The sequence below is a fragment of the Mustelus asterias genome, unplaced genomic scaffold (genome assembly GCF_964213995.1).
Source record: "Mustelus asterias unplaced genomic scaffold, sMusAst1.hap1.1 HAP1_SCAFFOLD_1597, whole genome shotgun sequence".
NCBI classification, from domain to species: Eukaryota; Metazoa; Chordata; class Chondrichthyes; order Carcharhiniformes; family Triakidae; genus Mustelus; species Mustelus asterias.
The window spans coordinates 21,060-84,582 of NW_027591542.1; the positions used below are offsets into that span (position 1 = coordinate 21,060).

General features: G+C 50.0%; 1 protein-coding gene across 4 annotated transcripts; it reads left to right on the forward strand.

Moving 5' to 3' along the window:
- The first annotated feature begins 12,218 nt into the window (after positions 1 to 12,218).
- On the forward strand, positions 12,219 to 56,718 carry LOC144488468 (inactive phospholipid phosphatase 7-like). Of its 4 annotated transcripts, none has more exons than XM_078206537.1 (2): positions 12,219 to 12,919; positions 31,821 to 34,281. In XM_078206537.1, exons 1-2 carry the CDS (start codon positions 12,490 to 12,492, stop codon positions 31,901 to 31,903), a joined length of 513 nt encoding a protein of 170 aa, XP_078062663.1. In that variant the 5' UTR covers positions 12,219 to 12,489; the 3' UTR covers positions 31,904 to 34,281. The 4 variants fall into 4 exon arrangements, with proteins under 4 accessions (XP_078062663.1, XP_078062664.1, XP_078062661.1 ...); XM_078206538.1 differs by having other exon boundaries at positions 12,227 to 12,919; positions 33,576 to 33,870; XM_078206535.1 differs by lacking the exon at positions 31,821 to 34,281 and adding an exon at positions 53,626 to 56,718 and having other exon boundaries at positions 12,235 to 12,919.
- The last annotated feature ends 6,805 nt before the right edge of the window (positions 56,719 to 63,523 follow it).

The following is a 63,523-nucleotide window of genomic DNA, read 5'->3' on the forward strand; positions in this document are numbered from 1 at the left end:
CACTCTCTGGGTGAAGAAATTTCTCCTCACCTCAGTCCTCAATGACCTCTTAGCTCTGGACTCCCCCACTATTGGGAACATTCTTTCTGAATCTACCCTGTCTAACCCTGTTAGAATACTACAAATTTCTCCGAGATCCCCTCTCACTCTTCTAAACTCCAGTGAATATAATCCTAGCCGTGTCGAAGACAAACAGGAACGATGTTCCTACAGACCAAACGCAGCTGGAGAGAGAACATAGTCAGCATCTTTCCGTCTGTGTAAGATGGCGGGCAGGCAGAAATTCAACTCCACTGGCGAAGAGTTGGCGTCACCTGATGCACTTCTGCTGAAGAGGCCCAATCAGTGAGAGGCAGATTTTGCCACAATGGCTGGTGTATTGTGAGTTGTTGTTGGCGCTGGTTGCCAAGCAGCTGGAGCCACCGATTGTCATGGAGACACACGTGCGGCCACAGATAACGTCACCATTTCTCTCTGCATTCCCGAGTTGCCAGGAGCGCCGTTTCTGGCCTTTGTGACACACCCTTCCGCGCTCACACAGAAAAGAATATCGTCTGTAAAGGGGAACAGTAAACCAGATCCTTCTACAATTATTACTCACCGCCAGGGACCCGGGTTCGATTCCTGGCTTGGGTGACTGTCTGGGCGGAGTCTGCATGTTCTCCCCGTGTCTGCGTGGGTTTCCTCCAGGTGTTTGCTCCAACATTCTGAAAGGCGTGCTGGTTAGGTGCATTGGCCATGCTAAATTCTCCCTCGGTGTACCCGAACAGGCGCCGGAGTGTGGCAACTAAGGGATTTTCACAGTAACTTCATTGCAGAGTGATAATGTAAGCCTACTTGTGACACTAATAAGTAAACTTCAATAAACTTTGAAACAGATTGTACAGAGAAGATTATTTTTCTTCCATATTTAATTATTTAAGCACACAGGCTGTATTCTGTGCATGTAAAGCTTTGATATGTGATGAATCAGACGGATTAGATGCCTGATTGTCCGTAGCTTGTCTGTGGGAGGGGCAGACGATCGTGTCTTTCACCTCGGGGCATTGCAAAGGGCTTCCCTACAATCCAGGATCTTTGTGAAGTGTAGCTACTGTGGTAATGTAGCAGCTAATTTGTGCACAGTGCTCCCTCACAGCCAGCAATGTGTTTAGAGCGATGAGCAACATGTGGCACAGAGGGAAACCATTCCACCCATCGAGTTCATGCTAGCTCCCTGTAGAGCAATCCAGTCAGTCCCACTGCCCCACTCTATCCCTGTCACTGTGCAGATTTATCCCTCATGTTCCCGTCTCACTTCCTTTTGAAATCATTGATTGTCTTCGCTTTCATCCCCCTCATAGGCAGCGAGTTCCAGAGAGGGAGATGGGGAACTTTGGGGTGAAAATGCCAGAGCTTTGAGCCCAGGCCTTTAGGGAAGGAAATCTGCCGTCCTTACCCGACCTAGCCTACATGTGGCCCCCGACCCACAGCAATGTTGTTCCCTCTTATATGCCTCTGAAATGGCCTAGCAAGTCACTCAGTCCAAAGGCAATTGAAGAACAAAGAACAATACAGCACAGGAACAGGCCCTTTGGCCCATCAAGCCTGCGCTGATTCCTAATCCTTATTCAGACCCACCACTTAGTGCCCACGGTTTCAATCACTGTTCGCCTTCCGTTCCCAATGCCTTGAATGTTGCTAATGTGCCTGCTTCCACCATCTCCTCTGGCAGCGCGTTCCAGGCACCCACCACTCTCTGCGTGAAAAAGAACAAGGAACAGAGAAAACTACAGCACAGGAACAGGCCATTCGGCCCTCCAAGCCTGCATCAACCATGCTGCCCGACTGAACTAAAACCCCCTACCCTTCCGGGGATCATATCCCTCTATTCTCATTCTATTCATGTATTTGTCAAGACGTCCCTTACGAGTCACTATCGTATCTGCTTCGACTACCTTCCCCGGCAGCGAGTTCCAGGCACTCACCACCCTCTGTGTAAAAAGCTTGCCTCATACATCTCCTTTAAACCTTGCCCCTTTCATCTTGAACCTGTGTCCTCTTCTAGTCGACCTTTCCACCCTGGGAAAAGACCTCTGACTATCCACTCTGTCAATGCCTCTCATAATTTTGTAGAGCTCTATCAGTTCTCCCCTCCCTGGGGCTGTGAGACAGCAGTGCTAATCATCACGCCACCCCTCCATATGGACCTTCCCTCTTATTCTAGGTGCGTGGTATTGAATGTGAATTGTTGCGCTCAGTACCTCCATGTTACAATAAAATGGAACTAAATATCATTAACAAACTGTCAAAGCTCAGGTGCAAAATGTCACTGTATCCATAAAACTTCAGCAGAAAGCAGTGGAAAAGCAAGGCTGACAAGGTCAACATCAGGGTGCTGAAGGATAATTAGGGATGGGTAACAAATGCTGGCCCAGCCCATGACACCCCAATCCCATGAGCGATTAAAGATAAAAATGGCAGCTGAAGGCACTGCCATCAATTGGGCGGCACGGTGGCACAGTGGTTAGTACTGCTGCCTCACAGTGTCAGGGACCCAAGTTCAATTCCTGGCTTGGGTCACCGTCTGTGTGGAATGTGCATTCTCCCCGTGTCTGCATGGGTTTCCTCCGGGTGCTCCGGTTTCCTCCCACAGTCCAAAGATGTGTGGGTTAGGTGGATTGGCCTTGGGTAAATTGCCCCTTAGTGTCGGGGAGACGAGCAGGGTAAATATGTGGGGTTGTGGGGATAGGGCCTGGGTGTCAGTGCAGGCTCGATGGGCTGAATGGCCTCCTCCTGCACTGTAGGGATTCTACGATCAATGAAAGCGATTAAAACCAGTGATGTACAAATGACCTGGACTGGAGGAGCTCAGAGGTCACTGCGACGCAGGGAGGGATGGAGAGATTTGGACGTAAGAATGAAAATTCTGAATGACTGACCGAGAACACGAGACGTTCCCCCTCTCCCCAGTGGATTCTCCTGTTGCCTTTTGCTTTTCCTCGTGTATCGACTAGAGGAACCTGGTCTCAAACCGTAGAGACACATCCCAGTGAAAGCTAGAAAGGCCTTGAGGGTTTGAATCCTGGCCATAGATATTGGGAAACCAGTACCGTACTCACTCGATTTTCTACTCTTCATACCAGATAGTTTGGAATGCAGCAAGCTGTGACACATTCGAGTCTTTCCATTGACTCATTATTCTCCTGTGAAAATTCCCAAATGGGAAATCTACGGGGGTGATTCTTGTCAAGCACCAAGTGCCCCATATAGCCTAGATGATTTTGAATTGTCACATTGGAAGCACATTGAGAGTCTCCTGATCCAAATGGGAATTCCCTCATTCCGCCCTGGGAAGAGTGTGACCTGACTGCTGTACATGGAACCAGCTGAGGTGGTCTTTCCGCGCACTGAGATTTATGGGCCAGGATTCTCCAATCCTGTTCGCCCTGCCATTGCTGCCAGCGAGAACGGAGAATTTGGCGCTCAGCCAAAATTTCATTCACTGCAGCAGGACTGGAGAATCCCAGTCACAGGTGAGGTCGGGGAATCCAGCCATGGTCTCCCAAACAAAGGTTGGATGCAAAGTCTCCTGGAGCAAGTTTTACCAGGGAGCAGAAATGCTGTTTGGGCTCTCAACTGAGGTCGGACACTTACTGTATGGGATGGAATTCCTATCTCAACACTTATGTCTCAGGGTCTCACCTCAGGCTCTCCCCTGCTGGTTCTCCTAAGGCTTCAAGCTTAAATTTGAATCCTTGGCCAGAATTCTTTGACCATTCACGCCGGCAGCGCACTCCTGTCCATGGGTTTCCCACCAGTGTGGAGTGATGCCTATGGGAATTCCCAACAACAACGGCGGGACTGGAGAATCCCGCCGTTAGCAAACAATGCGCCTCCTCCAGCTGGTGGGAAACACGTGACTGGGAGGCCAGAGAATCTCGCCCACAATGTTCAAATCTCCCCAAGGCCATTTTTAAAAAAAATCTTCCTTGGGATGTGGGTATCACTGGGAAAGACCATCCCTAATTGCCCTAGAGCTGAGTGACTCACTCGACCGTTTCAGAGGACAGTTACTGTGGGTCTGGAGTCACGTGTAGGCCAGACTGGGTAAGGATGGCAGATTTCCTTCCCTAAAAGGGCATTAGTGAAGCAGATGGGTTTTTGCAACAATCAATGATAGTTACATGGCCGCCATTACTGAGACTAGACTGATTAATGAAATTGAAATTGCACCAACTGCCTTTGGTGGGATTTGAACGCACGTCCCTGGAACATTAGCCTGGGCCTCTGGATTACTCGTCCAATGGTGTTACCACCACGCCACCATCTCCCTATCTCAACCCACCCCCACCTTCCTTAAACTCTCGGTACCTCCAACTCTGGCCGTGTGAACCCCTCTGACTCTGAACCCCACCACTGGCAGACACACATCCTTCAGTTATTTCCTAAAACTCCTCCCCTTCTCCACCCCCCTCTCTTTCTTTAAGACCATCCACAAAATCTAATGGCTGAATTCTTCACAAACTACTCTTCACTGATGGAGTAGCAAATGCTCGGTGTGAGAGCAGAACCCTTTCTTCATTTCACCTGGACGCACTGGGATCTGTCAAAGCGTTTCTAACACAAAACAGACACTAATCTGCTCTGGGGTTGAGTGTGGAACCACAATGCAGAAAGGGACTGTTAGGGGCGGGGGAAGGTGCTGAGCTCAGTATATTGGGTCAGATTCAGGATTGATCTTTATTTTTCGGAGTCTGAGTGAGGACTTGGAATGAGATCTGTCGGTGCTCACTGAAAGCACTCCGCACACCATCAATGGTTAGCAGCACTACTGAGGAAAGAAGATGGAAGCCAGGTCCCTTTCCACAGGGATCTTGGCTGCCGCTCAGACAATATTCCATCTCTGTTTTGTGTGAAGATTTCTCATCAGGGAGGCCATTCTGTTCTTTGTCTCCATGGTCGGTCGTGCATTGATTTACCCCTTCAGCATCCTTACAGCTCATCATTAGAGTTATATAGAAGTCTCCATTTTAAACGTGCTCACTTAGACACACAGTCACACACACAGTCACACACACAGTGAGTTATGCCATTTGGATAAAAGATTTGCGTTTATATAGCACCTTCGCAACACGTGATGACCTAAAGCGATCACTTCCATTGGCCAAAAAGCACCAACCATTAACCATTTGCAAGAACTTCAATTTGAAAGTTGTCTTCAGCGCTCTCAGGTACAGCGAGTCAGTGCTTCAGGATTCACCCAAGTTGAAGCAATTTGGGAGACTGCAGCCATGATTAGATTGGAGCAGAGAAGTTTCTTTACAATAGAGGCAGACCAAGCCAATGGCAGCTGTAAGACTGAGGCACAGCACCACCACAGGCAGGAGGGTGAAATTACCCTGTGACAAGTTTACATAGAAAATTGCCATTATAAATATGAAGACTCTGAAGTTATATGGTAAGTGCATATAGACATTTTACATCCGCAGGAGAGATAGACAAACGGACAGATATACCTCAGCTGTTCATGGCCGGTTGGAAAATGCGCAGCATCAAAAGGTCAACAATTTGTTCATTCGTTCAAGGGATCTGAGTGACCAACAATACAAAATGGCACGGTGGCACAGAGGGCGGCACGGTGGCACAGTGGTTAGCCCTGCTGCCCCACAGCGCCAGGGTTCAATTCCTGGCTTGGGTCGCTGTCTGTGTGGAGTCTGCACGTTCTCCTCATGTCTGCGTCGGTTTCCTCCGGATGCTCCGGTTTCCTCCCACAGTCCAAAGATGTGCTGGTTAGGTGCATTGGCCATGCTAAATTGCCCCTCAGTGTGCCCAAACATGCGCCAGAGTGTAGCAACAAGGGGATTTTCACAGTAACTTCATTGCGGTGTTAATGGAAGCCTACTTGTGACACTAATAAAGAAACTTAAAATTAAAACATTTATTGTCCATCCCTAGCTGTCCCCGGGGAATAGTGAGCCACCTTCTTGAACCACTTACAGTCTGTATAGTTAAGATGCTGTTAGCAAGAGAGAGTTTCAGGATTTTGAGAAGGTAAATGATGCAGGAACAGCCAATATATTTCCAATTCAGGATGGTGTGAGACTTGGTGGCATACCTGGAGCTGTGGTGTTCCCATGCACCCACTGCCCACGTCCCCTTCCCGATACAGGTCAGGGAAATGCTGCCAGGTAATGAGCAACGTACAATACACAATATATGACGCTGCTTTTAAATGGCTGTGTGCAAAGTGAATCACTCTATGTTTGATTCAATTATAGCTCAGTTTGGAAATCCCTCAAATCTATTTGATAATTAAATAATAGGTTCAAAGATGATTGGCAGTTTAATTATTTGGCTGGCAGTCTGCACAGACTGGGAGGTTTTGCTACCTGTTCACATCATTGCAACATTACTGATTGTGAAGGAGGGTGTGACACCCGCCGTGTTGACTTAAAATATTAGAAAAACAATTGCATCTATATATCATCTAGCACTTCCTCAGACCATCACAATCAGGTACTTTTGTAAGTGTAGACACTGTAGGGACTCTATCTGGTGAGGAAAGGTTCACCCTGTGTCTGTTAGAGTTTAGAAGAATGAGAGGTGACCTTATTGAAACATCTAAGGTCCTGAGGGGACTTGACAGGGTAGATGCTGAGAGGATGTTTCCCCCTGTGGGAGAGATCGGAACTAGGGGGAAGTATTTTAAAAATAAGGGGTCTCCCATTGAATATGGAGATGAGGAGAAACCTTTTCGTTCAGAGGGTTACGAATCCGTGGAACTCTCTTCCCCAGAGAAGAGTGGAGGCAGGCAAGGTTTTTGAGGCAGAGGTAGATAGAGTCTTGACTGACAATGGAGTTAAAGGTTATCAAGGGTAAGTGGAATGTGGAGTTGAGGCCATAATCAGCTCAGCCATGATCTTAATAATGACAGAACAGGCCTGAGGGGCCAAATGGCCTAATCCTGTTTCTAATTTGTATGATTGCTTCATTAAGTCACCTTCTCTTCTGTAGGGTATGGCTCCTGCTCTCATCAAGACCGCAAGAATCTACAAAGGGTTGTGAATGAAACCTAGTCCATCACGCAAACCAGCCTCCCTTCCATTGACTCTGTCTACATTTCCCACTGCCTTGGAAAAGCAGCCAGCATAATCAAGGACCCCACGCACCCCAGACAGGCATTCTTCTGTCGGGAAAAAGATACAAAAGACTGAGATCACGTACCAACCGACTCAAAAACAGCTTCTTCCCTGCTGCTGTCATCAGACTTTTGAATGGACCTACCATATATTAAGCTGATCTTTCTCTACACCCTAGCTATGACTGTAACACTACATTCTGCACTCTCTCCTTTCCTTTCTCCTCTATGTACTCTACGAATGGTATGCTTTGTCAGTATAGCACACAAGAAACAATACTTCTCCAAAGATGTGTCGGTTAGGTGGATTGGCTATGTTAAAATGACCATTAGCGTAATGGGGATTAGTAGGGTTACGGGGATAGGACCTGGGTGGGATTGTTGTCGATGCAGAGTTGATGGGCTGAATGGCCTCTTTCTGCACTGTAGGGTTTCTATGATTTCTATGATTTTCACTGTGAACCAATACATGTGACAATAATAAGTCAAAGCAAATCAAAAAGGAGAACAGTTCCAGTTTCTCTAATCTATCCTCATAACTGAAGTCCCTCATGATCCCTGGAACCATTCTCTGAAAAATGTTCTGTCTCCATGCCCATCTTAATCGGCAGCGCCCCGGCAGTGTTTTGTAACGGTCCATCAGAACTTCCTTTCTTTTAGAAATCATAGAAACCCTACAGTACAGAAAGAGGCCATTCGGCCCATCGAGTCTGCACCGACCACAATCCCACCCAGGCCCTACCCCCACATCCCTACATATTTACCCACTAATCCCTCTAACCTACACATCTCAGGACACTAAGGGCAATTTTCAGCATGGCCAATCAACCTAACCCGCACATCTTTGGACTGTGGGAGGAAACCGGAGCACCCGGAGGAAACACGAGGAGAATGTGCAAACTCCACACAGACAGTGACCCAAGCCGGGAATCGAACCCAGGACCCTGGAGCTGTGAAGCAGCAGTGCTAACCACTGTGCTACCGTGCTGCCCACACCTGAGGGACACTCCACACTGTGACAATATCTTTTGTACTCTGTGTCTCTATCTATAAAGCCTAGGATCCCATACAACCGGTTGTTGCAATTGTACAGGGTGTTGGTGAGACCACATCTGGAGTATTGTGACCAGTTTTGGTCTCCTTATTTGAGGGAGGATGTGGTGGCATTGGAGGCAGTTCAGAGGAAGTTCCCCAGATTGATTCTGAGGATGGAAGAGTTGACATATGAAGAGAGATTAAACAATTTGGGTTTGTACTCACTGGTGTTCAGAAGGATGAGAGGGGATCTGATCGAAGTATATAAAATAGAATCATAGAATTCCTCCAGTGCAGAAGGAGGCCATTTGGCCCATCAAGCCTGCACCAACACCAATCCCTCCCAGGCCCTATGCCAGTAACCTCATTTATTTACCCCGATAGTCCCCCTGACACTAAGGGGCAATTTAGCGTGGCCAATCCACCTAACTCGCACATCTTTGGAGTGTGGGAGGAAACCAGAGCACCTGGAGGAAACTCATGCAGACACGGAGAGAATGTCTGTGTGGAGTTTGCACAGTCACTCAAGACTGGAATTGAACTCGGGTTCCTGGTGCTGTGAGGCAGCAAGTGCTAACCACAGTGCCACACAATACTAAAAGGAATTGATAAGAGTTAATGTAGACCAAATGTTTCCTCTTATGGGGCAATCTAGAACAAGAGGTCACAGGTATAGGTTGAGAGGTAGATTTAAAACTCAGATGAGGAGGAACTACTTCTCGCAGAGGGTGGTGAATTTGTGGAATTCACTCCCCCATAGCGCGGTGGAGTGTGAATCATTAAATGATTTCAAGAAGGAGATAGATGTATATCAAATAAAAAAAGGGATAAGGGAGTATGGGGAACAGGTGAAGAGGTGGATTTGAGAACAGGGAGAGATCAGCCATTGATTGAATGGCGGAGCAGGCACGAAGGGCTGAATTTCATAGAATCCCTACAATGCAGAAGGAGGCCATTCGGCCCATTGAGTCTTCACCAACCACAATCCCACCCAGGCCCTATTCCCGTAACCCCACATATTTAACCTGCTAATCCCCTGACACTAGGGTCAATTTAGCATGGCCAATCAACCTAACCCGCATATCTTTGGACTGTGGGAGGAAACCGGAGCACCCGGAGGAAACCCACGCAGACACGGGGAGAACATGCCAAACTTCACACAGTTACCCGAGGCTGGAATGGTGGGCAACACGGTGGCACAGTGGTTAGCACTGCTGCCTCACAGTGCCAGGGACCCGGGTTCGAATCTCAGCTGGGGGTCACTGTCTGTGTGGAGTTTGCACACTCTCCCCGTGTCTGCGTGGGCTTCCTCCGGGTGCTCCAGTTTCTTCCCACAGTCCAAAGATGTGCGGGTGAAGTGGAGCGGCCATGCTAAATTGTCCCTTAGTGTCAGAGGGATTAGCAGGGTAAATGCATGGGGTTATGGGGATAGGGCCTGGGTGGGATTGTGGATGGTGCAGACTCGAAGGGCCGAATGGCTTCCTTCTGCACTGTAGGGATTCTATGATTCTAAATGAACCCGAGTCCCTGGCACTGTGAGGCAGCAGTGCTAACTACTGTGCCACCCCATGAATTTGCCTACTTCTGCCCCCGTGTTCCTATGTTTTGAACTAGATTGTGGAGATGCCAGTGTTGGACTGGGGTGGGTACTGTCAAAAGTCTCACAACACCAGGTTAAAGTCCAACAGGTTTATTTGGAATCACGAGCTTACACAGCATTGCTCCTTCCTCAGGTGGCACGGTGGCACAGTGGTTAGCACTGCTGCCTGTGTGTGTGGAGTTTGCATGTTCTTCCCAGGTCTGCGTGGGTTTCCTCCGGGTGCTCCGGTTTCCTCCCACAATTTGAAAGACATGCTGGTTAGGGTGCATTGACCCGAAAAGGCGCCGGAGTGTGGCGACTAGGGGAATTTCACAGTAACTTCATTGCAGTGTTAATGTAAGCCTTACTTGTGACCAATAAATAAATAAACTTTAAGGTGAGTCAGCTGAGGAAGGAGCATCACGCAAACCAGCCTCCCACCCATTGACTCTGTCTACACTTCCCGCTGCCTCGGAAAAGCAGCCAGCATAATTAGGGACCCCACGCACCCCGGACATTCTCTCTTCCACCAGGAAAAAGATTCAAAAGTCTGAGGTCACGTACCAACCGACTCAAGAACAGCTTCTTCCCTGCTGCCATCAGACTTTTGAATGGACCTACCTTGCATTAAGTTGATCTTTCTCTGCACCCTAAATATGACTGTAACACTATATTCTGCACTCTCTTGTTTCCTTCTCTATGAACAGTATGCTCTGTCTGAATAGCACGTAAGAAACAATACTTTTCACTGTATGCTAATACAGTGACAATAATAAATCAAATCAAATCAAAGCAGCGCTCTGAAAGCTGGTAATTCCAGCCAAACCTGTTGGACTTTAACCTGGTGTAGTGAGACTTCTTATTGAACTAGATTCGAGGCTATTTGGCATTTTGGAGGAATTGAGTTTGGGACACTTTGGGCAAAACATTAGATTTGGCACGGTAGCACAGTGGTTAGCACTGCTGCCTCACAGTGACAGGGACCCAGGTTCAATTTCCGGCTTGGGTCACTGTCTGTGTGGAGTTTGCACATTCTCCCTGTGTCTGCGTGGGTTTCCTCCGGGTGCTCCAGTTTCCTCCCACAGTCCGAAAGACGTGTTGGTTAGGGTGCATTGGCCATGATAAATTCTCCCTCAGTGTACCCGAACAGGCACCGGAGTGTGACGACTAGGGGATTTTCACAGTAACTTCATTGCAGTGTTAACGTAAGCCTTACTTGTGACCAATAAATAAATTAACTTTAAAGTGAGTCAGCTGAGGAAGGAGCAGCGCTCTGAAAGCTGGTGTTTCCAGACAAAACTTTTGGACTTTAACCTGTTGTTGTGATACTTCTTATTGAACTAGATTTGGCATCTTTTGATTTGATTTGATTTATTATTGTCACATGTATTAACATACAGTGAAAAGTATTGTTTCGTGTGCGCTATACAAAGCATACCGTTCATAGACAAGGAGGAGAAAGTGCAGAATATAGTGTTACAGTCATAGCTAGGGTGTAGAGAAAGATCAACTTAATGCAAGGTAGGTCCATTCAAAAGTCTGACAGCAGCAGGGATGAAGCTGTTCTTGAGTCGGTTGGTACGTGACCTCAGACTTTTGTATCTTTATCCCGATGGAGGAAGGTGGAAGAGAGAATGTCCAGGGTGTGTGGGGTCCTTAGTTATGCTGGCTGCTTTGCCGAGGCAGCGGGAAGTGTAGACACAGTCAATGGATGGGAGGCTGGTTTGCGCGATGGATTGGGCTACATTCACGACCTTTTGTAGTGAAGCAGATGGATTTTTACAACAATCAATGGTAATCACATGGTCACCATTACTGAGACTAGACTGATTAATGAAATTGAAATTGCACCAACTGCCTTGGTGGGATTTGAACCCATTAGCGGGTAAATATGTAGGGATATGGGTGTAGGGCCTGGGTGGGATTGTGGTCGGGGCTGACTCGATGGGCCAAATGGCCTCTTTCTGCACTGTAGGGTTTCTATGATTCTAGTCGTGGCTGACATGCCAAATTTCCCTAGTCTTCTGAGAAAGTAGAGGCGTTGGTGGGGCTTTCTTAACTGTAGTGTCGGCATGGGGCGGAAACCAGGACAGGTTGTTGGTGATCTGGACACCTAAAAACTTGAAGCTCTCGACCCTTTCTACTTCATCCCCGTCGATGTAGCATGTTCTCCTTCACGCTTCTTGGAAGTTGATGACAATCCCCTTCGTTTTGTTGGCGTTAGGTGCATTGGGTTAGGGTGCCTTGACCCGAACCGGCGCCGGACTGCGGCGACGAGGGGAATTTCACAGTAAGTTCATCGCGGTGTTAACGTCAGCCTTACTTGTGACACTAATAAATAAACTTTTCAATCTTATTGAGTTTGGGACACTCTGGGCAGCACATTAGGTTCTGTTTTATGTTGTCCCTGGAGGGAGCAGAGGAACTACAACTCCCCACCATGCACTGTGCACAACTGGGCAAGGGAATGAGCCCTGGCACTGACAGGATTGGGTGTGACAGGCTGGGGGGTCAGCCGCTTGCAGCATGTGCAGCTGTCAGGCTCTGGGAGAGCTGCACCGTCAACACAACCCGGATTCCTGCCGGGCTAAATTTATCCAGCAGCCTGCCAGCAAGGAGGGCAGTGACCGAGGCTGGGCTCCCGGTGACAGAGAGCTGCTTCCCGCCACCCCGAGGGCTGCTTCCCCTTCCCCCCTCCCCCCCCACATCATCCCCCGCTCCTGCCTCACAGGCTGGAGGAGGAGAAGCAGCGGCGATGCCGGCTCTGCAGAACCGCCCGCGGGCCCGGGAGCGGAACAACGTGCTGAACCGGCCCGAGTTCATGTCGCTGAGCCAGGCGGCCCGGCCCGCTGCTGAGGCCCGGGCCCCGCTGAGGAGGCAGAGCGGGCCGCAGCCTCCGGCCAGCGACAGCAAGGAGCCGGCGCACCTACCCGAGGAGGACTGCATGCAGCTCAACCCGTCCTTCGGAGGCATCGCCATCAGCTCGCTGCTGGCCATCGACATCTCGGTGTCCCGGAGCCTGGGGGTCTGCGCCAACCGCGCCTCGGCCTGGAGCAGCGCGCGGCCCGTTGTCAAGCTGATCGGGGTCACAGGTCACGGGCTGCCCTGGATCGGCGGCACCGTCTTCTGCCTGAGCAAGAGCAGCAGCCCGGCGGGCCAGGAGGTCCTGCTCAACCTGCTCTTCGGTGAGCCTTCCCTGTGTGTGTCTCTGTCCCCCCCCCCCCCCCCGTGTGTGTGTGTTTGTCTCTGTCCCCCTGTGTATGTGTGTCTCTGTCCCCCTGTGTGTGTGTCTCTGTCCCCCTGTGTGTGTGTCTCTGTCCCCCTGTGTGTGTCCCTGTCCCCCTGTGTGTGTCCCTGTCCCCCACTGTGTGTGTCCCTATGCCCCTGTGTATATGTATGTGTGTCCCTGTGTGTGTGTCCCTGTCCCCCTCTGTGTGTGTGTGTATGTGTCCCTGTCCCCCTGTGTGTGTGTGTATGTGTGTCCCTGTCCCCCTCTGTGTGTATGTGTCCCTGTCCCCCTCTGTGTGTATGTGTGTCCCTGTCCCCCTCTGTGTGTGTGTGTATGTGTGTCCCTGTCCCCCTCTGTGTGTGTGTGTGTGTATGTGTGTCCCTGTCCCCCTCTGCGTGTATGTGTGTCCCTGTCCCCCTCTGTGTGTGTATGTGTGTCCCTGTCCCCCTCTGTGTGTGTGTGTGTGTGTGTGTGTGTATGTGTGTCCCTGTCCCCCTCTGTGTGTGTATGTGTGTCCCTGTCCCCCTCTGTGTGTGTATGTGTCCCTGTCCCCCTCTGTGTGTGTATGTGTGTCCCTGTGCCCCTCTGTGTGTGTATGTGTGTCCTTGTCCCCCTCTGTGTGTGTGTGTGTGTATGTGTCCCTGTCACCCTGTGTGTGTATGTGTGTCCCTGTGTGTCCCCGTCCCCCCGTGTGCGTGTGTGTCCCCGTGTGCGTGTGTGTCCCCGTGTGCGTGTGTGTCCCCGTGTGCGTGTGTGTCCCCGTGTGCGTGTGTGTCCCCGTGTGCTTGTGTCCCCGTGTGCGTGTGTCCCCGTGTGCGTGTGTGTCCCCCCGTGTGCACGTGTATGTGTCCCCCTGTGCGTGTGTGTGTGTCCCTGTGGGTGTCCACGTGTGTGTGGCGGCGGCAGCCAACCGAGTGACATTCACTGGCTTTGGGTTGGTGCCGGTGGCTGATCCCCGGCCTCATGGGTCAGGCAATAAGGGCAAAGGGCATTAGGTCGGATCACACTCTGGGGGGGAGGGAGGAGGGGAAGGCATGGGGAAGGGCATGAGGAGGAGGCGCATGGGGTGGGAGGGGCATGGAGGGGTGGGCTATACCGAAAGTGTTGTCCGTGATTGCTTACTTTGGCTTTCTGTAATATTGACGTGTCCATGTGGCTCCTACATGGACCCCCACCTCCATCCCCTCCCCCACCTCCATCCCCTCCCCCACCTCCATCCCCTCCCCCACCTCCATCCCCTCCCCCACCTCCATCCCCTCCCCCACCTCCATCCCCTCCCCACAAAACCCACTTCGCTCTGCAGGGTTGCCAACCCCCCAGGATTATCCAGGAGGCTTTAGGAATTATAGATGAATCTGATGGGTGCTGGTGAGAGTGGCGCCCGGGGAGACAAAATGATGGAGTTCATAGAATCTACAGTAAGAAGTCACAACTCCTGAAGGAGCAGTGCTCCAAAAGCTCATGATTCCAAATAAACCTGTTAGACTTTAACCTGGTGTTGTGAGACTTCTTACTATGCCCATCCCAGTCCAACGCTGGTATCACATCATAGAATCTATAGCACAGAGACAGGCCCTTTGGCCCAAACTGGTCCATGCCGACCAAAATGCCCATCTAAGCTAACCCCATTTGCCTGCATTTGGCCCATATCCCTCCAAACCTTTCCTATCCATGTATCTGTTCAAATGCCTTTTAAATGTCAATGTCCCTGTCTCAACCACTTCCTCCGGCAGCTCATTCCACATACGTACCATCCTCTGCGTAAAAAGGTTGCTCCTCAGGTTCCCGTTAATTCTTTCCCCTCTTAACTTAAACCTATGCCCTCTAGTTCTCGATTCCCCAGCCCTGAGAAAAAGACTGAGTGCATTCACCCTATCTGTGCCTCTCATGATTTTATACACCTCTATAAGATTACCCCTCAGTCTCCTACGCTGCAAAGAAAAATGCCCTAGCCTGTCCAATCTCCTGCTATAACTCAGTCCCTTGAGTAATGGCCTCCTTCTGCACTGTAGGATTCTATGATTCCTGGCAACATCCTTATAAATCTCTTCTGCACCCTTTCCAGTTTAATAACATCTTTCCTATAGCAAGGCAACCAAAACGGAACACAATTCTCCAGGTGCGGCCTCACTAACTTTCTGTACAACTGCAACTTAACTTCCCAACTTCTATACTCAATGTCCTGACTGATGAAGGCCAGCATGCCAAAAGCTTTCTTCACTGCCCTGTCTACCTGTGACACCACCTTTAGAGAACCGTGCACCTGAACTCCAAGGTCCCTCTGTTCCATGATACTCCCTAAGGTTCACCGTGAAAGTCCTACCTTGATTTGACTTTCCAAAATGCAACACCTCACACTTATCTGAATTGAACTCCATTAGCCATTTCTCGGCCCACTTACCCAGCTGGTCAAGATCCAAAAATTACAGCAGGATCTATCGTCAATGTTAAATAAGATGCTGCATCTCTCCTATTTACTTTGAACAGTCTTGTTGGTTACTTATAAAGAAATCGGCATGGAGGAAACAAAAATCTTCTCGACTGGGTGGTGGGAAAATAATCTGACAAAACCTCCAGGGATCTATCCAAGCAGAGCTGGCAACCCCATTCGCCCCAATGTAACGATAATGCTTGGTCACTGCTTTGACTATTCTGGGCCACACGTTTAAGGACCGTTTTTTGTGCTGTTCTGTTTCCTCATTGGTGGATAAATTCCTAAATCAGAACAGAAGAGCATAAAAATCTAGGAGCAGGAGTAGACCATTCGGCCCTTTGAGTACGGTCTACCAGATCATGGCAGATCTAATTGGGGCCTTAACTCCACTTTCCTGCCTGCCTCCCCTTGACCCCCCCTCGTTAATCAAAAATCTGTTTAACTCAACCTTGAATGTGTGGATTGAGATCCATCAGAGTAGGAGAAGGTTCAAACTAAGTTGGCAGGAGTTGGGAATGAAAGGACAGGTAAAAAAGAGAAATAAGGAGCATAAAGGAATAGAAACGTAGAAAAGATCATACACTTTCAGTATCCCACTCCCACGTTCTCTCCATACCCCTTGCTCCCTTCAGCCATAAGGGCCACGTTCAGCTCCCTCTTGAACATGTTTATTGAACTGGCCCCAACAGCTTTCTGTGGTAGAAAATTCCACAGGTTCATAACTCTCTGAGTGAAGAAGTTCTTCCTCATCTCAGTCCTTATTCTTAGACTGTGACGCCTAGTTCTGGACTTCCCCAACATCGGGAACATTCTTCCAACATCTAGCCTGTCCAGTCCAGTCAGGATTTGATATGTTTCTAATGAAAGTGTTGGATAGTCATAGAGAAGGAAGTTGTACTGCATTAGATAGGAGCAGACTAAGAAGGACTACAAGGAATACAAAGACAGTTTTAGCATCAATGCATGTAAACACACACACTGTGGTGAGTAAGGTCAGTGAGCTACAAGCACAAATAGCTGAGTGGAAATGTGATAGGACCTAGAACATGGAACAGCAACAGGCCCTTCAGCCCACGATGTTGTGCCAAACATGACGCCAAAGTAAACTAATCCCTTCTGCCTGCCCTTGCTCCATATCCCTCTACTCCTTGCATATTCGTGTGCTTATCTAAAAGCCCCTTAAACGCCATTATCGTATCTGCACCACCACCCCTGGCAACGCGTTCCAGACACCTACCACTCTAGGTGGAAAACCCGCCCCTCACATCTCCTTTGAACATTCCCCGTCTCACATTAAGTGCATGCCCCCTAATATTAGATATTTCAACTCTGGGGGGAAAAAGATTCCGATTGTCAACCCTATCTATGCCTCTCATAATTTTATAGACTTCTATCAATTCTCCTCTCAACCTCTGCTGCTCCAGAGAAAACAACCCTGGTTTGTCCAGACTCTCCTTATAGCTCAAACCCTCTAATCCAGGCAACATCCTGCTAAGCCTCTTCTGCACCCACTCCAAAGCCTCCGCATCTTTCCTGTAATGTGGCGGCCAGAATTGTGCGCCACATTAACCAGAATTTGGTTAAGTGCGACCTAACCAAAGTTGGCAGCAGTTTGGTGATGTAGTGGCAATACTGGGAAGGTGGCTTAAGGATGGTGAGGACTGGTACTTCGTAATCCAGGGTACAAGGTGTTCGGAAAGGATAGGGAAGGATAGAACAGAGATGGGTGACAGTGTTGAAAGTCATTGTAAAGTTAGAAAGAGCGGGAAAGGGAAAAATCCATTTGGTTAGAATTGAGAGGTGGAAAGGATGTGATAACATTATGCGGAGATATTCTGTAGACCTTCAAATATTGAAAGAGAGAAACAGAGGAGCCAATCTACTGGGAAATTTGCATTTCTTTACTATTCCTTTGTGGGATGTGGGTTTCGCTGGCTAGGTCAGCATTTATTACCCATTCCTAGTTGCCCCTTGAGAAGGTGGTGGTGAGCTGCCGCCTTGAGCCGCTGTAGTGTAGGTACAGCCACTGTGCTGTTAGGAAGAAAGTTCCGGGATTTTGACCCAGTGACAGTGAAGGAATGGCCGATATATTTCCATGTCAGATGGGGAATTTATAGGTGGTGGCGTTCCCGGGCATCTCCTGCCCTTATCCTTCTTTGGAAAGTGCTGCCTGAGGAGCCTTGGTGAGCTCCTGCAGTGCATCTTGGGGGATTCAGCGATGGTAATGTCATTAAATTTCAAGAGGTGATGTCACTAGGCAAGAATATAGTGTGCTGATCTTGAGATATTTATAATGACCTAAATATGCATCAGGGCTGTGTGAGAGTAATGGGTAAGGAGGACGAAGGACTTCTGAAATATGTTCAGGAGAACTTCCTTGATCAGTTCAACTAGAAAGGAGGCATTTCTGGATCTGGTGCTGGGGAATGAGGTGGGCTAAGTGGACCAGGTGATCGGGGAGCATTTGGGTAAGAGTGATCATTGTATCGTCAAGTTTAGATGAGTAATGGAGGAGCACTAGGAACAATCTAATGTAGAATTTCTAAATTGAAAGAGGGCTAATTTCAATGGGACATTCAGCCCGGGTAAAATAGAAGCAAAGATTCACAGGAAAAACTGTAACTGCCCAATGGGTGACCTTTAAAGCAGTGTCATTTTGAGTATCGGCTAGGTACATTAAAGAGCCAGGAGAACAAAGCCAGGGCTCCCTGGATGATGAGGGAGGTGGAGATTCTGATGAAACATAGAGGGAGGGTGTATGATGCATGTCAGGTAAATTCTAGCAGCGAGAAGCAGGCCAGGTGCAACACGGTAAGTTGAGAGGGAAAATGACGCGGAAAATAGGACTGGCAAAGAGAGAATATGAAAATAGTTAATGTAAGCGGGAACCCAAAAAAATCTTCCAGTGACATGTAAATAAGCAGTCAGTAAGAGACAGGGCTATTAGAGACTAAAAGAATGATATAGGCTTTGAGTTGTAGGGCAAGGCTTGAATATTTAATAATAGTACTTTGCACGATTTAATAACAGTACTTTGTACAATTTAATAACTGTACTTTTTACTGGCAATTACTAAGGAAGAGAATGTGAACAAAATCTCAGTGGAAGAGGAGATGGCAGAGGTAATGGATGGGGTGAAAACTGATCAGCAGGACACACTGGGAAGATACATTCTGTCCTCACAGTGAATACGTTGCCTGGTTCAGGCTGCTTGCGTTTCAGGTTGCTAAGGGAAGTGGGAGTGGGAAAGGCAGAAAGGGCTTCCTTAATATTCCAAAACCTCTTAGATAGGCGCCTGAGGATCAGAGAGCGGCAAACGTGACATCCTTATTTAAGGAAAGGTATGAGGCTATTCCGGGCAACTTGCAGACCAGTCCGGGCAACTTGCAGACCAGCCCGGGCAACTTGCAGACCAGTCCGGGCAACTTGCAGACCAGCCCGGGCAACTTGCAGACCAGCCCGGGCAACTTGCAGACCAGCCCGGGCAACTTGCAGACCAGCCCGGGCAACTTGCAGACCAGCCCGGGCAACTTGCAGACCAGCCCGGGCAACTTGCAGACCAGCCCGGGCAACTTGCAGACCAGCCCGGGCAACTTGCAGACCAGCCCGGGCAACTTGCAGACCAGCCCGGGCAACTTGCAGACCAGTCAGTCCAAACATCGGTGGTGAGTAAGGAAGAATAATCTGGGAAGAAACCAACAGGCACTTGGAAAGGTTTGAGTTAATGAAGGAGAGAGTCAAGAAGGATTTGTAGAAGGTAAATTGCATTTGATGACTCTAATTGAATTTTTTGATAAAATAACAGAAGTTGACAAAGGAAATGCTATCTGTGTGGATTTTCAGAAAATGTTTGATAAGGTACCTCAGAAACGGCTGGATAACAACATTGAGACTTACGGGGAGGGTCAGTGTCAACCTGGATTAGAAAATTGGCTTCAGGACAAAGAATGGGGGGGGGTTGCTAGTTGTTTTTTTCAGACTGGACGGTGGTAGACAGTGATATCTCCAAGGGTCAGTGCTGGGACCACTGCTGCATCTATAGGTTTATAGAATGTTAACATCTACTCATGATATTAAATCTGAAGTATGGCAAAGAGTAGGATGATACCAACTGACTGCAACAGGATGTTGCCAGTCTGGCAGAATAGGCAGAGCAGTGGAGTTTAATACAGAGAAGTGTAAAGTGATGCATTTTAGCAGAAGTCATAGGAAAGGCAACAGAGACTTGGGCCCAATTTTACCATCAAGTTGCACCCGTTTTCGGGCGTGAAAACTTGGTAAAGTCGGGCGTGAGGCGAGTGGCGTGATCTGCGACCACCTCTGTGCCCATTCATTTCCCCCTTTACCAAGTGCCTAAAGTGGCTGCGATCGGGACCGCGCCTGAAACGGGCCGACGGCAATTTAAATGCATTTGCATGCATTTAAATTGACTTAATGGGCTGGATGCCCAAATTTACTGGCACTTCCCCCTTTACCACTGCGTTCACCCGTCCAGATTCGGCGCGAAACAGACATGGTCGGCAAAGGTCTGACTCGGGCACTCCAGCTTCTGAGGAGGTCGGTTCAGAACTTCCGGCAGCTCTCTGATTCAGATTGGTGGTGGGGGGAGGGCGGTGGGTCAGATGGCTCTCTGGTTGTGGGGGGGGAAGGAGGCGGGTCAGATGGCTCTCTAATGGGGGGGGAAAGGGGGGTCCACTGCCACTCTGCGTGTGATTGGTGGGAGGGCAGGGGGGTCAGCTGCCACTCTGCGTGTGATCGGTGGGGGGAAAGAGGGGCAGGGGGCCTGGGTAACGGGGGGGGGGTGGGGGGGATAAGGGGGCCGGTTATGTTGTGGGGGTGGGGCAATGTCTGTGGGGATCAGGGGGAAGGCATTATCGGGCCCAGGAGCGAGGGTAACATTTTTCTATTTTTTTTCGGCGCATGCGCAGTTGGAGGTGCCGATCGGAGCTGCAGTGTTTCGGGTGCAATAAGCCCCGCTCACAGGCTTCTGCAGCGCGATTCAGAATTGCTGATATTTTTTCAGGCAGAGTGCGTATGGGGGCGCCTGAGAACGGGTCTAAAAGTCGGATCTGAAACACTCCCAGATTCAGCACTTAGAATCAAAATAGTAAAATTGGGCCCTCAATGACACAGTTCTAACGTATGCAGCGACAGAGAGACTGGTAGGGTTCATGTGCATGGATCTTAGAAAGTGACAGGACATAATGACAGAGTGATTAACAATGCAAATGGGGGTTTATGCTTCATAAATGGAGGTATTGAGGCTGAAAGCAGGGAGGTTAAGGTGAACCTTTATAAACCCCTGGCTAGGCCACAACTAGAGTATTGCACCCAGTTCTGGCCACCACACTTTCGGGAGGATGTGAGGGTCTTTGGGAGGATGCGGAGGATGATTCCCAGCATGGTTCCAGGGATAGAGGATTTCTGCTACGAGGCTAGGGTTGTAGAAGCTGGAGATGTTCTACTTGGAGATTTGATAGAGGTGGACCAGATTATGACAGGATTGGATGAGGTAGACAAAGAAAAGCTGTTCCCATTGGCTGGTGGTACGAGGACTTGAGGAATACAAGCTTAAGGTTTTGGGGAAGGGATAGAGGGAGGGATATGAGGAAGAATTTCATTACTCAGCGAGAGTTGGAACTCGCTGCCCACAAGAGGAGACGATGATTGATTTTGAAAGGAAATTGGATAGACAATAGGGGGTAGGGCCTGGGTGGGATTGTGGTCGGTGCAGACTCGATGGGCCGAATGGCCTCCTTCTGCACTGTAAGGTTTCTATGATTCTATGACACTTGAGGGAAATAAACCAGCAGGGATACAGGGATAGAGCGGGGGAATGGGACTAACTGATTTGATTTGATTTGATTTGATTTATTATTGTCACATGTATTAGTATACAGTGAAAAGTATTGTTTCTTGCTTGCTATACAGACAAAGCATACCGTTCAGAGAGAAGGAAAGGAGAGAGTGCAGAATGTAGTGTTACAGTCATAGCTAGGGTATAGAGAAAGATCAACTTAGTGCGAGGTAGGTCCATTCAACAGTCTGATGGCAGCAGGGAAGAAGCTGTTCTTGAGTCGGTTGGTACGTGACCTCAGACTTTTGTATCTTTTTCCCGACGGAAGAAAGTGGAAGAGAGTATGTCCGGGATGCTTAATTATGCTGGCTGCTTTGCGGAGACAGTGGGAAGTGTAGACAGAGTCGATGGATGGGAGGCTGGTTTGAGTGATGGAGTGGGCTTCGTTCACGACCTTTTGTAGTTTCTTGCGGTCTTGGGCAGAGTAGGAGTCATACCAAGCTGTGACTGGATTGGTCTACAGACAACTAGCATGGACTTGATGGTCCGAATGGCCTTCTTTTGTGCTGTAATTACTATGAACAACTTAATGTGGGCATTTTGTATCAGATTCCCTTGAAACTCACGTGGTACATCCTGAATTTTGAAGATTTCTATTTATTAATTAGCTCTCAACAGTAACAACTAACTTGTTTGGCTCCTTGCACATAATAAAACATCCCAAAATATTACACAGCAGCAAAGTCTGACAAAACATTGAAACAAATATGAGGACTAATTGTCTAAAGCTTATTTTAAATTTGATTGTAGATTTTAAGGAGAGTTTTAGAAGAGGAGCGAGAGTTTATGAAGGGAATTGCAGAGTGTTGGACCCAGGCAGCTGAAGGCACAGCCAACAGTGGAGGGAACCAATCAAACTCAGCAGGAGACTGGGGAGAGCTCAGTTGTCCTCCTCGAAGAGAGCGCTCTCTGATTCTCTGGGGTGAATTTTACCATCCCACCCGCCCTGGGAATCAGAGCGGACGAGCGGCGGCGGATCATGGAAGATCCATTGACTTTGGATGGGATTTTCCGGTTTCGGGGCAAGCAAGGCCGGGAAAATCCCGCTCTCCGTGTCTATCCAAGAGAGCAGACAAACATCGGATAACTATGTCATTGAAAAGAGGGAGACCTCCACCGGTGCAGCACTCCCTCAGCACTGACCCTCTGACAGTGCGGCACTCCCTCAGCACTGACCTTCTGACAGTGCGGCACTCCCTCAGTACTGACCCTCTGACAGTGCGGCACTCCCTCAGCACTGACCCTCTGACAGTGCGGCGCTCCCGCAACACTGACCCTTTGACAGTGTGGCACTCCCTCAGTACTGACCCTCTGACAGTGCGGCACTCCCTCAGCACTGACCCTCTGACAGTGCGGCACTCCCTCAATACTGACTCTCTGACAGTGTGGCACTCCCTCAGCACTGACCCTCTGACAGTGCGGCACTCCCTCAGCACTGACCCTCTGACAGTGCAGCACTCCCTCAGCACCGACCCTCTGACAGTGCGGCGCTCCCGCAACACTGACCCTCTGACAGTGCGGCACTCCCTCAGCACTGACCCTCTGACAGTGCGGCACTCCCTCAGCACTGACCCTCTAACAGTGCGGCACTCCCTCAGTACTGACCACCTGACAGTGCGGCACTCCCTCAGCACTGACCCTCTGACAATGCGACACTCCCTCAGTACTGACCCTCTGACAGTGCAGCACTCCCTCAGCACTGACCCTCTGACAGTGCGGCACTCCCTCAGCACTGACCCTCTGACAGTGCGGCACTCCCTCAGTACTGACCCTCTGACAATGCGACACTCCCTCAGTACTGACCCTCTGACAGTGCAGCACTCCCCCAGTACTGACCCTCTGACAGTGCGGCACTCCCTCAGCACTGACCCTCTGACAGTGCGGCACTCCCTCAGCACTGACCCTCTGACAGTGCGGCACTCCCTCAGCACTGACCCTCTGACAGTGCGGCACTCCCTCAGCACTGACCCTCTGACAGTGCGGCACTCCCTCAGCACTGACCCTCTGACAGTGCGGCACTCCCTCAGTACTGACCCTCTGACAGTGCGGCGCTCCCTCAGCACTGACCCTCTGACAGTGCGGCACTCCCTCAGTACTGACCCTGTGACAGTGCGGCACTCCCTCAGCACCGACCCTCTGACAGTGCGGCACTCCCTCAGCACTGACCCTCTGACAGTGCGGCACTCCCTCAGCACTGACCCTCTGACAGTGCGGCACTCCCTCAGCACTGACCCTCTGACAGTGCGGCACTCCCTCAGCACTGACCCTCTGACAGTGCGGCACTCCCTCAGCACTGACCCTCTGACAGTGCGGCACTCCCTCAGCACTGACCCTCTGACAGTGCGGCACTCCCTCAGTACTGACCCTCTGACAGTGCGGCGCTCCCTCAGCACTGACCCTCTGACAGTGCGGCACTCCCTCAGTACTGACCCTGTGACAGTGCGGCACTCCCTCAGCACCGACCCTCTGACAGTGCGGCACTCCCTCAGCACTGACCCTCTGACAGTGCGGCACTCCCTCAGCACTGACCCTCTGACAGTGCGGCACTCCCTCAGCACCGACCCTCTGACAGTGCGGCACTCCCTCAGCACTGACCCTCTGACAGTGCGGCACTCCCTCAGCACTGACCCTCTGACAGTATCTTCACAGCTGGGCAATATCGTCTGGTTATAAGATCAAATTTCCTGATGTATTTCCAATTTTTAAATTTGCATTTTATTCCTTTCTTTTCTCCGAGACAATATTAAGACAAAACATTTCTTTCTTCAGCGCGTTTCGGATGCTTGGAAGTGTGATGTGGTGGCAATTACTGAGACTTGGGGACAGGGACAGGACTGGATACTTCAGATGCCGGGTTTCAGATGTTTCAGAAAGGACAGAGAGGGAGGCAAAAGAGAGCGGGGGAGTGGCACTGCTGATCAGGGATAGTGTCACAGCTGTAGAGAAGGTGGAAGCCGTGGAGGGATTGTCTACGGAGTCTCTGTGGGTGGAAGTTCGGAGCGGGAAGGGGTCGATAACTTTGCTAGGTGTTTTCTACAGGCCGCCGAATTGTAACAGGGATGTTGAGGAGCAGATAGGGAAACAGATCCTGGAGAGATGTTGTAATAACAGGGTTGTCGTGATGGGAGACTTTAATTTCCCAAACATCGATTGGAATATCCCTAGGGTAAGGGGTTTGGATGGGGAGGAGTTTGTTAGGTGTGTTCAGGAGGGTTTCCTGACACAGCATGTGGATAAGCCTACAAGAGGAGAGGCTGTACTCGATCTGGTACTGGCTAATGAGCCTGGACAGGTGTCAGATCTCTCAGTGGGGGAGCATCTTGGGGATAGTGATCATAACTCTATCTCCTTTACGCTAGCATTGGAAAGAGATAGGATCAAGCAAGCTAGGAAAGTGTTTATCTGGAGTAAGGGGAGATATGAAGCCATCAGGCAGGAGATTAGAGGCGTAAATTGGAAGGAGGCATTCTCGAAGAAAAGTACCGAAGTAAGGTGGCAGATTTTCAAGGAATGTTTGTCTGGAGTTCTGCATGACAACGTTCCGATGAGACAGGAAGGTTTTGGTAGGTTACAGGAATCGTGGTGCACGAAGGCTGCGCTGAACCTGGTCAAAAAGAAAAGGAAAGCGTACAAAAGGTTCAGAGAGCGAGGCGATGATAGGGATCTAGATGAGTATACGGCTTGTAGGAAGGGACTTAAGAAAGAAATTAGGAGAGCCAGAAGGGGTCACGAGAAGGCCTTGGCAGGTAAGATTAAGGAGAACCCTAAGGCATTCTATAAATATGTGAAGAGTAAAAGGATGAGATGTGAAGGAATAGGACCTATAAAATGTGACGGTGAGAAAGTCTGTACAGAACTGGAAGAAATAGCAGAGGTGCTTAATGAATACTTTACCTCGGTATTCACGGTGGAAAAAGACCTGGGTGGTTGTACTACAGGATTGCGGCGAACTGAAAAGATTGAGTATGTGGACATTAAGAAAGAGGATGTGTTGGAAATTTTGAATAGCATCAAGATAGATAAGTCGCCGGGACCGGATGGGATGTACCCCAGGTTACTGTGGGAGGCGAGGGAAGAGATTGCAGAGCCTCTGGCGGTGATCTTTGCGTCGTCGATGGAGACGGGAGAGGTTCCAGAGGATTGGAGGATTGCGGTTGTGGTTCCGACATTCAAGAAAGGGAATAGGGATAGCCCAGGAAATTACCGATCGGTGAGTCTAACCTCAGTGGTTGGTAAGTTGATGGAGAAGATCCTGAGGGACAGGATTATTGAATATTTAGAGAAGTTTAGTATGCTCAAAAGTAGTCAGCACGGCTTTGTCAAAGGCAAATCGTGCCTTACGAGCCTGGTGGAGCTCTTTGAAAATGTGACTAAACACATTGACGAAGGAAAAGCGGTAGATGTGGTTTACATGGACTTCAGCAAGGCGTTCAATAAGGTACCCCATGCAAGACCTCTCGAGAAAGTGAGAGGGCATGGGATCCAAGGGGCTGTTGCCTTCTGGATCCAGAACTGGCTTGCCTGCAGAAGGCGGAGAGTGGTTGTAGATGGGTCTTTTTCTGAATGGAGGTCGGTCACCAGTGGAGTGCCCCAGGGATCTGTTCTGGGACCCTTGATGTTTGCCATTTTCATATGAGGAAGTGGATGAGGAAGTGGAGGGATGGGTTGGTAAGTTTGCCGACGACACGAAGGTTGGTGGTGTTGTGGATAGTTTGGAGGGATGTCAGAAGCTGCAGCGTGACATAGATAGGATGCAAGACTGGGCGGAGAAGTAGCAGATGGACTTCAACCCGGATAAATGTGTAGTGGTCCATTTTGGCAGGTCAAATGGGATGAAGGAGTATAATATCAAGGGTAAGACTCTTAGCAGTATAGAGGATCAGAAGGACCTTGGGGTCCGGATCCATAGGACTCTTAAATCAGGTAGAGGAGGTGGTTAAGAAGGTGTATGGTGTGCTGGCCTTCATCAATCGAGGGATTGAGTTTAGGAGTCGGGAGATAATGATGCAGCTATATAAGACCCTCATCAGACCCCACTTGGAGTACTGTGCTCAGTTCTGGTCGCCTGATTACAGGAGGGATGTGGAAATTATTGAAAGGGTGCAGAGAAGATTTACAAGGATGTTGCCTGGATTGGTTGGCATGCTTTCTGATGATAGGTTGAGGGAGCTCGGTCTTTTCTCCTTGGAGAGACAAAGGATGAGAGGTGACCTGATAGAGGTGTACAAGATGTTGAGAGGTATAGATCGGGTGGATTCGCGGAGGCTTTTTCCCAGGGCTGAAATGGCTGCTACGAGAGGACACAGGTTTAAGATGCTGGGGAGTAGGTATAGAGGAGATGTCAGGGGTAAGTTTTTCACTCAGAGGGTGGTGGGTGAGTGGAATCAGCTGCTGTCAGTGGTGGTGGAGGCAAACTCGATAGGGTCTTTTAAGAGACTTCTGGATGAGTACATGGGACTTAATAGGATTGAGGGTTATGGGTAAGCCTATATATAAGCCTAGGTAGGTAGGGACATGACCGGCGCAACTTGTGGGCCGAAGGGCCTGTTTGTGCAGTATTTTTTCTATGTCTATGTCAGTATTTTCTTGAGGTTGTTCAAGCTCGTCACAGGTTTGGATAGAGTCGGTCAGGAGAAACGGTGTTCACTGGCAGACAGGCCAGTAAACAGGGGACACAGATGTGAAGGAATTGCCCAGAGAACTGGAGAAAGGCAAGATGAGAAGTAGTTTTACGCAGAGAGTTGTTGTGATCTGGAATGAGCTACTTTGAAAGGCTGATGGAAGCAGACTTGATTGGAACTTTCGAAACAAAATGGATGAATATTTGAAGAGTATTATACTTGTTGGGCTCTGGGGAAAGTGGGACTCATTGGGTGGGATTTTACCGCCCGGCCCGCCATGGGAATTGGGCCGGGTGAGGGGCGGACCATGGAAAGGTCCTGCTGACCTCAGGTGGGATTTTACAGTTTCGGGACGAGCCGAGGCTATAAAGTCCCCCCCCCATTGTGTAGCTCTTCCAAAGAGCCAGCACAAGCAAAATGGGCTGAATAGCCTCTCCCTGTGCTGTATTGTTCTCTGAGTGGCTAAGTCCCTGCTTTTTGCATGCACTGATTAATTAAGTGTGTGATGACCCACATTTATCCCACACTCCTGATGCTTTAAGCTCAGTGCCTCGTTGGAAACCTGCTTTCATTGCTCATCGCTATCGCTGGGCTAGAAATTGGGGAGCAGACCTCTCGCAGACTCTTGACTCCAGTCCCGACCGATTGACTGGACATGTTTCCCCTTCATTAAACTCTCACAACATCATGTGATGAATTGTGGGGCTGGTTACCAGCTGCACTCCGCTGTAAACAGTTTGATGCAATTCGATCCTAAACAGATTGAGATTGTCTTTTAATAGACTGTCTGGCACTGCATTAGCTTAAGAAATAGAATCAAACACCTGAACCCAGCGGAGATACAGCAGCCTGATCAGATCTAAAGTTTATAACCAGATTAAGATATACTTTAACCAGGTTAACGTATAGTTTAACCAGATTCACATACACTTTAACCAGATTAACATATTTAACCAGATTAACATTTAATTTGACCAGAAACACACACTTTAAACAGATTAATTTATAATTTAACCAGATTATCAAATCCCTTAACCAGGCTAACATTTACTTGAACCAGGCTAACATATTTACCGAGCTATATTAACCCAATATTTGTGCTCATTGAGGAAAAGGAAGAATTACATTTATATAGCACCCGTCACAACATCCCAAAATGTTTCACAACTGGATTGGGCACATTTTCATTGTTGTAATATAACAGGGACAAGGGTTCAATTCCGGCCTCAGATGACTGTGTGGAGTCTGCACGTTCTCCCCGTGTCTACGTGGTTTTCCTCTGGATGCTCCGGTTTCCTCCCACAGTCCAAAGATGGGCAGGTTAGATGGATTGGCCGTGGTAAATTGCCCCTTTAGTGTCTCAAGATGTGTAGGTTAGGGGGATTAACCATGGCAAATGTGTGGGGTTACAGGGATAGGACAGGGAGATGGCTGGGGTGAGATATTCTGTCAGAGAGTCAGTGCAGACTCGATGGGCCGAATGGCCTGCTCTACACTGTAGTGATTCTATAGTTAAGGTGGCAGCCAACTGTTGTATAGCAAGCTGCCACAAACAGCAATGTGAGAAATGAGCTGGAAATCTGGGATTTTACTGATATTGGTTGAGTACTGGCCAGGCCAACAACAATAACTTTATATAGCGCCTTTAACATGATAAAAGATCCCAAGGCTTCACAGGAGCATTATGAAGCAAAATGAGACAGCAAGCCTCAGAACATGATATTAGGCGGTGGTGTAGTGGTATTGTCACTGGACTAGTAATCCAAAGAGCCAGGGTAATGCTGTGGGGACCCGGGTTCGAATCCCATCACGGCAGATGGTGAAATTTGAATTCAATAAAACATCCAGAATTGAAAGTCTAATGATGACCGTGAAAACATTGTCAATTGTTGTAAAAACCCGTCTGGCTCACTAATGTCCGTCAGGAGTCATCAGGAGTATAGAAACACAGAGGGACCTCGGTGTGCAAGTCCACAAATCCTTGAAGGTGGCAACACAGGTGGAGAAGGTGGTGAAGAAGGCATATGGTATGCTTGCCTTTATAGGACGGGGTATAGAGTATAAAAGCTGGAGTCTGATGATGCAGCTGTATAGAACGCTGGTTAGGCCACATTTGGAGTACTGTGTCCAGTTCTGGTCGCCGCACTACCAGAAGGACGTGGAGGCATTGGAGAGAGTGCAGAGAAGGTTTACCAGGATGTTGCCTGGTATGGAGGGTCTTAGCTATGAGGAGAGATTGGGTAGACTGGGGTTGTTCTCCTTGGAAAGACGGAGAATGAGGGGAGATCTAATAGAGGTATACAAGATTATGAAGGGTATAGATAGGGTGAACAGTGGGAAGCTTTTTCCCAGGTCGGAGGTGACGATCACGAGGGGTCATGGGCTCAAGCTGAGAGGGGCGAAGTATAACTCAGACATCAGAGGGACGTTTTTTACACAGAGGGTGGTGGAGGCCTGGAATGCGCTGCCAAGTAGGGTGGTGGAGGCAGGCACGCTGACATCGTTTAAGACTTACCTGGATAGTCACATGAGCAGCCTGGGAATGGAGGGATACAAACGATTGGTCTAGTTGGACCAAGGAGCGGCACAGGCTTGGAGGGCCGAAGGGCCTGTTTCCTGTGCTGTACTGTTCTTTGTTCTTTGTTGAGGAAGGAAATCTGCCGTCCTTACCTGGTCTGGCCGACATGTGACTCCAGACCCACAGCAATGTGATTGACTCTTAACTGCCTTCTGAAATGGCCGAGCAAACCATTAGGTTCAAGGGGCAATTAGGGATGGGCAACAAACGCTGGCGCAGCCAGCAACACCCCCCACACCCCACTAAAGAATAAAGAAAGTTACAGATCAGCCATAAACTAACAGAATGGCAGAAGAGTTTAAAGGGACTGAATGGCCTTCTCCTGTTCATGTGTTTTGTTTACTTGTTGGGGTGGCACAGTGGTTAGCACTGCTGCCTCACCGTACCAGGGACTCAAGTTCGATTCCCGGCTTGAGTCACTGTCTGTGCAGAGTTTGCACGTTCTCCCCATGTCTGCGTGGGTTTCCTCCGGGTGCTCCGGTTTCCTCCCACAGTCCGAAAGATGTACTGGTTAGGGTGCATTGGCCATGCTAAATTGCCCCTCAGTGTACCCGAACAGGCGCCGGAGTGTGGCGACTAGGGGATTTTCACAGTAACTTCATTGCAGTGTGAATGTGAGTTTACTTGTGACACTAATAAATAAAATTTAAACAGGATATTAATGAGCTTGGGTAGCAATTTCCAAACTATTTTCCAATGTGAGTCCATTTTAATCCTTGAAATTGAAAGAGAGCCCAGATACCAGTTAAAGCTAAATAGTAATAATGCAGCATAGTAACATTCAGCAAATATTTTTTAGGTTTGTGTGCCACAGAGTAATAAATAATACATCGTAAGAATAAGAAAACCCATATTCTAAAGTACTTTGTAAAATGTTATTATTCTATGTACTCATCTAAGTTTCAGCCATAATATAAAAGCAAAATACTGCAGATGCTGGAGTCTGAAACAAAAACAGAAAATGCTGGAAAATCTCAGCAGGTCTGACAGCATCTGTGGGGAGAGAATGGAGCCAACGTTTCGAGTCTGGATGACACACTTAAGCCTGAGGCTAGGGTCCCGAACTTGAGGAAAGCTAACTTTGACGGTACGAGAGGTGCATTGGCTAGGATAAGCTGGCAAAGGATACTTTGAGGGGTTGATACGTGAGTGGATAGGCAATGGCAGACATTTAAAGAGCTCGTGGATGAACCTCAACAACTGGTACATCCCTGTCTGGCGTAAGAGTAAAATGGGGAAAGTGGCTCTTCCGTGGCTAATAAGGGAAATCAGGGATAGTGTTAAAGACAGAGAGGAGACAGATAAATTGGCCCGGAAAAGCAGCAAACCTGAGGGCTGGGAGAAATTTAAAATCCAGCAGAGGAGGACAAAGGGTTTAATTCAGAAGGGAAAAATAAAATACAAGAGTAGACTTGCAGCAAACAGAAAAACTGACTGCAAAAGCTTCTATAGATACGTGAAGAGAAAAAGACTGGTGAAGATAAATGTAGGTCCCGTACAGTTAGAATCAGGTGAATTGGTAATGGGCAACAAAGAGATGCTAAATCAGCCGAACAAATACTTTGGATCTGTCTTCACTGAGGAGGACACAAATAACCTTCCAGAAATACTAGCGACAGAGGGTTTAGCATGAAGGAGGAACTGAAGGAAATCCTTATTAGTCAGAAAATTGTACTGGGGAAATGGCTGGGATTAAAACCCGATAAGTCGCCAGAGCCCGATGCTCTGCATCCCAGAGTGCTCGAGGAAGTGGCCCTGGAAATAGTGGACACATTGGTGATCATTTTCCAGCACTCTATCAACTCTGGAAGAGTTCCAGTGGATTGGAGGGCAGCAAATGTGACCCCACTTTTTAAAAAAGGAGGGAGAGAGAAAACGGGGAATTATAGACCGGTTAGCCTGACGTCGGTGGTGGGGAAAATGGTGGAGTCAATTATTAAGGATGTAGTAACTGAGTATTTGGAAAGCGGTGACAGGATCGGTCCAAATCAGCATGGATTCACTAAAGGGAAACCGTGCTTGACAAATCTTCTGGAATTTTTTGAGGATGTGATCAGTAGAGGGGACAAGGGTGAACCAGTGGATGTTGTGTATCTGGACTTCCGAAAGGCTTTTTGACAAGGTCCCACACAAGAGATTAGTGAGCAAAATTAAAGCTCATGGTATTGGGGGTAATGTATTGATGTGGATAGAGAACTGGTTGGCACACAGGAAGCAGAGAGTGGGAATAAACAGGTCCTTTTCAGAGTGGCAGGCAGTGACTAGTGGGGTACCACAGGGTTCAGTGCTGGGACCCCAACTATTCACAATATACATATATTGATGATTTGGACGAAGAAATTGAACGCAATATCTCCAAATTTGCAGGTGACACTAAGCTGGGTGGCAGTGTGTGCTGTGAGGAGGATGCTAAGAGGTTGCAGGGTGACGTGGACAGGCTGACTGAGTGAACAAAGAACAATACAGCACAGGAACAGGCCCTTCGGCCCTCCAAGCCTGCACCGATCGTGTGTTCCTAACTAGACCATCCGTTTGTATCCCTCTATTCTCAGTCTGTTCATGTGGCTATCTAGATAAGTCTCAAATGATCCTAGTGTGTTTGCCTCAACCACCTTGCTTGGTAGTGCATTCCAGGCCCCCACCACCCTCTGTGTAAAATACGTCCCCCGCATATCTGTATTAAACCTTGCCCCCCTTACCTTGAACTTGTGACCCCTTGTGTTTGTCATTTCTGACCTGGGAAAAAGAGTGGGCAAATACTTGGCAAATGCAATATAATGTGGATAAATGTGAGGTTATCCACTTTGGTGGCAAAAACAGGAAGGAAGATTATTATCTGAATGGCAGTTTAGAAAAAGGGGAAGTGCAACGTGGCCTGGGTGTGATGGTGGAACAGTCGCTGAAGGTTGGCCTGCAGGTACAGCAGGCAGTGAGGAAAGCTAATGACATGCTGGCCTTCATAGCAAGAGGATTTGAGTATCGGAGTAAGGATGTCTTGCTGCAGTTATACAGGACCTTGGTGAGGCCACACCTTGAGTATTGTGTGCAGTTTTGGTCTCCTAGTCTGAGGAAGGACATTCTTGATAATGAGGGAGTCCAGCGAAGGTTCACCAGACTGATTCCTGGAATGGCAGGACTGATATATGAAGAGAGACTGGATCGACTGGGCTTGTACTCACTGGAATTTAGAAGAATGAGAGGGGATCTCATAGAAACATATAAAATCCTGATGGGACGGACAGACTAGATGTGGGAAGAATGTTCCCGATGTTGGGGAAATGCAGAACTAGGGGTCACAGTCTAAGAATAAGGGGTAAGCCATTCAGGACTGAGATGAGGAAGAACTTCTTCACTCAGAGAGTTGTGAACCTGTGGAATTCTTTCCCACAGAGAGCTGTTGGGGCAAGTTTGTTGGATATGTTCCAGAGGGAGCTGGACATGGCCCTTGTGGCTAAAGGGATCAAGGGGTATGGAGAGAAAGCAGGAGTGGGATACTGAAAGTGCATGATCAGCCATGATCATATTGAATGGTGGAGCAGGCTTGAAGGGCTGAATGGCCTCCTCCTGCACCTATTTTCTATGTTTCTATGAGAGAATGCAGAATGTAGTGTTACAGTCATAACTAGGGTGCAGAGAAAGATCAACTTAATACAAGGTAAGTCCATTCAAAAGTCTGACAGCAGCTGTTCTTGAGTCGGTTGGTTCCTGACCTCAGACCTTTGTATCTTTTTCCTGATGGAAGAAGGTGGAAAAGAGTGTGTCTGGAGCGCATGGCGTTCTTAATTATTCCGGCTGCTTTTCCGAGGCAGTGGGAAGTGTAGACAGAGTCAGTGGATGGGAGGCCGGTTTGCGTGATGGATTGGGCTTCATTCACAATCTTTTGTAGTTCCCTGCGGTCTTGGGCAGAGCAGGAGCCAGACCAAGCTGTGATACAGCCAGAAAGAATGCTTTCTATGGTGCATCTGTAAAAGTTGGCGAGAGTCGTAGCGGACATGCTGAATTTCCTTAGTCTTCTGAGAAAGTAGAGAGGAAAATGATCTTTCTGTGAAAAGTATTATGGACATTAATGTACAACAACAGTATGTCTTTATATAGCACCTTTAACGTCATAAACTCTGTCAGGCTGCTTCGCAGGATCATCATGAACAAGAATCTGATACTGGGACACACATGAAGATGAATGCCGGGATTCTCCAGCCTCCCCGCAGAGTTTTTCTTGGCACTGGGAGACAGAGTGCCATTGGTCAGCAGTGGGATCTTCTGGTCCTGCCGCTGTCAGTGGAATTCCTCATTGATTCACTCCACATCACCGGGAAATCTGCAGCAGGGATACGCCTTCGGCAGGACAGGAAGATCCCATCGGTGTGAAGAGCCGGAAGATTGTGCCAATTATTTTAGAAGATTGCATAAAACATTGGTGAGGCCACAACTGGAGTATTGTGTGCAGAGAGTGCAGAGGAGGTTTACAAGAATGTTTCCAGGGCTGGAAAAGTGTAGGTATGAGGCGAGATTGGATAGGTTGGGGTTATTTTCCTTGGAACAAAGAAGGCCGACGGGATGTCTTGATGGAGGTGTGTAAAATTATGAGGGGAAGAGACAGAGATGGGCAGGATAAAAAAATTTCCCTTGGCGGAGAATTCTAGGACCAAGGGACATAGATTCAAGGTGGCACAGAGGTTAGCACTGCTGCTTCACAATGCCAGGGACCTGAGTTCAGTTCACCCTCAGGTGACTATCTGTGGAGTTTGCACATTCTCCGGGTGCTCCAGTTTCCTCCCACAGTCCAAAGATGTGCAAGTTAGGTGCATTGGCCATGCTAAATTCTCCCTTAGTGTCAGGGGGATTAGCAGAGTAAATAAGATAAGTGGCAGTAGGTGTAGGAAGAACATGAGGAAGAACTTCTTTACGCAAAGGGTGGTGTGTGTCTGGAATTCGCTGCTCGAGTTGGTGGTGGAGGCAGAGACCTTAAATTCGTTTAAAAAGTACCTGGATCTGCACTTTATGTGCTGTAAGCTACAGGGCTTTGGGCTGGGTGCAGGGAGATGGGGTTGGAAAGGGCACCTGGGTGTCCTTGGGCTGGCATGGACAAAATGGGCTGAATGGCCTCCTGTGCTGTAACTGTTCTATGGTTTTAATAACAAAACCTGATTGAAGAGTTCGCTTTTGAAAATGTCTTTAAGACAGAGAGGGAGAGAGAGAGAGGGAGGGAAATCCAGTCCCGTACCTAGTCACCGCTGCCAATGGTGGCGAGATTAAAATGGAGGGTGTTTAAGGTGGCAGAATTAAAGGATTTCTGTTATCTCAGCGTGTTGTGGGACTGGAGGAGATTACAGAGTTAGGGAGGGTCGAGGGCATGGCGGGATTTGAAAACAAGAACGGGAATGTTAAAATCAATGGATGAACAGGGGGAGGGGGGGGGGGGGGGGGTGGGTGCAGTGTAGGCCAGCCAGCACGAGAGGGGTGACCGGGGAATGGGTGCAAGTTCAGAACATAAATCAGTAATTTCATGAAACTCATGGGGTGGTTAAGTGAGAGTTTTAGCGAAACGGGTGGTGGGATGTGTGTGAATCAGACCTCTGGCGATTCCCAGTTGCCCGCCACCACCTCTCCCTTGCCAACAATTCGCTGGCCCGTGCATTAATGATGTGGAGATGCCGGCGCTGGACTGGGGTAAACACAGTAAGAAGTCTCACAACCCCAGGTTCAAGTCCTTAACACCAGGTTAAAGTCTCTCAACAGCAGGACTTTAACCTGGTGTTGTGAGACTTCTTACCGTGCATTAATAACAGGGAGTGTCAGCCACACACACACTGATACTTTTTCAATAAAATCCTGCCCCACATTGATGTTAGTTTGTGAATGGTGCAAATCTGTTAAGAGATTTGACTCTTCAGTTGATCCGATGCAGGGACAGATGTAAAGGCCATTATATAAATAATTGTCCGGATGCCTCCGAGTGTCTCGTAGCCTTTGCCAACGCAGTTCCCCACAGGCTCGGAAACAGCAGAGTGCTTGATGAACAGGAAATGATTAATCGCTGGAAAGATACAACCAAACACAAGCTGAATGGAAATGGAAAACAATGTTTTTGTGACTCATCGTGGCTTTTAGCTCACCAAGCATCTTCCGCCCTCTCAACTTTCCCTCGAAAACCCACAAGCTAGAAGTTGTGTCAGTTTGTTCCACAGTTAGCCAATCTGCCGTGGGTGTCGTCAGGAGGATGAGCTGTCCAATTTTTTTCCGTCCTTGTCTTGAGTAACTTCACGGTAGCGCAGTGGGTTCGCACCGCTGCCTCACAGCGCCAGGGACCCAGGTTCGATTCCCGGCTTGGGCCACTGTCTGTCTGGAGTCTGCACGTTCTCCCCGTGTCTGCGTGGGTTTCCTCCAGGTGGCTCCGGTTTCCTCCCACAGTCCGAAAGATGTGCTGCTTAGGGTGCATTGGCCGTGCTAAATTCTCCCTCAGTGTACCCGAACAGGCGCCAGAGTGTGGCGACTGGGGGATTTTCACAGTAACTTCATTGCATTGTTAATGTAAGCCTACTTGTAATTAATAAATAAACTTTACTTTTACTTTGAATTTGACACTGTGTGATAACCTGGTGTATGTGTCTATGTCCCAGAGTCTATGTCCCAGAGTCTATGTCCCAGAGTCTATGTCCCAGAGTCTATGTGCTGCTACTGGGGCCAGAGCCACCGAAGCAGTGGATTCATCAGATCGTAGAATGGTTACAGCACTGAAGGAGGCCGTTCAGCCCATTGTGTCTGTGCTAGCTCTCCTTTCCCTATAGCCCTGCAAAATTGTCTCCCTTCACATAATGGGCCATTTCTCTCTTGGAAACCGCAATTGAATCTTCCTCCTCCACAAGGCCGTGCCTGCCACATCCTAACCACCCGCTGGGAGAAAAAATTTCTCCTCATGTCGCCGCCATTGCTTCATTCAGCAATCACCCTAAATCAGTGTGTTCTGGTCCTCAACCCTTCCACCAATGGCAACAGTCTTTCCCCCTCTCCTCTGTCCCAGTCTCTCATGATTTGGATAAACTCTATCCCCTGTTAAACATCTCTTTACCAAGGAGAACATCCACTCAAGAGGTCCTCATCTCTAGACCACCATTTATTGCCCATCCCTAATTGCCCCTTGAGAAGGTGGTGGTGAGCTGCCTTCTTGAACCTGCTGCAGTCCGTGTGGGAGTAGGTACACCCAGAGTGCTGTTAGGGAAGGAGTAGCAGGATTTTGACCCAGCGACAGTGAATGAGCGGCCAATATATTTCCAAATCAGGATGGTGTGTGGTTCTGAGGGGAACTTACAGATGGTTTTGCAAGTAACTGAAACAAGATGATGCAGCTCATGTAGTTCCCTTTTTTTGGCAAAAAGAACACTGGACGTGGATGCCACCACAGACCGCACTGTTTACTGACTGCACTATCAGCACAGGGGGTTCACACCAATTAAAGCCAGCCTTTGTCTCTCAAAGTGAGGGTAATACTGATGAAAGCACCGGCCATTGTGGTCAATGCGAATTTGACCTGGGAAGGAGCAAAGAACAATATAACAGGAGATGGAGCTGGCTCCAAGTTTTTCCAATGCTGCGCAGGAGACCTTAGAGGAGGAGGCTGTAGGGTGGCACGGTGGCACACACTGCTGCCTCACAGTGCCAGGGACCCGGGTTCGATTCCCGGCTTGGGTCACTGTCTGTGCGGAGTCTGCACGTTCTCCCCGTGTCTGCGTGGGTTTCCTCCGGGTGCTTCGGTTTCTTCCCACAGTCCGAAGATGCGCGGATTAGGTGGATTGGCCATGCTAAATTGCCCCTTAGTGTTAAGTGATATGTAGGTTAGGCAGAAATACATGGGGATAGGGCCTGGGGAAGATACTCTGTTGGACAGTCGATGTGGACTCAATGGACCGAATGATCTCCTTCTGCACTGTTGGGGATTCTATGATGCTATTTTTTATTGAATTCAAATTCCACCATCTGGCGTGACGGGATTCGAACCCAGGTCCACAGAGTTTCTGGATTAGTAGTCCAACGATAATGCCACTAGGCCATCGCCTCCCCCAGAGGGAGGTCAAGAGAACAATGTGATGTTCTGTGGCAGTGGGAAGGTAAGGGGTGTGGAACCCAGGACTTACACCTGGAGCACACATTGGTCCTTTCTTGGCCTGAGCTCCTGAATTCCAAAGATGTGCGGGTTAGGTGAATTGGCCATGCTAAATTGCCCCTTAGTATTAGGGGGACTAGCAGGGTAAATAGATGGGATTGAGTGGCTAGGGCCTGGGTGGGATTGTGGTCGGTGCAGACTTGATGGGCCAAATGGCCTCCTTCTGCACTGTAGGGATTCTATGAACCTTGAGCTTCGTTCTTGTTTTTCAGACATTTCGGTTAAAAGGGTTTTCACTCTCACTTCTCCATTTCCACCTCCCCCCTCACCCATTCACAATGGCAGGAGGAAGTTGAGTTTCAATGGAACAGTAATGTAATGTGACCACATCACTTTCCCGCAGCTGCTGATCTTGGCAAATGAATGACCTGACACTGCGCCTGCACTGATTGCACGACGCACAGAGGAATGTTAGATCCAGAGCAATGAGCTGAGGAACATTGGGCTCCAGGGAGATGGGATTGGGAAGAATGATGTTTTCTTAGGCACAAGAGATTGTCTATCAGATGAGACACTGAACCAAGAGCTCAACTTCCCTCTTCAGGAGGACAGTAACACACTCGAGGCCCTCATTTCAAAGATGGACCGGGGAGTTCTCCCCGATGTTTATTCCCCAATCATCATTGCTAGAAACAGAAGATCACATTGCTGTTTGTAGGATCCCTATGTGTATAAATTATCCGCCGTGTTTCTTTACACCACAACCGTGAAGACCACAGAAACCGACTTAGTTAAAAGCAAATTACTGTGGATGCTGGAATCTGAAACCAAAAGAGAAAATGCTGGAAAATCTCAGCGGGTCTGGCAGCATCTGTAAGGAGAGAAAAGAGCTGACGTTTCGAGTCTGGATGACCCAAGGGCCTACATGTGACTCCAGAGCCACAGCAATGTGGTTGACTCTCAACTGCCCTCTGAACAAGGGCAACTAGGGATGGGCAAGAAATGCTGAGATTTTCTAGAACTGACTTAGCTGTGAAATGCTTTGGGACGTCGTGAGGTTTTGGGGAGTGGCCAAAGTCAGATGAGCTTCTTTTCATCTCTCTCCTCTGTACGTCACTAGAGCGTCAGCCTTGGTAATGTGCTGAAGGGTGGGCTTGTACCCATGAACTTAAACTGTGACACAAGGTGAAAGTTTAAAGTTTATTAATGTCACAAGTAGCTTACATTAACAGTGCAATGAAGTTACTGCGAAAATCCCCTAGTCGCCACACTCCCGGCACCTGTTCGGGTACAGACCAGATAATTTTTAGGGAGGGGATGGCCTAGTGGTATTATTAGAATATTAATCCAGAAACTCAGCTATTGCTCTGGGGACCTGGGTTCGAATCCCGCCACGGCAGATGGAGGAATTTGAATTCAATAAAAGAAATCTGGAATTAAGAATCTACTGATGACCCATTGTTAATTGTCGGAAAAACCCATCTGGGTCACTAATATCCTTTAGGGAAGGAAATCTGCCGTCCTTACCTGGTCTGGCCTACATGTGACTCCGGAGCCACAGCAATGTGGTTGACTCTCAACTGTACTCTGAACAAGAGCAACTGGGGATGGGCAATAAATGCTGGCCCAGCCAGCGACACCCACGTCCCACGAATGAATAAAAAAAAAAGAATCGCCCATAATAGGAAACTGGGGAGAACCCCCCCCTCTCCCCCACTTACAAATTGTGCCAATTGCCACTCAGTGGCTTCTCAGAGTAATTATTACTCGTGCTTTTAATATCAAAATGCTGCTTTGATTTTTGAAAGGAAATGTTTATTAAGATGTTGGTCTGGGGCTTTTAAAGCTGACAGTGGTCTGGAATGTTCCATTTCTTGATGCATCCTGTGTGTGGAGGTGTGCATTGTCTCTGTGGGTGTTGGTACTTTGATCTTATGATAATCTCTGCCGTTCAGCGCTCTCTTTTTGAGTCGGTGCATGGATGGGAAATGAGTCGGCTGATCAGAAATGCAGATCTGCAATTACTGTCGTTCGGAACATCAAAGAGTTTCACAACGTGAGGATGATGCTGAGTGATTCCAGACCCTATTGTTGTATTTGCATCTGTATCTGTTAAAACTTTCCATCTTTCAGTTAAACTGAGAGCCTCGTACAGCTCCTCGCTGTTAATCACGATCAAACGCGGATCACAGAACGTACGTGCGGATGACACGAAGATGGCTGGACTTGCGGATGGCGAAGAGCATTGTCGGGCAATACAGCAGCATATAAATAGGCTGGAAAATTGGGCGGAGAGGTGTCAGATGGAGTTTAATCCGGATAAATGCGAAGTGATGCATTTTGGAAGAAATAATGTAGGGAGGAGTTATACAATAAATGGCAGAGTCATCAGGAGTATAGAAACACAGAGGGACCTAGGTGTGCAAGTCCTCAAATCCTTGAAGGTGGCAACACAGGTGGAGAAGGTGGTGAAGAAGGCATATGGTATGCTTGCCTTTATAGGACGGGGTATAGAGTATAAAAGCTGGAGTCTGATGATGCAGCTGTATAGAACGCTGGTTAGGCCACATTTGGAGTACTGCGTCCAGTTCTGGTCGCCGCACTACCAGAAGGACGTGGAGGCGTTAGAGAGAGTGCAGAGAAGGTTTACCAGGATGTTGCCTGGTATGGAGGGTCTTAGCTATGAGGAGAGATTGGGTAGACTGGGGTTGTTCTCCTTGGAAAGACGGAGAATGAGGGGAGATCTAATAGAGGTGTACAAGATTATAAAGGGTATAGATAGGGTGAACAGTGGGAAGCTTTTTCCCAGGTCGGAGGTGACGATCACGAGGGGTCACGGGCTCAAGCTGAGAGGGGCGAAGTATAACTCAGATATCAGAGGGATGTTTTTTACACAGAGGGTGGTGGGGGCCTGGAATGCGCTGCCAGGTAGGGTGGTGGAGGCAGGCACGCTGACATCGTTTAAGACTTACCTGGATAGTCACATGAGCAGCCTGGGAATGGAGGGATACAAACGATTGGTCTAGTTGGACCAAGGAGCGGCACAGGCTTGGAGGGCCGAAGGGCCTGTTTCCTGTGCTGTACTGTTCTTTGTTCTTTGTACAGCACGGAATGAGGTCTCTTTTAAAACAAAAACAGAAAATGCTGGAAAATCTCCGCAGGTCTGACAGCATCTGTGGAGAGAGAATAGAGCCAATGTTTCGAGCCTGGATGACCCTTTGACAGAGGCCTGTCTTGTCTGTGCAATTCCCCCACCTTCACGCGCTACACTGTGAATTGAGGCCTTTAAGTGCCAATTATTGAATTGTTAAGGACCTAATATTCCTAAGGGCGGGGCGGGGGCACGGGGAACGATTTACCCATCACTGCCCCCATGCTCACCCCTGTCTTTGGGCGGCGCAGTGTATAGCACTGCTTCCTCTCAGTGCCAGGGACCCCGAGTTCAATTCCTGGCTTGGGTCACTGTCTGTGTGGAGTCTGCAAGTTCTCCCGATGGGTTCCCTCCGGGTGCTCCGGTTTCCTCCCACAGTGCGAAAGACGTGCTGGTTAGGATGCATTGGCCGTGCTAAATTCTCCCTCCGTGTACCCGAACAGGCGCCGGAGTGTGGCGACCAGGGGATTTTCACAGTAACTTCATTGTAGTGCTAATGTAAGCCTACTTGTGACAATAATAAATAAACTTAACTTATAGGGAACAGGTCAATGAATGAGTGGTAAAACACCCAGTCCATTGAACTAATGGATGGTTACAAACAGAAGGAGGTTCTCGTTGCCAATGCTGGTTCACTGCGTAATGAGTTAAACAAGACCCACAATGTGGATCTCTTAGAATATGAGCTCCCTGATTAAGGCCGTAATGGCTTGTCCAATTAGGGAGCACTGCCTGTATATATATTGTGGAGTGTCAGGGTTACGGGCACTCGGGGTTTATACTCTGTATGAGGGACTGCCTGTCTGAGTGGTGCTGACTATGTAAATCTAGGTTTGCTGAAGAGACACTGGCCTCGGAGGAGTTATTTCACACTGCAAGAGCGACTCAGCCAGTCCCACCCTCCCACCCTATTGGTGTATATCCCCTCAGGTAATTATCCGATTCCCTTTCCGAAGGCCTCGATTGAATCCGTCTCCGCCACATTCTCAGGCGGATTATTCCAGCTCCTGACCAGTGGTTGTGTGAAAATGTTTCATCTCATGCCATCTTTTACCTTAAATCTGTGTCTCTCTGGCTCTCAATCCTGGGGACACTTCCTCCCTTTCTGCTTTGTCCAGACCCCTTGTGATTTTAAAAGTCTCTATCGAATCTCTCAGCCTTCTCTTCTCCAAGGAAAACAGTCCCAACATGTCTAATCTTATCATAGAATCCCTACAGTGCAGAAGGAGGCTGTTTGGCCCATCATAGAATCATAGAAACCCTACAGTGCAGAAGGAGGCCATTCAGCCCATCGAGTCTGCACCGACCACAATCCCACCCCCACACATCCACCCGCCAATCCCACTAACCTACGCATCACAGGACTCTAAGGGGCAATTTTTAACCTGGCCAATCAACCTAACCCGCACATCTTTGGACTGTGGGAGGAAACCGGAGCACCCGGAGGAAACCCACGCAGACACGAGGAGAATGTGCAAACTCCACACAGACAGTGACCCGAGCCGGGAATCGAACCCAGGACCCTGGAGCTGTGAAGCAGCAGTGCTAACCACTGTGCTACCGTGCCGCCATCAAGTCTGCACCGACCACAATCCCACCCAGGCCCAATCCCCATAACTCCTTGCATTTACCCTAGCTGGTGCCTCTGACACTAAGGGGCAATTTAGCATGGCCAATCCGCCTAACCCGCACATCTTTGGATTGTGGGAGGAAACTGGAGCACCCAGAGGAAACCCATGCAGACATGGGGAGAATGTGCGGAATCTGCACAGACAGTGACCCAAGCCGGGAATCGAACCCCGGGACCCTGACGCTGTGAGGCAGCAGTGCTAACCACTGCGCCACCGTGCCAACACTGAATCTACCTTCATAACAAGATCCCTGAGGCACACTGCTGATCACAGGCCTCCAGTTTGAACAACCCTCCACAACCACCCTCTGTCTTCTGTTGTCAAGCCAATTTTGTTTCCAATTGGAAATCTCAATCCAATCCAACCTCAATTCCAATCTCACCCTGGATTCTGTGAGATTTAACTTTATGCAACAACCTACCATGCGTGGGCATGTTGAATTTGCGGGGTTATGGAGATGACGTGGGGGAGAGAGCCTGGACAAGATACTCTGTCAGAGAGTTGGTGCAGACTCGATGGGCCAAATGGCCTCTTCTGCACTGTGGGGATTCTATGATTCCATGAAATCCGGAATTCTCTCCTCTCGGAAAGCTGCTGAGGAGGTGGAATCAATCGGAAGTTTCAAAAATGGGATTGATAGACTATTTTTCTTTGTAAAAGGAGTGAAAGGTTAGGGAAACAAGGTGGATAAATGGAGTTCAGATACAGATCAACCCTGATCTAACTGAATGCTAGATCAGGTTCGAGGGGCTGACTGGCTTCCTCTCCCAGGGTCTAACTGAATGATAGAGCAAGCCTGAGGGGCTGAATGGCCTCCTCTCCCTTCCCTGGTCTAACTGAATGATAGACCGGGCCTGAGGGGCTGAATGGCCTCCTCTCCCATTTTCGGAACTCGTCACTAAAATTAAGGCCATTAACTTTGTATCTTTAGAAAAGTGAGAATTGTGCAGTAGTGTAAGGTTTGTTGAAATGAGCTGGAATATCGGATATTGTTTTCAGTTGGATAGTAATCCGTGTCATTGAGAAATTCTCTTGCTTTTTAATTTGGTCAGATGGTGGGAGGTTCTGACTACAGCTCACATGAGATTGATGTTTGAGCCCAGTGACAGGGGGATGGTTTCAATTGTTACTGAGTCTCTGAGCAGTTAGTGTGGTTCAGCTGCACAGATTCATTGAGGGTGATGGGGAATGGTCTTTGTTCTCCAGCACTCACCCACTTCCCAATAAAGATTCCAGTGGCTGTGTAAACTCGGCACTCGCTCACTGCTACAGCTTCCAACTGCTTCCTTCCACCTTCCCACATCGAGAAGGAGACAGCTTGGAGTTCGTAATCTCTCTCACACACTCACACTCTCTCACGCAAACCTTCCCACACACTCTGCCACACACTGTCTCTTACATTCTTTCACACACTCCCTCTCTTTCATACCCTCACACACACTGCCTCACTCTCTCTCACGCTCCCTCTCTCATACCCTCACACACACTCTCTCACACAAACCCTGTCACACGCTCTGCCACACATTTTCTCTTACATTCTCTCTCTCACACTCTCTCGCTCTCTCTCATACCCTCATACACACACTCTCTCACACACTCTCTCTCACACACTCTCTCTCACACACTCACTCACACTCTCGCACTCACACACACACTCTCTCACACACTCTCTCTCACACACTCACTCACACTCTCGCACTCACACACACACACTCTCTCACACTCACACACAATCTCACACACACACAATCTCACACACACACACTCTCACTCACACACACACACTCACACACACACTATCACACACACACTCACACACACACTCTCACACACACTCACTCTCTCGCACTCTCACACTCGCACTCACACACACACACACACTCGCGCGCGCACACACGCGCGCGCGCGCGCACGCACACTCGCACACACTCTCGTACACACACACACACACTCTCACTCTCACACTCACTCACACACACTCTCACTCTCTCACTCTCACACTCTCTCACACACTCACACACTCACACTCTCTCTCACACTCACCCTCTCACACACACTCGCACACACCCTCACACACACACTCTCGCACACACACACACACTCGCGCACACACACTCTCACACTCTCGCACACACACACTCACACACTCTCTCACACTCACACACACACGCGCTCCCTCACACGCGCTCCCTCACACGCGCTCCCCCACACGCGCTCCCTCACGCGCTCCCTCACACGCGCTCCCTCACACGCGCGCTCTTCTCACACGGGCGCTCTTCTCACACGGGCGCTCTTCTCACACGGGCGCTCTTCTCACACGCGCGCTCTTCTCACACGCGCTCTCTCACACGCGCGCTCTTCTCACACGCTCTCTCTCACACGCTCTCTCTCACACGCGCGTTCTTCTCACACGCGCGCTCTTCTCACACGCGCGCTCTTCTCACACGCGCGCTCTTCTCACACGCGCGCTCTTCTCACACGCGCGCTCTTCTCACACGCGCGCTCTCTCACACGCTCTCTCTCACACGCTCTCTCTCACACGCGCGTTCTTCTCACACGCGCGCTCTTCTCACACACGCTCTCTCACACGCGCGCTCTCTCACACGCGCGCTCTTCTCACACGCGCGCTCTCCTCACACGCGCGCTCTCTCACACGCTCTCTCTCACACGCTCTCTCTCACACGCGCGTTCTTCTCACACGCGCGCTCTTCTCACACACGCGCTCTCTCACCCGCGCGCTCTCTCACACGCGCGCTCTTCTCACACGGGCGCTCTTCTCACACGGGCGCTCTTCTCACACGCGCGCTCTTCTCACACACGCGCTCTCTCACACGCGCGCTCTTCTCACACGCGCGCTCTTCTCACACGGGCGCTCTTCTCACACGCGCGCTCTTCTCACACACGCGCTCTCTCACACACGCGCTCTCTCACACGCGCGCTCTCTCACACGCGCGCACTTCTCACACGGGCGCTCTTCTCACACGCGCGCTCTTCTCACACGCGCTCTCTCACACGCTCTCTCACACGCTCTCACACGCTCTCTCTCACACGCGCGCTCTTCTCACACGCTCTCTCTCACACGCTCTCTCTCACACGCGCGCTCTTCTCACACGCGCGCTCTTCTCACACGCGCGCTCTTCTCACACGCTCTCTCTCACACGCTCTCTCTCACACGCGCGTTCTTCTCACACGCGCGCTCTTCTCACACGCGCGCTCTTCTCACACGCGCGCTCTTCTCACACGCTCTCTCTCACACGCTCTCTCTCACACGCTCTCTCTCACACGCGCGTTCTTCTCACACGCGCGCTCTTCTCACACACGCGCTCTCTCACACGCGCGCTCTCTCACACGCGCGCTCTTCTCACGCACGCGCTCTCTCGCGCGCGCGCTCTCTCTCACACATACACACACACTCACTCACTCTCTCACTCTCTCACATACTCTCTCTTACACTCCCAAACTCGCATTCTTTCTTGTTATCAGTGCTTGGTGAATAACTTTGGTAACATGTGTCACTTTTTGAGCTTTTACATGTTAATATTTACATTTTGCTTCTGTGACTTTTGATGTTGAATGAGGTTAAAAATCTGGATGAAGGACAGATAACAGAAATTATCACAGAAAGCTGGGGTCCTGAAATGTGGATATTGGACTCATTATCTGAATCTCGATTCATAATACTGCCTCAAATCGCTTGTGACTCATTCGGAAAAACATTGGGAGTGTCCTATTGAAGAATAATCGCTTCACTGTTTGAATTTATTTTCAATATTTCCCATGCGAAAAGCTCCAAACATAAAGGAGAATTGGTTCAGGTCCTGTTCGCACAGAGTTAAATTTTCGACTCCTTATAACCAGTGAAGTGATTCCAGCTTTCCATCAGAATCTCTGAAATAAATCCCGGAATAGAGCAGCGTCTGAGCGGGAAAAGGACAGCTCAGTATTACAGCTGAGATCCTGAGCTAAGGCAGGAGAGCTTTGTGAGGATGACCAGACATTTTTTAAAACACATGCCTCAGGCCTCCTGAGTCTGCCACAAGCTAAACTCCGAGCGATTTGAGTTACTCATTCCGACCTCGACCTGTTGATGCCATGCACGTTTTGCTAAAACCTCCATCTGTCACTGCCCAGGCCCCAGCTGGAGTGTTGTGTCCAGTTCTATTCAATTGTCTGGGAAAATAAAAGCAAATTGTTGCGGATGCTGGAATCTGAAACCGAAAGAGAAAATGCTGGAAAATCTCGGCAGGTCTGGCAGCATCAGATTTAGCCATTTTAGCCTGCTCCCAGGCCCCCACATGTCTGTCCTCGGCCCTGCTGCAATGTTCCAGCGAAGCCCAACGCAAACTGGAGGAACAGCGTCTCACCTTCCGGCTCGGCACTTTACGACCTTCCCGTCTCAACATCGAATAGGTGCTGCCAGACCTGCCGAGGTTATCCAGCATTTTCTCTATTCGAGTGTTGGAAACCCGGCACTATTAATATCCTTATAAACTGAGCTCTTCTGTGTGGAGCCACCTTGGAAAGAACCATCGGCCTGAAAGGTCGACTCTGTTCCTCTCTCCACAGACGCTGCCAGACCCGCTGAGTCTTTCCAGCATTTTCATTTCAGATTTCCAACGTTCTGTTTTTTTTGTCGAACGTCGCTCTGCTGAGGCCACGCTCCCTGAATAATGGCTCACGAGAATGTTCTATTCATTAGTGATTGAGAGGTTGAGTACATGCGTGTGTGTCGGCGAGGGGGGGGGGGGGGAGGGGAATTTCAGCAGCTTTTGCTGCATGAAGGTTATCTATTCAATTGGTATTAACTACATTCCGGGGTCAGCACTTTCCCAGATGAGAACTGATGTTTGGTAGCAATGCGAACAATGCTGAGAATTGTCAACTTGGCCGAATTATTCTGCACACCGGGAGCAGCGATCCCCCCCCCCCCCCCCCCCCCCCCCAGTCCTGCCGCTTCTATACTGGCGCAAGAAATGGGTCAGTTGGTGAGGGAATGTGAGACAGAAATCACACAGACATCAAAATTTATCAACGTCAAGACACCGCGGCTCTCAGCAATGTGACTTTGGCTCCGTGTGCATGTTTGACCAGGCCCCAGGGCGTGGGCTTATTCTTCGGATTATCATCATAGAATCCCTACAGCGCAGAAGGAGGCCATTCGGCCCATCGAGTCTGCACCGACTCCCCGGCACAGCATCTAACCCAGGCCCTATCCTTATAACTGCACACTTTTACCCCGCTAATTCCCCTAACCTAATCATCTAAGGGGCAAGTTAGCACCTAACCCGCATGTCTTTCGGACTGTGGGAGGAAACCGGAGGAAACCCATGCAGACACGGGGAGAATGTGCAGACTCGACACAGACAGTCATCCAAGGCTGGAATCGAATCTGGGTCCCTGGCGCTGTGAGGTAGCGGTGCCAACCACTGTGCCACCCTTAAGATTAAGTGAGAGTAAAGCCACTATCTTGCAATGAATGCCTCAAATAAGTGTTATGTCCCTTATTTGTATAAGCTGGGAATTCTGTGATGAATATCTCACCTCCTGACTCCCAAAGCCTACCCACCATCTACAAGGCAAGTAAGGAGTGCAATGGAATACTCCCCACTTGCCTGGATGGGTGCAGCTCCAACAACATGCAAGAAGTTGACACCATCCAAGACAAAGCAGCCCCGCTTGATTGGCACCCCAACCACAAACAGTCACTCCCTCTACCACCGTTGAACAGTGGCAGCCGTGTGTACCATCTGCAAAATGTACTGCAGTAACTCATCAAGGCTCCTTAGAGAACACCTTCCAAATATAACACCTTGAAGGACTGGGGCAACAGACACCCGGGAAAACCACCACCCGAAAGTTGCCCTCCAAGAAACACACCATCCTGACTTGGGAATATATCGCCGTTCCCTCATTGTCGCTGGGTCAAAGACCTGGAATTCCCACCTAACAGCACTGTGGGTGTACCTACATCACATGGACTGCAGTGGGTTCAAGAAGGCAGCTCACCACCACCTTCTCAAGGGGCAATTAGGGATGGGCAATAAATGCTGGCCTAGCCAGCGACGCCCATGTCCCACAAGTGAAAAAAGATTGCAAAGGTTTCTGTTTCAATCATCAGAACTGTACATGTGATTTTTTACTGGGTGATGTGCTCCATATAGAGGGGGAGAGATGAGAAAGGCCTCTCGATTAAACACTCCTTCATTGGCAATGTGTTTGAGATGTTACATTGATCCACACTGACCCGGGACTAGGAAAGGTTGAAATTAGCAAACATTTATATCCAATAACCCTTGTTGGAAAGTAGATGTTTGTAAAAGCTTACCCAGGAGAGAGAAAAACAGATGGAGAGAAAGAAAGAGGGGGAAAGAGAGAAGGAGAGAGGGAGAGACAGAGAGGGAGAGAGAAAGAATGAAAAAGAAAAAAAGTAGATATTTGTGAAAGAAAAAGAGAGAATGAGAGAACAAAGGAACAGTGAGTAAACATAGAAACTAGAAGCAGGAGGAGGCCATTCGGCCCTTCAAGTCTGCTCCACCATTCATTTTGATCATGGCTGATCATCGAATTCAATATCTTGATCCTCCCCTTCCCCCCACCATGTCCCTTTATCTGTTTAGCCCCAAGAGCTATATCTAATTTCTTCTTGAAATCACTCAACGTTTTGGCCTCAACTACACTCTGTGGGAGTGAATTCCACACATTCACCACCCTCTGGGTGAAGAAATTTCTCCTCACCTCAGTCCTAAAAGGTTTACCCCTTATCCTCAAACCAAGACCCCCTAGTTCTGGACTCCCTCCAACATTGGGAACATCCTTTCTGAATCTACCCTGTCTAACCCTGTTAGAATTTTATAGGTTTCTGTGAGATCCCCTCTCACTCTTCTAAACTCCAGTGAATATAATCCTAACCGACTTAGTCTCTCCGCATATGACAGACCTGCCGTCCCAGGAATCAGCCTGGTAAACCTTCGCTGTACTCCCTCTATAGCAAGAACATCCTTCCTCAGATAAGGACACCAAAACCGCACACAATACTCCACTTCACTAACGCCCTGTACAATTGCAACATAGAACCCTACAGTGCAGAAAGAGGCCATTCGGCCCATCGAGTCTGCACCGACCACAATCCCACCCAGGCCCTATCCCCATATCTTACCCGCTAATCCCTCTAACCTACGCATCTCAGGACACTAAGGGGCAATTTTAGCATAGCCAATCAACCTCACCCGCACATCTTTGGAGTGTGGGAGGAAACCCACGCAGACACGAGGAGAATGTGCAAACTCCACACAGACAGTGACCCGAGCCGGGAATCGAACCCAGGTCCCTGGAGCTGTGAAGCAGCAGTGCCAACCACTGTGCTACCGTGCCGCCCACATGTGGTGTAGAGAAATAGTTTGATCATCACGTAACGATGATTGGACTTGTTTACTCCCTCTTTCCAGAGGCTTCAAGGTAATAATTATCTGAGAATAGTTGCTGTGATCACTGCAGTGATGGATCCGCAAATACAGCAGAAATGTGGATTCAGCAGAATCTGCCATAGTAGAGCTGGCGGGATTTGGGGATTTTGACGGAACTTCAATACTTTAGAGAAACCTCAACTTTCTGAGGCACTTTGAGAAGCTGGGACACTTTTATTTTGACGTTGTGGCCTTTCAGATCCTGATTGAAATCTCCAGAGTTGAGCATCTGTTTGTGGTTAACTCTGGGTCGAGTGCAGTGAATCAGACTGCACTCAGGCACAGCTGAGCTGGGGCCTGTTCCATTGGACTAAGCCTGATTTCCTCATTTTTGACATCACCTGGGCTGACATTAAACTCACAGGGTGGGATTTTCCGGCCGCACTCGCGCTAAGACCAAATAATCCCACCCGAGGCAACAAACCTTTGCCAGGTCCATGTCCCGCCCGCTACGATTCCCGTGGCAGGCGGGTTGGGAAAATTCCTTCCATAGACTGTTATAAGGTGCGGCATGGTGGCACAGTGGTTGGCACTGCTGCCTCACAGCTGCCAGAGATCCAGTTTCGATTCCCGGTCTCGGGTCACTGTCTGTGTGGAGTTTGCACATTCTCCCCGTGTCTGCATGGGTTTCCTCCGGGTGCTCCGGTTTCCTCCCATAATCCAAAGAAAAATCAAATCCAGACCCAACTACTCCAACACTCCTGGTTGTTTCCCCACATTCTACGCCCCACAAACTTGAAATCATTCAAAACCCTGTTGCCCTGTGTCTTCACTCATCAAGGGTGTAATTTTCCCGGAATCGTAGCGGGCGGGATACGGACCATGCAAAGATCTGTTGACCTCCGGGCGGAAATTTCCAGCCTTGGGGCGAGCGTGGCCCAAAAATCCTGCCCCCAATCTGTACCAACCCTGTGCTCACAGACCTACAGCCACTCCTGGTCGAGCAATGTCTATCTCCAATCCCCTCCATATGGCTTCACCCCCTCCCTATCTCTCCTCCAACCCACGTCCCTCCCTAACAGCACTTTGGGTCGCCCTGGCTAAAAGGAGGCTCATCTCCACCTTCTCGAGGGGCAATGCTGGACCTGGGCAGCGACGCCCACATCCTGGGGAAGAATTTATTAAAAACCCTCCGAAAATCTGCCCACCTCTAATCCTGTCCTCTTGTGCAACCCCCAATTTGAATCGCTTCACATTCAGATGTCCTGGTCCCAAGCTCCAGAATTCCCTCCGTAAACCTCTCCATCTCTCCACCTCTCTTTCCATCTTTAAGACAATCCTTAAGTGAACCTACCTCTGTGCCCAAGCTTCTGGGCCATCTGACCAAATATCACCCAATGTGACTCCATCTGACATTTTGTTTTATAATGCTCCAGCAAAGCACCTTGGGATGTTTTCATAGAATTGTAGAATCCTACAGTGCAGGAGGACACCATTCGGCCCACAATCCCACCGAGGCCTATCCCCATAACCCTACATATTTACCTTGCTAATCCCCCTGACACTAAGGGGCAATTTAGCATGGCCAATCCACCTAACCTGCATATCTTTGAACTGTGGGAGGAAACTGGAGCACCCGGAGGAAACCCACGCAGACACGGGAAGAACGTGCAGACTCCGCACAGACAGTGATCGAAGCCGCGAATCGAACCCAGATCCCTGGCGCTGTGAGGCAGCCGCGCTAACCCACTGTGCCACCCCAAATGCAAGTAAATCATGATACTCTTACGATGTGGAGATGCCGGTGTTGGACTGGGGTGAACAAGATGTGAGGTCACACGACACCAGGTTAGAGTCCAACAGGTTTATTCGAAATCACAAGCTTTCGGAGCGCTGCTCCTTCGTCAGGTGAAGTGGAAGCGAGGTGCGAAGGAGCAGTGCTCCGAAAGCTCGTGATTTTGAATAAATCTGTTGGACTCTAACCTGGTGTTGTGTGACTTACACAATGGATGGTGGTGATACTTGAGGGAAGGCTGCCAATTTTTTCAGGATTGTCCTGGACTCTTCCATCAGTTTAAGGTTGACCTTTGGGACATTGTTTGGGGGAGAATCACAGATAGCAGCTTTGTGTCCATTGTGAGTCATTGCCTGTTTTAATTTTAACAGCTCAGGGGCCTATGTTCACTGTTATTTGTTGAAAGGCAGATTGCCGTGAAGAAATTTGCGGTTTGTGACCTGAAGGCCACTCAGGCATGATCTCCTCATTTCCAAACGGTTAAATTTGGTCACCCAGGGCAGCACAATGGTTAACACTGCTGCCTCACAGCTCCGGGAACCCGGGTTCAATTCCTGGCCTTGGGTCACTGTGTGGAGTCTGCACGTTCTCCCCGTGTCTGCGTGGGGGTTTCCTCCGGGTGCTGCGGTTTCCTCCCATAATCCAAAGAAAAATCCAATCCAGACCCAACTATTCCAACACTCCTGGTTGTTTCCCCACATTCTACGCCCCACGAACTTGAAATCATTCAAAACCCTGTTGCCCTGTGTCTTCACTCATCAAGGGCGTAATTTTCCCGGAATCGTAGCGGGCGGGATACGGACCATGCAAAGATCCGTTGACCGCGGACGGACATTTCCAGCTTTGGGGCGAGCGCGGCCCAAAGATTCCTGCCCCCAATCTGTACCAACCCTGTGCTCACAGACCTACAGCCACTCCCGGTCGAGCAATGTCTATCTCCAATCCCCTCCATATGGCTTCACCCCCTCCCTATCTCTCCTCCAACCCACGTCCCTCCCTAACAGCACTTTGGGTCGCCCTGGCTAAAAGGAGGCTCATCTCCACCTTCTCGAGGGGCAATGCTGGACCTGGGCAGCGACGCCCACATCCTGGGGAAGAATTTATTAAAAACCCTCCAAGCCATCAGCACGCCTCTAATCCTGTCCTCTTGTGCAACCCCCAATTAGAATCGCTTCACATTCAGATGTCCTGGTCCCAAGCTCCAGAATTCCCTCCGTAAACCTCCCCATCTCTCCACCTCACTTTCCATCTTTAAGACAATCCTTAAGTGAACCTACCTCTATGCCCAAGCTTCTGGGCCATCTGACCAAATATCACCCAACGTGACTCCATCTGACACTTTGTTTTATAATGCTGCAGCAAAGCATGTTTTCATAGAATCAAAGGATGTTTTCATAGAATCCCTACAATGCAGAAGGAGGCCATTCGGCCCATCGAGTCTGCACCGACCACAATCCCGCCCAGGCCCTATCCCTGTAACCCCACATATTTATCCTGCTAATCCTCCTGACACTAAGGGGCAATTTACCATGGCCAATCAACCGAACCCGCACATCTTTGGACTGTGGGAGGAACACAGTAAGAAGTTTAACAACACCAGGTTAAAGTCCCACAGGTTTATTTGGTAGCAAAAGCCACACAAGCTTTCAGAGCTCCAAGCCCCTTCTTCAGGTGAGTGGGAATTCTGTTCACAAACAGGGCATATAAAGACACAGACTCAATTTACATGAATAATGGTTGGAATGCGAATACTTACAACTAATCAGGTCTTTAAGAAACAAAACAACGTGAGTGGAGGGAGCATCAAGACAGGCTAAAAAGATGTGTATTGTCTCCAGACAAGACAGCCAGTGAAACTCTGCAGGTCCAGGCAACTGTGGGGGTTGCGAGGCAGCAGTGCCAACCACTGTGCCACCGTGCCCGCCTGCGTTTTGTTATGTGTGAGGTGCTATATGAACAGTGAGTTGTTGCTGTGAACGTGAGAATGTATATGAAACCTTGTCAAGCTGTTTCCCGTACATTCCTTATGTTTTTCCAATGTCTTTGTTTGGGCAGGACGGCTGTTGACTCTCTGACCTTTCACCTTTGCAGCTTTGATCCTTGACCTGTTGGTGGTGGCCGCGGTGCAGAAGCTGGTGAAGAGGAAAGGGCCTTCGGACGTGTTGCCCGGACTCCTGGATTACATTGTCATGGATGTCTTCGCTTTCCCAGCTGGTCAGGCCAGCAGAGCCGCCATGGTTACCAGATTCTTCTTCAGCCACCTGGTCCTGGCAGTGCCCTTACGGATCCTCCTGGTGATCTGGGCCGGCGTCATAGGCATCTCCCGCGTCATGATTGGACGCCATTACCTGACTGACGTCTTCTGTGGATTTTTCATTGGCTACTTGCAGTTCAATCTGGTGGAGTTGCTATGGCTACCGTCCGGTACCTGCCAGTTCCTCATATCGGTGATCCCAATGTGAGGAGGACAAGTACAGAGGCTGAGATTTTGGGGAGGTGCAGGGGGGTGGATGTGGGGGTGGGGGTAGGGTGAGGGGGGTGGGGGTGGCTCCTGGACACCTCCATCGAAGGTAAGAACATCTCAACACTTCAGGCTGCCCATTGTGAAAGGATCCACTTTCTGAAAGGGTGAGGGATCTCTCTGCCTCATAGATTCTTTAGGAAATTGTGTTTACTCTGAAATTGGATCTTGAAAAATTCAGGAGATTTGCTGGTATTGTGTTTAAACGAAGGTTAGGGTGGGAGGGGATCTGAATTGGCTACCAATATTTCACCAACTTCAATCCTGCATAAGGCTTTTAACGTTGATATGGGAAGGTTATCCGAACAGGAAACTCATTCTCATCGCTGCAATCACATCAGCTTCAATCTGTCGTATTTGGAAAGGATTCGATTGTTTCCCTGCGATCCCAGCTGCCTCTATTCATCGCTCCCACCCCTTGCTTCACTGCAATGTCTCACTATCTACAAGGTTGGTTATCACTCTGTAACTCACGATGAAACAAATGTCCGTCAATGTAGCTCAAAGCATCATCAGCTGGAACTCACTGAGATAAAACCAGCTCGACACCTGGTGCCAGTCCATTGGTCAGTCCACCACACCTGGTCCTCCCTCAGTGCCGCTTTCCCTCGGTGCCGCGCTCCCTCGGTGCCGCTTTCCCTCGGTGCCGCGCTCCCTCGGTGCCGCGTTCCCTCGGTGCCGCGCTCCCTCGGTGCCGCGCTCCCTCGGTGCCGCGTTCCCTCGGTGCCGCTTTCCCTCGGTGCCGCGTTCCCTCGGTGCCGCTTTCCCTCGGTGCCGCGTCCCCTCGGTGCCGCTTTCCCTCGGTGCCGCGTTCCCTCGGTGCCGCGTTCCCTCGGTGCCGCGCTCCCTCGGTGCCGCGCTCCCTCGGTGCCGCGTTCCCTCGGTGCCGCTTTCCCTCGGTGCCGCGTTCCCTCGGTGCCGCTTTCCCTCGGTGCCGCGTCCCCTCGGTGCCGCTTTCCCTCGGTGCCGCGTTCCCTCGGTGCCGCGTTCCCTCGGTGCCGCTTTCCCTCGGTGCCGCGTTCCCTCGGTGCCGCTTTCCCTCGGTGCCGCGCTCCCTCGGTGCCGCGCTCCCTCGGTGCCGCGCTCCCTCGGTGCCGCGTCCCCTCGGTGCCGCTTTCCCTCGGTGCCGCGTTCCCTCGGTGCCGCGTTCCCTCGGTGCCGCTTTCCCTCGGTGCCGCGTCCCCTCGGTGCCGCTTTCCCTCGGTGCCGCGTCCCCTCGGTGCCGCTTTCCCTCGGTGCCGCATTCCCTCGGTGCCGCGCTCCCTCGGTGCCGCGCTCCCTCGGTGCCGCGCTCCCTCGGTGCCGCGCTCCCTCGGTGCCGCGCTCCCTCGGTGCCGCGCTCCCTCGGTGCCACGCCCCTCGGTGCCGCTTTCCCTCGGTGCCGCGCTCCCTCGGTGCCGCGCTCCCTCGGTGCCGCGCTCCCTCGGTGCCGCGCTCCCTCGGTGCCGCGCTCCCTCGGTGCCGCGCTCTCTCGGTGCCGCGTCCCCTCGGTGCCGCGTCCCCTCGGTGCCGCGTCCCCTCGGTGCCGCGCTCCCTCGGTGCCGCTTTCCCTCGGTGCCGCGCTCCCTCGGTGCCGCGCTCCCTCGGTGCCGCGCTCCCTCGGTGCCGCGCTGCCTCGGTGCCGCGCTCCCTCGGTGCCGCGCTCCCTCGGTGCCGCGCTCCCTCGGTGCCGCGTTCCCTCGGTGCCGCGCTCCCTCGGTGCCGCGCTCCCTCGGTGCCGCGCTCCCTCGGTGCCGCGCTCCCTCGGTGCCGCGCTCCCTCGGTGCCGCGCTCTCTCGGTGCCGCGCTCCCTCGGTGCCACGCTCCCTCGGTGCCGCGCTCCCTCGGTGTCACACTCCCTCGGTGCCCCGCTCCCTCGGTGCCACTTTCCCTCGGTGCCGCGCTCCCTCGGTGCCGCGCTCTCTCGGTGCCGCGCTCCCTCGGTGCCACGCTCCCTCGGTGCCGCGCTCCCTCGGTGTCACACTCCCTCGGTGCCGCGCTCCCTCGGTGCCGCGCTCCCTCGGTGCCGTGCTCCCTGGAAATCCCGCCCGAAGTCAATGGATCTTTGCATGATCCGTGTCCTGCCCGCTATGATTCCCGTGGCGGATGGGACTGGAAAATTCTGCCCAAGACTCTGCGGCTCTTTAGACTGCACCTGCGACCCTTACCACCGAGAAGGACAAGGCAACAGGTGCGTGGGAAGACCACACCTGCAAGTTCCCCTCTGAGTCACTCCCCATCCTGACTTGGAAATACATCGGCCGTTCCTTCACTGTCGCTGGGGTCAAAATCCTGGAACTCCCTCCCTAACAGCACAGTGGGTGTACCTACACCACAGGGACTGCAGCGGGTTCAAGATGGCGGCTCACCACCACCTTCTCAAGGGGCAACTAGGGATGGGCAATAAATGCTGGACCAGCCACTGACGCTAGATTCCATAAATAAAAACGGATGCAATGAGATGCATTGAAGAAGCTGGATTTCTGTCCCCTTACTGAACTGGAACATCTGCTGGGAGGAGCTGGGGAGGTGTAAAGGGAGGGAGAGTATTTCAATCCCACAAGCCCATCGCTCTCACAGGAGCGACATTTGTGGAAAGTTCCGGAATTGTGTTAACCGTTTGGATCCGCATGGTTTTCTTTTGTTTCTAATGCGTTAATTGAATAAATCCTTTCATATCCTAACACGACCACTTCCATCTTCTTTTTCTGTTGGCAACTAACCAATACCGCAGCTCCTGCGAGGGGTTCGAAAGAAAAGAAATTGTTTGTTTGTAATGCGCCTTGTTGTGCATCTCAGAATGTTCCAGAACCACTTGGCAAGGAGCTGCCTCGATGTCCGAACAAAGCAAAGTCCACCAGCGCCAAATACAGTGGACGGCGAGATGTTGATGATGGTCAAGGAAGGGACGCTGACCCCGGGACACCAGGAACATTTCCTGCTCTTAAAGAAATTGCATTTATATAGCGCCTTTCCCATTCACAGCACGTCCCAATGCCCTTGACACGCAATAAAGTCCTGTTAAAGTGTCGTCACTGTCAGAATGTAGGAAACAGGACAGCCATTTTGTGCACAGCAAGCTCCCACAAACAGGAGCTTGTTAAAGTGCAACTACAGCACAGGAACAAGACCTTCGGGCCTCCCAGCTTGCACCGACCATGCTGCCCGACTGAACTAAAACCCCCTACCCTTCCGGAAAGAGCAAAGGTCGTGGGCAATGGGGGTAATTTCCCCACCTTTCTTCAAAATACTCAACGAGGTCTTTTATCTGAGGGGAGAGATGGGGCCTCGATTGAATGTCTTGTCTGTCGAGTTAAATAAACTCCAGGGTAGGGGAATCCAAAACTAGAGGGCATAGGTTTCAGGTGAGAGGGGGAGGATTTAAAAGAGACCTGAGGGGCAACTTTTTCACACAGAGGGTGGTGCGTGTATGGAATGAGCTGCCAGAGGAGGTGGTAGAGGCGGGTGCAATGACAACATTTAAAAGACATTTGGACAGGTACATGGATGGGAAAGGCTTAGAGGGATATGGGCCAAACGCAGGCAAATGGGACTAGTTCAGTTTAGAAACCCTGGTCAGCATGGACGAGTTGGGCCGAAGGGCCTTTTTCCATGCTGTGTATCCCTATGTGTCTGTAACTCCCAAACCTGTGACCTCCTCCACCTCAAATGACAAGGGGCAGCAGATACCTGGGAACACCACCCCTCCAAGTCACTCACCAACCCGACTTGGAAATATATTGGCCGTTCCTTCACTGTGGTTGGGTCAAAATCCTGAAAATCCCTCTCTAACAGCATCATGGGTGTACCTACACCAAACGGTTCAGGAAGGCAGCTCACCACCACCTTCTCGAGGGACAAGTAGGGATGGGCAATAAATGCTGGCCTAACCAGCAACGTCCACACACCCTGAGAATGAATAAAAATAAACAACTAAATCCAATAAATACTATCTTGAATCTTGGAAATGATGTCTTGACTTTCTGAGCTGCTTAACTTAGACCAGTAGCTTCTGCCATTGCGCATAAAAAAACCGCATTCACTAAGCAAGGTTCAGAGGATCTACAAAAACCATATCTTACACAGGCAAAGCCTAAGGTCAGTTTTGCACGTGAAGTCAATTCCCCTAAAAAAAAACCACAACCTATTTTCAAAGCGGTTTATTATAGAACATAATTGCCCTGCACTAAATTACAACTTACAGCTGTGGTGGAACAAACAGAAGAAAACACTGGATAAAAAATAAATAGAACCAAATCAGAGACTGAGTTGTTGGATATAAATGCTCAGTAAATAGTTTAACGGTCTGTTCATCTCTCCTACAATCACTTTCAAGCACCTTCCACCTGCCAGAAGCTTCAAGTGATCCTAATCTCTGCTGTCCAAATCCTAACTCGCTCAAACTGCCATTCTCCCAGACATCCCGGTGCTTACTGACGGGCGTTGGCCCCCAGTCGAACAACTCTTCACCTTAAACGTCCTCATCCTTGTTCTCCAATCTCTCCATGGGAGTGAGACCACTCACTAACTCCCTGGCCCTGCATTCAACCCTGGAACACCTAGATAACAAAGACACTTATGTCAAGACTCCTAATTGTTGACTACAGCTCAGCCTTCAACACCATTATTCCTACGAAACTCATCTCCAAACTCCGTGGCCTGGGGCTTGGCTCCTCCCTCTGCGACTGGATCCTGAACTTCCTAACCCATCTGATGAAGGAGCAGCGCTCCGAAAGCTCGTGCTGCCAAATAAACCTGTTGGACTTTAACCTGGTGTTGTGAGACTTCTTACTGTACCCACCCCAGTCCAACGCCGGCAACTCCACATCATTCCTAACCCACAGACCACAATCAGTAAGGATAAGCAACAACACCTCCTCCACGATCATCCTTAACACCGGTGCCTCACAAGGCTGTGTTCTCAGCCCCCTACTATACTCCATATACACCTATGACTGTGTGGCCAAATTCCCCTCCAATTCGATTTTCAAGTTTGCTGACGACATCACCGTAGTGGGTCGGATCTCAAACAATGACGAGACAGAGTACAGGAATGAGATAGAGAATCTGGTGAACTGGTGCGGCAACAATAATCTCTCCCTCAATGTCAACAAAACGAAGGAGATTGTCATCGACTTCAGGAAGCGTAAAGGAGAACATGCCCCTGTCTACATCAACGGGGATGAAGTAGAAATGTTTGAGAACTTCATGTCCAGATCACCAACAACCTGTCCTGGTCCCCTCATGCCAACATTATAGTTAAGAAAGCCCACCAACGCCTCTACTTTCTCAGAAGACTAAGGAAATTTGGCATGTCAGCTACGACTCTCACCAACATTTACAGATGCACCATAGAAAGCATTCTTTCTGGTTGTATCACAGCTTGGTATGGCTCCTGCTCTGCCCAAGACCGCAAGGAACTACAAAAGGTCGTGAATGTAGTCCAATCCATCACGCAAATCAGCCTCCCATCCATTGACTCTGTCTATACTTCCCGCTGCCTCGGCAAAGCAGCCAGCATAATTAAGGACCCCACGCACCCGGGACATTCTCTCTTCCATCTTCTTCTGTCGGGAAAAAGAGACAAAAGTCTGAGGTCACGCACCAACCGACTCAAGAACAGCTTCTTCCCTGCTGCCATCAGACTTTTGAATGGACCTACCTCACACAAAGTTGATCTTTCTCTACACCCTAGCTATGACTGTAACACTACATTCTGCACTCTCTCGTTTCCTTCTTTATGAATGGTATGCTTTGTCTGTATAGCACGCAAGAAATAATACTTTTCACTGTATACTAATACATGTGACAATAATAAATCAAATCAAAACCCTCTCTATCTCTATATCCCCTCCACCACCCTCCGAGATATCTGCACTCCTCAAATCCTAGCCTCTCGAAGCATTCCTGATTCACGTGCTCTCCATTTGTGGCTGTACCTTCAGCTGCCAAAGCTCTCTGGAATCCCCTCAGTGAACCTCTCCACCTCTCACTCCTCCTTTAAGGATGGCACGGTGGCACAGTGGTTAGCGCCGCTGCCTCGCAACGGCCAGTGACCCGGGTTCGATTCCTGGCTTGGGTCACTGTCTGTGCGGAGTCTGCACGTTCTCCCCGTGTCTGCGTGGGTTTCCTCCGGGTGCTCCGGTTTCCTCCCACAGTCCGAAAGACATGCTGGTTAGGGTGCATTGTCCGTGCTAATATCTCCCTCAGTGTACCCGAACAGAGTGTGGCGACTAGGGGATTTTCACAGTAACTTCATTGCAGTGTTAATGTAACCTACTTCATAGAATCCTAGAATCCTAGAATCTCTACAGTGCAGAAACAGGCCATTCGGCCCATCGAGTCTGCACCGACCACAATCCCACCCAAGCCCTATCCCCATATCCCTACACATTTACCCGCTAATCCCTCTAACCTACGCATCTCAGGACACTCAGGGGCAATTTTAGCATGGCCAATCAACCTAACTAGAAATCATTGAAATCATAGAATCCCTACAGTGCAGAAGGAGGCCATTTGACCCATCGAGTCTGCACCGACCACAATCCCACCCAAGCCCTATCCCCATAACCCCATGTATTTACCCTGCTAATCCCTCCTGACAAGACAATTTACCCTGGCCAATCAACTTAACCCGCACATCTTTGGACTGCGGGAGGAAACCGGAGGAAACCCACACAGACACGGGGAGAATGTGCAAACTCCACACAGACAGTGACCCAAGCCGGGAATCGAACCCGGGTCCCTGGTGCTGTGAGGCAGCAGTGCTGACCACTGTGCCACCGTGCCACTCCATTGACTACTTGTGACACAAATAATCAGATGCTCTTTAAAACCCACCGTGTGATCAAATCTTTCCTCACCTCCTGCCTGGACAGCTCTTGTCAAAGTTTGACTGCTTGTGCAGCTGTGAAGCATTGTGGGGCATTGTACTGCATTAAAGGTGCTATCTAAATGCAATTTGTTGGTGTCCTTCTTGACTGTGTGAATGGAGGTAGCTGAGGCCACTCTCAGTGGACGGCTGTGGGATGTTTAGTCATGGAATTCTGGTGTCAGCTGACACTCCTCTCCACTAATTGCACCAATCAAGAGGTCTTACACTGACGGCCCCCCAGAGATAGCCTTGGATGGATGTTGAGAGGGGCGGGGGGAGTGTATGGGGGGGAGGGGGGTGAGGGGAGGGGCAGGGGGTGGGGGGAGTGTATGGGGAGGCGACTGGGGTTGAGGAGTGAGACGGGGAGGCGGGGGCGAGGGGGGAGGCGGGGGCGAGGGGGGGAGGCGGGGGGCAGGGAGCGTGGGGGTGTGAGGGAGCGTGGGGGTGTGAGGGGACGGGGGGGCAGAGGTGGGCAGGGGGTGGGAGGGCAGTGCGGGGGTGGGGGAGGGGGGGGCAAGGGTGGGGGGGGCGGATCAGTGTGGGATGGGGGGTGGGGTGGCAGGGGGCAAGGGGGTGTGGATGGCAGGGGAGTGTGGGGGGCAGGGGGGATGGGGGCGGAGGGGTGGCAGGGGTAGAGGGTGTGGGGGGCAGGGGGGGTGGGGGCAGAGGGATGGCGGAGGCAGGGGGGTGTGGGGCGGGCGGGGAGGTCAGCGGCAGAATTTGGGCGTGGCTGCATATTCAATAATTTAAAAGATGAAAACCCACTTTAACGATTAAATCTGGATCAAGCTTCCGGTTGGTGGAATACATTAATGAAAGCTCGGTTAGTCTGTCAGTGAGAATTGGGATATATAAACCGGGAAAGGAATTATTTGCAGGGACAATGGGGAAAGAGTGGGGGACAGGAACGAATGGAATTGCTCTTTCAAAGACAAGTATGATGGGCCGAATGGCCTCCCTTGTGTTCCATGATTTTTCCTGGGCTGTTTCTTCCCAGTGGCTGCTGCCTGTGACTCTGTTATCCTAGAACTTCATTACATAGCCAACACACTTTGATGAACTGGCCAATCATAAGCAGAGCATTGATGTCACTGTGGCTCGGGTAACCATTGAGGTTAAACTCAGGCTCTCTCTCTCTCCCGAGAGTCCAGTGGTGGCACAGTGGTTAGCACTGCTGCCTCACCACGCCAGGCACCCAGGTTCAATTCCGGCCTTGGGTCACTGTCTGTGTGGAGTGCGTACGTTCTCCCCATGTCTGCGTGGGTTTCCTCCGGATGCTGTGGTTTCCTCCCACAGTCCGAAAGACGTGCTGGTTAGGTGGATTGGCCGTGCTAAGTTGCTCCTTAATGTCAGGAGCATTAGCAGGGTAAATATGTGGGGTTATAAAGGTAGGGCCTGTCTGGGATTGTGGTCGGTGCAGACTCAATGGGCTGAATGGCCTCCTTCCGCACTGCAGGGATTATATGATTCTAAGTTCCCTGAGTGCCACTTTTAACCCTGTGGTAAGATCCTCTGCAGTGAGACCCTGGTTAGTGTGCTGAATTAGACATTCTAACGTTAATTAAGAAATCATAGAAACCCTACAGTGCAGAAGGAGGCCATTCGGCCCATCGAGTCTGCACCGACCACAATCCCACCCAGGCCCTACCCCCACATATTTACCCGCTAATCCCTCTAACCTACGCATCTCAGGGGCAATTTTAACCTGGCCAATCAACCTAACCCGCACATCTTTGGACTGTGGGAGGAAACCCACGCAGACACGGGGAGAATGTGCAAGTTAGATTTAACTGTTGGGGTAATCTCTGGGAACTGACGAGGTGAGAAACGAGTGGCTTTAATGGCCTCAGCATGACTCAGCACCTTAAACCACATCTCATTTCTGACCCTTCTGGCATCGTTGGCTTCTTCCGAGTCCATCTCAACAAGTCTCCAAAGGCACAAGGTAAGGAGTGGGGCTGAGAGACAGATCTTGGTGGTTTGGGTGTTTGAGGCGCCGTGTCTGCCTGCATCTCCATATTTGGAAATATCTAACTGCAAAACCGTCTTTCCACTGGGGTTCAAACTGTTCTCTTAACCTCCAAAGATCAGAATCGGGCCATTTGTCACGTGTGAGAGACCTGCGCAGAGGAAATTAAACCCACAAAGTCTGACCGGCGACAACTTAACTGGGGCTTCCATCTCAGACAGGAAGGTCGTGTTACAGCTGTGCAGCAACTGGATTAACAAGTAGAATTAATTTGACTCAAAATATTGGCCTTAATTCTCACCTCCCCCCTCCCCCCCCCCCCCCCCCCCCCCCCCCCCCCCTCCACGGTGGGCGGCATTCTCCAAGCTCGCCCCCACAGCTGGGATTTTCCGAGCTCGCCCCATGGCTGGGCTTCTCCGACCTCGCTCTGCGGCCGGCATTCTCCAGTCTTGCTGCAGCGAATGGAGTTTTGGCTGAGCTCCGGATTCTCCCTGTGGGGGCGAGATCGGAGAATTCCAGCCGTTAACTTTGGGCTAAATTTTCCGGACCTTCCCGCTTGCAGGATTTTCCAGTCCTGCTGATGGTGACCTCCAATCCTTCCCTCACGGCGGGTTCCCCGGTGCTGTGGATGGTGAGAATTGGCCAT

What these genes read in the sequence shown, in the direction of transcription:
- LOC144488468 (XM_078206534.1), top strand. Translation starts at nt 54,344, where the DNA reads ATGGGAAGGTTATCCGAACAGGAAACTCATTCTCATCGCTGCAATCAC. An exon ending in GCCGCGTCCCCTCGGTGCCG is followed by an intron (nt 55,249 to 55,597) that starts CTTTCCCTCGGT and finishes CTCCCTCGGTGC; the next exon opens with CGCTTTCCCTCGGTGCCGCG.